The sequence below is a fragment of the Benincasa hispida genome, chromosome 10, assembly GCF_027475165.1.
Source record: "Benincasa hispida cultivar pf3 chromosome 10, pf3_genome.v1.1, whole genome shotgun sequence".
In the NCBI taxonomy this organism is placed as follows: Eukaryota; Viridiplantae; Streptophyta; class Magnoliopsida; order Cucurbitales; family Cucurbitaceae; genus Benincasa; species Benincasa hispida.
This window is the reverse complement of record NC_143487.1, coordinates 28,412,233-28,484,321: the sequence shown is the minus strand read 5'-3', so window position 1 is coordinate 28,484,321 and position 72,089 is coordinate 28,412,233. Positions and strand designations below refer to the sequence as shown.

The window sequence follows — 72,089 nt, the reverse complement described above, 5'->3', positions numbered from 1 at the left end:
TCTCTATAATCTAGCAGCACTTAGCCCCATATCAAGTAGCATATTTTTCTCTGAAATCAATGGGGTATTTATAGGTGAAGATATTTGACTCCGGCCTTGTGGTCCCCACTTGTGGTTATGGTAATTCCGAAGATGGAGGGATATTATTCCTTCTGTTATGCAATCAGACTGTCAATTCTGCACAACCGTTAGTTGTACACGTGTCTCAATCCTCCGCTCTTGTGTTGCTCAGCTGCATCTTTTGATCATAGGTTTGCATGCGGTGTTTGTTTTTATTACCGCATACGGTTGAAACACAGCTCTCGGATTGACTGACGCATTGCGCCGCCATTGTGGTATTCGTCTCTTTATTGTTGATTGACGGGTGCAATGTGACAGAGATGCGTTGATTAGTCTCTCGTGAGTCTTGAGCGCAAGCGGTGACTTGGTCTCCTGCAAAACAGAGTAAAGTTCAGCTTGTCTTCCATCTTTTTGGTGTTAGTGGGTGCAATCGCAAATATTTATAATTATTGCAATACTAGGCTAATTTTCATACAATTGGCGCATAATTACTAACTTTTGGCCGCAATATCTAGATAAGGTGGCATAAATAACTTGTATTTTTACAAGTTATCAACCTCCCTCACATTTGTGGGGTAAGGGAGCTTAGCAATAACATCAATCTTAGCAGGGTCTACCTCTAAGCCATGCTCAGATACTATGTGTCCTAATACAATGCCACACGAGGCCATGATATAACATTTTTCAAAGTTAAGAACCAGGTTAGACTCAATGCATCTTGTTAGCACCCTAGACAAATTAGACAGATAATCAGCAAATGAGTCTCCATAGACAGTAAAGTCATCCATAAAAACCTCAATGCATTTTTCAATAAACTTAGAAAATATGGACATCATACAACCTTGAAAGGTGCCAGAAGCATTACACAGTCCAGATGGCATTTTTCTGAAGGCGAAGGTGCCACAAGGACATGTAAATGTCGTCTTTTGTTGGTCCTCCTAGTTAATTGGGATCTGATAGAAACCCGAAAAACTATCAAGGAAACAGAAGAAGGGCCTTCCAGCTAGCCTTTCAAGCATCTAATCAATAAAGGGGATGAGGAAGTGGTCTTTTCTAGTTATAACATTCAATTTCCTGAAATCTATTCACATCCTCCACCCATTCTGAACCTTAATAAGAATTAAGCTACCCTCATCATTTTTTACCACAGTAATACCCATTTTTTTAGGCACGACATGAATAGGGCTAACCCACTCGCTATCAGGAATAGGATGATAATACCTGCATCCAAGAGTTTGAAGACCTCTTTCATAACTACCTCCTTCAATATAGGATTCAGACGTTGTTAGGGCTGTCAACAAGGTTTAGCTCCATCCTCCAAGGTAATTTTATGCATACACACAGTAGGGCTAATACCTTTTATGTCAGCCAACGTCCGTCCCATGGCCAGCTTGTGCTTCTGCAATACCTCCACCAACTGCTTCTCTTGTTCCTCAATTAGGTCCTTTGAAATTATGATAGGTAAGGTCTCAGCTTCCCTCAGATAGGCATACTTTAGGTGGTCTGGAAGCTCCATCAGCTCCAATTTAAGTGCCTACAAAAAGATGGAAGCACCTTGTCAAAATATTCAAGTGGCATACTTGCAAAAAGATGGCATACCTATCGGCTCTGTCATAGACAAGGTGGCAAGCTTTCCAAGTGGGATCAACTCCCCTGAGTCATCCTCATCGTCGTCATAGACATCCCATATAACCTCCTGCTCAAGAGAGTCAAAATAATCAATCTGGAAGAATGTACTTGCCCTATGGTGGAAGTTTTCATGGCATCGAAAATATTAAATTTAACAAACTCACCATCGAACTCCACAGACAAAGTGCCCTCATCCACATCTATCTTAGTCTTGGCTTTCTTCATAAAAGATCGGCGAAGTAAGATGGATGTAGCTGAGATAGATGTGGGCTCCTCCATTTTAAGAACATAGATATCAATAGGAAAAATTAATTCATTAACCTGAACTAGGACATCCTCTGTGACTCTTAATGGGTGTATAAAAGACCTATCAGCTAATTGAAAGACAACTCCAGTTTCAGTTAGGTCCTTTAATTTTAATTCTTGATAAATTGAATAAGGCATGACATTTATTGATGCACCAAGATCTAACATGGCCCTATCAATTTTCTTAGTGCTATAATGCAAGGGAGAGAAAACATACCTGGATCCTTTTGTTTTTCTGGCAAGTTTTTCTGAAGGATCGCAGACAGATGGACTTACCACCATCATCTCCTTTTCTTTAGCCTGCCTCTTCCTCGTGCAAAGCTTCCTCAGGAATTTGGCATATTTTGGAATTTGCTTGAATATATCGAGAAGAGGAATGTTTATCTCAACCCTTCTAAACATCTCAAAAAGCTCCTTGTATCTACAGCTGATTCCATTGGCCTTGCAAGCCTGGACGGAAAAGGTGCTTTAGGCAAAATGCATCTAAAGGAGGATAAGGGTGAGAAGATACTTCCTGTTTGTTTTGTGGTGGCAAAACGGTTTGATCTGAAGAAGAAATCCCTGGATTCTCCAATTTTGGCTCTTTCACTAACTTAACAGGTGGCTCCAACTCCTTGCTCCTCCTCAATGTGATTGAACTAACATTTTCTCTAAGAATTGACTCAAGCTGGGACAAGAGTTTGCCAGACTTTCTTTCCAATCTGCTCATAGAGGTGGCTAGCTGTGAGACTTGGGTCCTCAAAGCTTCAATGACTTTCTTTGTTTCCTGCTAAAAATTTTGTGTATCCTGTTGAAATTTAAAAGAGTTGAATATTTGCAAATGGCTTTTAACAGTTTGATTCTTAACAGGAGTTGCTATGAGATAGAACAAACATAATTTCTGAAAATGAACATTTCATTTACAACAAAAATATATACATTTTGTTCTTTACAAGATCATAAAAGCAAGTAAGATCAAGCAGTAACACCTCCCGCTGGTCAAGCTGAGCAAGCGGTCCTCAGGAACTAGTTTTCCAGTTTAGCTTTCTTTGCTATTTTCTCGGCAAGGTACTGAGGGCAATTTCTCTTCCAGTGCCCTTCTTCGTTGCAGTGGAAACACTTCCCTTTATCTGCAGCGTTTTTCTTGCCTTTCTTTCCAGCAGGTTTCTTCTTCCCTTTCCCTTTGCCCTTCTTGACAGGAGTACTCTTACTGTATGAAGAGGAAGCAACATCAGGCTTGGAGGACGTTCCTCTCTTTTCAACAATAGTAACGTTTACTTCTGATTCCAGACCTTTAATTCTCAATATAGTCTGGTGAGCCTGTAGCTCATTTAGCAAAGTAGTCAAATTGTATTCAATTTTATTCATCAATGCATTCGTACAAAATTATAGAAAACTCTTCAGAAGAGATTATAGAATAAAACCAAATTGACTTCTCTTGTCAACAACAACGTTGTTTACTTTTGCCATATTAAAGTGGACCATCATGTTCATGAACAGAGGCCCCCTCTTTCATGCCTCAAGGTGAAGGATGATTGTCCAAACATCCCTCGTAGAGATTCCATAATCTCTTTGGTAGTACCTAAATCCTCATGTTTCTTTGCCAAAACATCATATATGCTGGTGAGGATATAAGCACGGGCTTTATCATTTTCCTTGATACATCTATCATAAGCATCTCAAACAGTTCAGTTTGTATTAGAGCTCGGAACGGGAGGATAATCCTCTGTTAAGACAAACCGCAAATCGTCTATCACAAGTATAGTGTTCAAATTTTATTTCCAGGTTACATAATTATCCCCAATCAGTTTATCAGATGCCAACAATTGTATTATTGAAATCGTCATTTTGAAATTATAAACAAATTCTATAAGTGTATTGCTTTTAAATCTAATCAAGTTTTAGCAAATCAATAATAACGTACTTATAACCATTATTTATTTGCAACGATACTACAGCAAGACATTCTTGACTAAATACTATCTTCAGAATAACTCATATTTCAATAGTTATGTAGGTACCGCTTTTGGTTAGAAATTATTAACACTTAATAATTCTGTAAGTGTAACCCTCCGTTTTCAGACGTCAGAGGCCCAACTATGCTACCGAAGTGGAGAGTTAAGGTTGGGAATAGACGTAAGAAATCTTATCCATCTCTAGAGCTTGAGTTGTTTTGAATCCTATGTTATAACACTCTGAGGGTATAGCCGTCGTTAAACGACTAGCAAAGGGCCGCTTAAAGCTAACCAGCAAGCGTAACATAGGAATCTCACGGTCCAAACTAACGAAAGAGACTGCAGGATATGTTGACATATTTCCTTCACCCACGTACTATGAACTACTTCTCTCGTTTACTTTGTTGTTAACTCATACATCAACTTTCCATATGGAGGTCACTCCCAGGGTGACACAAACCATCATATGAATCTCACGGTGTAAACTATGTGGAGACATGGCAGTTGAAATCGTATACTTGATTTCTGTTCGAACAACTTCCTCTTATTCACCAAAATCTAGGTTTAAGCTAAAAAATACATTCGGTATGGAGGTCACTCCCAGGGTGACACGAAGTACCGCTTAAATCTAGACTAGGGACATGAGAGCTAAAATAACGTATCGTATATGTTATTAATCTCCCACTGAAGTTTTTAAATAACTTTATCATATAGAAGTTATTGGACTACCACTAAAGTGTTCTATTAAAAGGGTATATTTATACTTAGGTTCTTTTCTGGCTAATAAAAACAACCCTAAGTCTGAGTGGTTTATCCAAGTATAACACTTATAAATGGATTTAAACCTACGATGTCTAGGTGATAAACCGTATTATTATCTCACACCGCTCACGTATGCTCATAAAACTAGTTACCAACGCTTAATAATTTGGCCATAATCCCTAGGTAGGAGGTGTTTCGTAGACCATCAACTTAAATACCCCCAGCCTTCGACATGATTATATACCGGTTGAGTTTGTAACCCTAGTTTTACAAGTTCTATTTTAACTATTAAAACGAATGGTTAACCTACGTGAACATGCAATTGTTCTTTGTTATGGATTTTAAATGTCTAACCCAATTTTATAACAACTTACAAAAATTTAAACATACTAAACGTCCACAACATATATAAATGCATTCAATATTTAATATAACAATTATATTAAATACAAGAAACCCTAACATGCATACTATATACTATAACATATTATAACATACTTTCAATGCATGTAACATGCTTCCTACGGTGAGATTTTAAATCTACATGGCATACTGTATGCACATACATGAATTATTTAATTATTACATACATCACATGCATAAACAATTAAACACTAATTGATATGGTTTTAGTTTTGGCATAAAAAAGCAAACAAAAGCCTAATTATTACAAAACAACTTCTGAACCGCTTCTGAACCGCCCGAACCTCTCCAAACCGAACCCAATTGCTTGAACCAGACCCAAACCGTCTAAACTAGACCAGAAAAGTCTGAACAGGACAAGCCAAAAACCATTAGGCTGAACCGGACTAGACCTCAAGAGAGTCAGTCGAATCGGCTACTCTCGCTCTATGCTCAAAATCTTGCTAAGGCTCATCATTTAGCATTGACGACGATCGTCTTGCATTTGCCTGATCATGTAGTGCCATCATATAGCGCCTAACCAGCCACACGATCATGTAGTGTTTTCCTTCTATCGCATAGTGCCATCGTCTAGTGTTGAATAATGCTACACGATTGCTTAGTGTCTAACACTATCGTGCAACGCCATCGTCTAGCACGGACAAATACTACAAGATCACTTAGCGTTGCGCCTCTTGTTGATCGTTTAGCACACACACAAAGGTAAACGATCGTGTAGTGCTATCACATAGCATTTCAACGCATCGTTTAGCTTCCCTCAAAAGCTAAACGATTGTGTAGTGCCATCGCATAGAACTTCAACGCTTCATTTAGCTCCCACGCAAAAGTACACGATCGTGTAATCTCATCGCAAAGCACTTCAACGCATCGTTTAGCTCCCGCGGGTACATGATCATCTAGTGCACAACACTTCAACTCCCAGTGCCCATAGCTACACGATCGCCTAGCTTTTCTTCACATCATTTAGTGCCCGAAGCTAAACGATTGTCTAGCACTGAACCTCAACAACGATATGAACAGAGGCTGAAAAACTAGAATCTGCAACACGACCTTCTTCGCTTGTTTCTTCAATTACAACTTAATTTCAACTCTAATGACTCCAAATAAATTATAGACTCTTGAGAACACATATAAACTCATCAAACAAGACCAATTACAAATATAATTGAGAAATCAAAGAGAAATTAAAAGCCAAAACTCAGAAAGCCATATCAGTGCAGCAGTTTCATATAACTCATGAAAAACACCCACCACACCAAAAACAAACCGAATTGAATGCTTATATGATACTCTAATACCAATTGTTGGATTGTATCAGCAAGCAGCGGAAGTTACAAGGATCATTAAGCACTCTAATTCATTAATTTTGGCAGAAACTAAAGCATGCTATTGTAGAAATAAATGGTTTCAAGCCATAGCTTTGTAGAACTCTTGAAATCTCGATTTCCAGCTAAAATCTCTCCAAATCTCATTGTAGACCACCACAAGATCTTTCCCACTATTCTCTTGGTGCTCTAGATTGAGTTGTGGGACTCAAAATTAGCTTAAATTGAGGGAACTTGGAGAAGTACTCATAGCAGCAACCCACTTGAAGAACACCTTCTTCACACGAATTTTTCAACAAAAATTCAACCGATTGCATGCCTTAAATTCACTCCAATCTTCATTGCAAACTATCATGCAATGAAGATACCTGCATGAGATGCAGCTCATGCTTAGAGTAATTGAAGCCTTAAGATGGTGGGTTTAGTGTGAGCAACTTGTAGGTGTAATGTAAATCCAACTTTCCATTTTGTGTATTTTTAAATTTTCAAATTCCAAATTTGATTTTAGAAAAAAAATTTGATTTCAAAAAATAAAAAAATATTAATTTTACAAATTAATTTTTCTAATAAAATTAATAAATAATTATTTAAACAATTTAAATAATTATAATTAATTTAATATCAAATATTAAATTAATTTTACACAAATCCCCTTCATATATTTAAATCATATTTAAATATTAATTCTCCAGTTCCATTTAATTCTTAAAATTAAACGTGTAATTATATCTCATATAATCACTAATTTTTTTAATTCTAATTTGAACGTTTCAAATGAACTTACCACACTACTCTAAAGCTAATCCATTTACGAGCTAGTAGGGAGACCTCGCTGACCTACAGATCATGGGCTCCAATGATCCGAGATTAATTAGATAAACTCATTAGACCGAATTAACCCCCATTCGTTAACTAATGGGTCACTCCACTAAAGCCCATAGTTGAACTCCCCTCGCTGTAGATATATTATGTCCACTCAATATAACCATGATTAGTAAGTTAACCCTTCACAGGTTGTTCGTAATAACGACTGGGTCAAATCTCTATTTTACTCCCGAAATTACCTCTTGTTCCTTAAGTCCCACTGATCCTCTAATGAACGATTGATTTGTGATCCAATCAATAAACTGAGTCCCTCTCAGGCCAATGAGAGGGTGGGGTCACTTGTTCAAGACACAAAATCAGTACTTAAGGGAACAACCTCTCTACTATCCCTAACAGCGGGTAGGAGTGAATTCCGTCTTGCACCCTATGTCCCCGACTATTTATCCAATCTTACCCCTAAAATGAGAGGTTATTGAGCTGGCATTGTTGAGCAAACCCTCACCTATGCAAATCTAAGAATAATCTCGAATAAATAGGAGTTCATAGTTAGCTCAGGATTAATGTCAAGTTACCTAGGTTATCGCTTTGAAATAGTCAGTCTTAAACAGTAAACAACGTTATAAAGTAAGAGTGGTTGATTTCGTGGTCCAATCTTGTACAAACCTTTTGCACATGGACAACCCCTCTCCTTATGTCATAACATGTACGAATTAGGATCACTTCGTTTGTAGCACTTTACAACTCTTTGTAACAACTACAAAGCAGGCCACATCCAATAGTGTTACCAGAATAAGGCACCCAACCTTATTCATATACTATAGATCATTTTGACTGTTTACTCGAACCTGATCCACTTTTATGTCTCCACATAAAGTTCAAGTACTCATATAATAGTCAAGGGACTTTTAGGTTTATTGGATTTCTAATAAGCAAAACATCTATTCAATAACAACTTATTGAATTTTCAGAATTAGTTATATTGTTTACAAACCACGAGTTTTAGGACATAGAACCCAACCGAATTTTCTTGGGAGACATTTAAAGTATGATTTTTGGTCATTCCTTAATTATTTTGGCCTATATAAAGGAGTGGAAGCCTCATTCAATCAACCACCTCCTTTGAAGAAAACTCATGAAATCATTCCTTAATCTCTTCAAGACTAAAAGTTCCTCTGAAGAGATGACTTCTTTAGGTCAACCTACCTTTGAGAACGTGTTGTAGAGTATGATTCACCTTGATTAGTTTGTCAGACATGTGGATATCTTTAGACCTTATGGCTTGACCATATGCTAATTCATCATGTTGCCTTGACCTTTACATTTTCTTTATTGATTTTATTGTTATATTTTTAAGTTGAACAGATTATTTAATTTCACATGCTAGTGGAGTCTTAATGTTGAAGTTGTTTATAAACGGATATAACAAAGAAATATGGGACTAAGAGCCTAGAGATAAGGCTGTCATGTATGCTTAGAGATAAGGTACACCATGAGATATAGAAATTGCATGAAAATGATCTAAGATTTGGCTACCTATAGAGATATATGTGTGGCTACTTAGGCTCTTAAAGAACATGAGAACAAGACCAAATAAGAGAAAATTTCTTTCCATGTTGGGTCTGTTGGGATTATTGCCCTAATTCTCGTGGGTCTCATAGTTTGTAATTTGTAAACACGAATTATTTATTTAATAAAATAAGAAGTATTTTATTTGACATTAAGAACGCATTAACTCAATCCAATAAACTAAGATCCAAGATTACCTTATATAGCTTGAACTATATGTGGGAGACAAACAAGTGGATCATATTTAAATAATAACCTAAAAGGTCTGCAGTATATGGATAAGGTTGGGTGCCTTATCCTGATGAGACTACGAATATGACCCAGTTTGTAAGTGTTACAAGAAATCTAAATATTATAAACACTTTGATCCAAATCGTTCATGTGGAGAAATGTGAGTGAGGGTATCCCGTACAAAAAGTTTGTATAAGACCAAACCACAAAATTTTTTCTCTCTTTATAACACTGTTAATTGAAGAGACTAATATTTCATAGGATGGCTATAGGTAACTCGATCTCAATCCTGAGTAGGAATGGACTCCTATCTATGGAGGAAACCCTTTATTATATGGGTGAGAGTGGTATGTGTCACCGACTCAATAAGCCTACCATTTTGGGAATTTGTCCAAGTAGGGAGCTGGGAACTTCTCCATAAGATGGAATTCACTTCTTCTTGCTTTCAGGTAAAGTAGATTGATTACTCTTCTTACTTTGGGTCTTGAACAAGGGTCTCTCCCTCTCATTGGCACGAGAGGAATTTATTTACGGTAGGACCATAAACAGGTTGTTCATTAGAGGATTAGTGGGACTTAAGGAGAAAGATGTGATTATAGGGTGTTAATTTTGACCTATCTATAATTACAAGCAATTCGTAAAGGATAAACTTATTGATGGTTAGTTATATCCATGGACACATAAGTATATCTATAGTGCCAAGAGTGCAGCTGTGAGTCTTTAGTGGAGTGACCCACAGTTAATTAATGTTAATTAAATTAATTAAGAGTTTAATTAATTTTGATTTGGAATCATTGGAGTTATTAGTCTCTAGGTCCATTAGGTTCCCTTGCTAGCTAGGGGTAAAACAAGGATCAGTTAATTTTGGAATAATTTGAATTGTTTAAATTATTTAAGGGAATTTTATATTAATATAGATTAGTATAAAGTACAATGTATTATGATACATTTTAGTACATAGTTAATTATAAATATGATTTATAATTAAAACTATATAATATGAGAGAATAGTATTTGAATAAGATTCGAATATTAATTTTAGTATGAATTGAATTCATATTAAAACTATATGTCAAGAGAGAGATATGCACTTTATATGATTTAAATGTACAATTAATAAATATGTGATATTTATTAATTTATTAATTGATTGTTAATTAGTTATTACAATTATTTGATTTAGTATATATTTAATTTAAATTAATATTAATGTTAAATAAATAATAAATAGGGAAATAACTCCCCTACAATTACGTAGAGGAGTGGATCGTGGGTGAGGAGATAACTCCTCTCATGTAATGTTGTTCTTAAAAAAAAAAAACGAAAAAAGAGTTTTTTTTAGAACATAGATCACAGAGAAGAAATTTCACTCTACAGAGTTTTTTCCTTACTCTCTTACAATTCTTTATCAATCCCTTCTCACAAGTTCTAATTCCCTTACCAAAAAAGGATCCCACCATCCTTGGTCCTCTCGGAGACATAGTTGAATAGCCTAATGGTGGTGTTCATCAGTTTGAGTTCTTGGAAAATTGTGAAGAGTTTTTTTTCCATTAAAGAATCGGTCTTCAAAGATCGTGTAGAGGATTTTAGTTGAAGATTTTGTCTTCAAATGTATTATTTCCAAATTTCCTGTAACTTAATGCTTAGCATTTTGTTCTGTAAATCAATTTTTAGTTTTTTTCCTTCCTAATTTAAAGACAAAAACGTTTAAACGCTTTCGCATTGCGATTCAATCCCTTCAATGGTATCAGAGCCAATAGAATTTTTGTTGATTTTGGTTTAGGGAAATAAAAAAAAAAATATTTTGGTGGATCAAATTCTGCTTAGTTTCATGTACGAATGCTATAAATTTATTGTGGGTTTTGCAATAGACAATTTTGGTATTTGGCACTTAGATCCGATTTGTTGGATCAAATTCTGCTTAGTTTCATGTACGAATGCTATAAATTTATTGTGGGTTTTGCAATAGACAATTTTGGTATTTGGCACTTAGATCCGATTTGTTATTTGATTTGATCAATTTGTAAGGGCTTGTTTGTTTGGAGCATTTAGTTACTACAATTGATTTGTTACTTATTGTCCAGGTTGTACGTGAAATTTGTTGTGGAGAACACTAGAATACAGAGGAGATCTGCAGAAATCGAACAATTCTGTTCATGGGTTCGAGACGCGAAGCGAGATGGATGGTTTTTTTCGTAGCGCTGTGGCGCTAGGGCAAAGGCGCATGCGACGTGCTGTTCATGTGTTCAAGACCAACAACTATTTTTCTCCTATTTTTTGTAATCTTTTTGGTTTACAATTAAACTAATATAGTTCGCTTCTATTAATTTAACTATTTGTTTAGGGTGTCAAATATCAGTCTATTAATGTTTATAATATAATTTACTATACATTTGATGTATGTTTAAGTTATATTATTTATAAGTTGCATATTGTATGTCATATAAATTTAAATTTCCAGCATAGATTAAGCATAATCCTTAAATACAAATGTTATATTTTAAGTTTAGGTTATTTCTAAAGTATACACATGCATGATGTATATAATATAGTTTGCATGTTTATAATATAAGTGTTATATTATTTTTAATGTATGATTAAAAGCAAGCTTATTATATATAGTTCATCAATAGCTTAATATAATTGTTATGTTATGTTTCTTAATAAAATTGGAAATGCATGCAACATGACATTACTTAGTATAATTGTTATATTCAATTAATATCATTAATATGCATGTTATAGGTTTATTCTTTGTTTTATAAGAATTATATGGTTAATGAATTAGAAATTAAAATCTATAATTTAGAGCTGCATGTAAACACAGTTTCTAATTAATTTAACCAATTTATTTAGACTTATGTTAAAAATATTTCTAATATGATTAGAAATAAGTTAATCTTTTATTTTATTTAATAGGATTGACTTGATCAAATAAAAGATTAATCTATAAAATGTTTGTCTATAAGGGACTTCTGTCTAAGGAAGGTTTTGTTTAGGATTGAGGTATTTAAGTTAATCGTAAGGGAACACCCCTACCTTGAAACTGACCTAGATAACTTAGTCAAACATTTTATATGTGTGCAATAAATGACTAAAATTTATTGTTTAATAATAATAATCATATATTGTTAAAATATTCAATATAAGCATTATATTGAGTAAATTAACAATGACTTAGTTAAATTAATTAGCCGGATCTACCTAAGATAATAAACCCTAGGTTCTAAAACACTTAGTGGGAGAAAAATGATGTATATGATATGTTAAATTTTCATTCATGCTCTCCTTGAAAGTTCACACCGTGAGATCCATGTTCGGCCTCGTGATGCCTTGGGCGCATCTTCACTTAGGAAGGTATTTGTGGGTCAATATCAAGGTGAATGGAGAAAATGTTTATAGTAAGTGGGAGAAGCATGTGTGTCAACATATCCTACGGTCTCCTTCATTAGTTTGTAATGTTTTTCCATAATCGGCCTCATGACGCCCTGGGAGCATCCCCCTTAAAAAGGCATTTGTATGGAAAGGGACAAAGCGAACTCCAGATATGGATAAGATCGCTATACTTAATTGCACCAATATTGTCCTTCCCTGAGGCAGGCTTATTATAGAACTATAGGGTTGAAAATGAAGGGTTATACTTACAAGAAAATATTAAGGAAGTTAATGATTTCTTAACCAAATCAATAGTAACTAAGCATTATAGGAATAAGAGTTATTCTGATGTAATTCTTGGGTGAGATTGTCTTAATTCAGTGAAGGAGTAACTATACACCTTGAAGTGGAATTTATTCTAAATCATTGAAGTATCATTGTAAAATAAAATGACATTAGGGTTCATTATTTTTTGCTAAAACTTGATTGGGTTAAATGAATTATGTGTTGGGGTTGATGCCCTAAAATCTTGTGTCCTGTAGTTTGTAAACAGTTTGTACAAACGCTTGCGTTGTTAATATATGATATTTACTTCACATCTTGTTTTTTTTTTTTTTTTGCTCAGTTGCTTGTTTTATTTGCTTTACCACAAACCAATAAACATAAAATCCCTGGTTATCTGTATGTGACTCAAGCATGTATGTGGTGACATACAAATGGATCATGTCTTGAGTGATAATCAAAATGGTCTGTAGTATATGGATAAAGGAGGGAAACCTTATCCTGGTAATGCTACGGACGTGGCACGCTTTGTAGAATGGTCACAAGTGTTGTGACTTGTCACAGATGGTCAGATCCTGATCATTCGTGTTGGGGACATGCAAGTAGTTTGTATAAGACCTGACCACAAAGTGTTAACGTCTCGTTATATAACACCATTCATGATAGAGACTTCACTTTACTAGGATGACCGTAGGTAACATGACCTCAATCCTGAGTGAGTTCGGAACTCCTGTTATTGAAGGCGATCCTTTGATTTGTATGGGTGAAAGTGGCCAGGTCGTCGATTCAAACCTACCATTTTGGGGATTCGTTTGATTTGGGAGTTGGGAACTGATGCATTATTTTATGTGATGAAATAATGGAATGAAATGCGGTGATGGAAATGCGTTGAGCAATAAGTTTTCTCAGCAGAATCCAAGTGTAAACCCTACTGAGTTTTCTGGCAAGTCCAGGGTCAAACTTAGGGACTAAGGAAAACGGTATGCGATGATAATTTTCAAGAAGACTTTGCGGTAACCAATAAATCAAATAGTTGTTTTGGGTTGTTGTTTTCGGTATAAAATAAATGTATGCGGCGAAGTTATGAAAAGAGTTGATAATACGGAAGATGCGATGAATATGCGGGGAACGGGTTGAGAAGGGGTTCAGTTAACACTTCCTAGGATGCGTTCATATTATGCGATCATGCAACACACATAAAATAGCAAATCACCTCTCAATGCAAATGCTACGGCTTCTAGTACTAGAACGCATGCGATATATGCGATGAGTCTATAAGACCTACACATAAGCCTCTATTCTTATTTACGCAATGACAACATGACACACACACAAATAATGCGACCTTATAATATCATAACCTATCTCTAGGGTGCATGCGATGCATGTTGGCAAACAGAGCTTATCTCTAAGTCCCTATCTCTCGCTTATGCAGATCTAATCTCGCTCTCTCGAGTCTAGATTCTAACCTCGTTCTCTCAAGTCTTAGGTTCTTTCTTTAGACTCTCTCTCGAGTAACTCTAAAGGGATGTTGGGTATAGCATAAAACAAGATAATCGCATGCAATGAAGATCCTAGGTCATGTTAGCTTAGTTCTTCTCAACCCATTCGATAAATTTAGCTACTCATACATGCTTTTAAGAGAGTGAATAGATGTAGATAAGCAAGTTCCATTGTATAGATATAGACTTGAAATACAAAATAATAATGCAAGATGAGAATAAAGAGTCTGGTAGCAATCTCTTGCTTCCCAAGGCTTTTACACTGTCTTTTCTACTCTATTCAAAAGATAGACTCGCTCTCACGAGAGTCGGCCCTTTCTCTGCTTTCCACGCCTCTGGGTTCTCTCTTGAGCTGACCAGAGCAATCTTCCGACGTCTCTTCCCTTCTCTCGCTCCGCCTTCCAAATAAAAAGGAAAACTATGAACAAGGCTATTCTATCGAAGGGAAAATTCTCTAACTATTCGAACTCCTTTACTGAAGGTTACCTTCGGTATTTATAGAGCTTCGGGGTGAAAGGAAGACTCTCTTATGATTGCATTGATGGGATGGCATTAGTTCTCTGTCTGATGCGTCGAATATTTGTCACCGAAAAGTTGAGTATACTTGCTACAATAGTTCATTAGTGGCTTGTAAACTTAATTCGGACTCGACCGTCCTCAACTTTTTGTCCCATCATGATTTATTATGCTTTTCACCCAGATGCGCCCACCAAGTTGCAGCGGATCTATGCGGAAATCTTTCTTGAGCAGATATTTGTGAGCACAAATCACCGCAAAGCCTTGCAGTAACACTACGCTCGACCGTTACTTTCTTGTGATTGCATTTTATGCTTTGTGTCAACGCATATTCTGCACAAAAATACAAAAGTTAACTATTTTTATGCGATGAATGCATGCAACCGCAATGTTATGAACTTAATGCTTTTTTGGACGCAATCTTATATATTTTATCAACGCAAACCTTCATTGTTTAATAACATTGCACTGTAATAACGTGCAATTCTACCCATTATCACACCCCCAAATTTAAACAATGCTTGTCCTCAAGCATAAGCTAAAGATTTCCTTTAGAAAGTCGACCGCAATCTCTTTTCCTAGATTTCTTACGGATACTTCATTCAGATCCTATATACCAAAATTTTCTTAATTCTTATTCAAGTCTCTTCTTAAAATATTTCTAAGACCTAGGGACCACAAGTTTAACCTTCAAAAAGACTTTATTAGATTCCATGACATCGCATGATTTTTTTCAAAAAAAACTTTTTTTACTGGGGTGTTAAGTGATTTGGATCCTTTCATATTTTTGACATTATTATTTTTCTCTGACCTTGCGCTGATCCAAGTGTCTCTCCTTCGAATTAACTTGCCCCTACGTGTGTCATGCGGATATTCAACGATGAACAAGGCACTCTTTCTCAGACTAAGCTCATACCTACTTGGCAGTGGAGTTGCGGTCATTTATTTATGCGTTGATCACTATTTCTACCTTCGTTTTGGCTTGCCCCCATGTGTGTTATGTGGACATCCAACTACGAGTAGGATATGATCGCAACGTTATGATTTTTTTTATATAAAGGTAAAGATAGCAAGGTCAAAAATAAATACCTCACCCTTAGATTTAAAATGTGGCAATGTCCTCATTGCCAAAAGATTGAAAGAAGTCATGCGATGTTCTTAGGAGGTTTGGTAAAGGGACACTTTGAAAGAAAGCTAGCAGACCACTAACTTGTAGAAATATTTCATGAGGTGACTTTTCTAAGATTAAGTTGACTCTAGTGTATACGAAAAAATAGAAGTATGTATTTCATCATTGAAATCATAATTGGCAAAAAGAAATCATGCGGCGATATCAATATTAAATGATTATGGTAACCAAAGAGGATGCGGTGATAAAAGTTTCAAAATGAAAATGCGACACGATAGTGCATAATTTGGAATAAAGTCAAGGAAGAATACAACCCACAAATTTGCGTTGTCGCCCGCATTGTTTGTTGACGCATCCTGCTTTCGGCGATCTACCTCCTTTGGATTGCGGTGACAGAATAAAGTAGTTGCGTCTTTGTGTAGTGCCTTCGCAATCATTCACCTCGATCGTTACAAGAAAAACATTGAGAGGGTCAAATAATATTAAACAAAACAAAATCTTTTACCGCAATCGTTCAGCACGATCGCAATTTTTTTTTAAGCAAAAGGATAATGAAATGAAAATACTAAGGAGTAGAGATAAGTTGAATATTTCAAGATTCCAACAGGTACTTCACAAAACTTGCGTCCCTGATGAATTTAGATCGCCTGATAGCGCAGGGACCACCCACTTCTTTCTCATTCAGAGTTTCTCAGGTCCATGGAGTCGACTTGGTAATGCCAGCCTTCTCCGCGATACACTTTCACTCGTTGCCCGTTAACTTTGAATATGTTGGTTCCGTCATCATTAGATAACTCGACCGCACCATGCGAGAATACCTCTCTTACTATGAATGGTCTAAACCAATGTGACTTTAATTTCCCAGGGAAGAGTCGTAGTCGTGAGTTAAATAGTAAGACTACCCGAATTGGAGGTTCTTATCGCATTTGTGTTTGTCGTGGCAGCGCTTTGCGCGCTCCTTGTAGATCTTTGCATTCTCATATACGTTAATCCTCCATTCCTCTAGCTCGACCAATTGAAGTTTTCTCGCTTCTTCTGCTGTCTTCAAATTAAAGTTTAGCTTCTTCACCGCTCACAGTGTTTTGTGTTCCAGCTCCAGTGGCAAATGACATGCCTTACCAAATACCAACGCATACGGGGACATACCTATGGGTGTCTTATAGGAAGTCTGGTATGCCCACAACGCATCGTCGAGCTTTGTTGGCCAATCCTTTCGCGAAGGCTTTAACACCTTTTTCAGTATCAACTTGATCTCCCGGTTGGACACTTCGGCCTGACCATTCATCTGCGGATATGCGGTGGCCACTTTATGGAGGATATTATATTTGCGCAGTAATTCTTTGATAGTGTGATTGACAAAGTGGGAGCCTTCGTCACTTATTAAAGCACGTGGAGTGCCAAAATGAGTGAAAATATTTTTCTTCAGGAATTTAGAGACTACCACCGCATGCTTGCGACGCATGCTACTGCCTCTACCCACTTGGATACGTAGTCGACAGCTAACAAAATATAATTTTTACCATTTGATGGTGGGAATGGTCCCATGAAATCGATGCCCCAGACGTCGAACAACTCTAGTTCCAAAATGGTGTTCATAGGCATCGCATGTTTCCATGAAATGTTACCTGTGCGTTGGCACCAGTCACACTTCGTCACGTAGTCAATTGCATCCTTAAACAGTCTTGGCCAATAGAATCCACTTTGTAATACTTTAGTTGCGGTGCGCTGTCCTCCAATGTACACACCATATGGTGAATCATGACATTGCGATAATATGCGTTGTTGAGAAGCATTCGGTACACATAATCGCAGAATCTAGTATGCCCCCTTCTTATACAGATTTGGCTCATCCCAAAAATATGATCTGCATTCGTGCTTGAGCCTGCTCTTTTGGTGGTCAGTATAATCTTTGGGAAATTGCTCGCAAACCAGATAATTTACCACATTTGCATACCATGGCAATTCTTCAATATGAAACAGCTGCTCGTTTGGGAACACCGCACTCACCTCTGACTGATTGCAGTCAACATCTGAGTTTCCAAATCTGGATAAGTGATCCACAACTTGGTTTTCCGTCCCCTTGCGATTAATTATTTCTATGTCAAATTCCTGGAAGAGGAGAACCCATCCGATCAATCTCGACTTCGTGTCTTTTTTTGTCATCAAACATTTTATCGCCGAGTGGTCAGTGTGGATGAGTACTTTTTGTTCCCAGCAAATATGCTCTAAATTTCTCCAACGCAAAAATTACCGCAAGTAGCTCTTTTTCTGTGGTGGTGTAGTTAGTCTGAGCAGGATTCAAAGTCTTACTCGCATATGCGATGGGATGTAATATTGTTTTTCTCTTCTGTGCTAGAGCTGCTCCCATCGCATACCCGCTTGCATCACATATTAATTCAAAGGGAAGTGTCCATTCTGGTGCGATCAACACGGGCGTGGTTGTCAATGCATTCTTCAAAATCCTGAATGCATTGAGGTAATTGTCGTCAAAGTCAAATTTTCTGTCAGCCTCCATCAATGCACTCAACGGTCGTGCTATTTTTGAAAAGTCCTTAACAAAACGTCTGTAAAATCCGACATGCCCCAAGAAACTTCTTACAGCCTTTACACTTGTTGGAGGTGGGAGTTTTTCAATTGCTTCAATTTTTGCCTTGTCCACCTTCAACCCGTCCCTGGATACCTTATGCCCCAGCACAATGCCCTCTTTCACCATAAATTGGCATTTTTCCCAGTTAAGTACGAGATTCGTCTCCTCACATCTTTTCAATATCTTCTCTAAGTTGGTAAGACAGACTTCGTTGTATGCCCATATACAGAGAAGTCGTCCATAAATATTTCTATGGAGTCTTCGAGATACTCTGAAAAGATGGCCATCGCTTGGCGCATTGTAGAGGCAGAACGACATGTGGCAAGAAGAAAAAGTTCCATACGAACAGGTGAATATGGTCTTATCCTAATCTTTGGGAGCAATCATAATCTGATTATATCCGACATACCCATCCAAAAAGTAGTAGAAGTCATTTCCAGCTAGACGATCTAGCATTTAGTCAATGAACGGTAAAGGGAAATGATCTTTCTTCGTTGCTGCATTCAGCTTGCGGTAGTCCATGCAAATACGCCATCTGGTGACAGTTCTTTGCGGTATCAGCTCGTTATTTGCATTGGGGACTACCGTCATCCCACCTTTTTTTGGCATGCACTGCACGGGGCTGACCCACGTGCTGTCTGCTATCGGATAAATAATGCCCGCATCTAACCACTTGATTATCTCCTTCTTAACGGTCTCTTTCATCGCAGGGTTGAGTCTGCGCTGATGTTCGATTGATCCCTTGTGGTTTTCTTCGAGACAAATTCGATGCATATAGTATACGGGGCTAATTCCTCGAATGTCTGCGAGTGTCTATCCAATCACTCGCACATATTTTCTTAGAATGCTCAGTAACGCATTCTCCTAGCCTTCATTAAGTTCAGAGGAAATAATTACTGGCAGCTTTTCATTCTGCCCCAAAAATGCATACTTTAGGTGAATAGATAGGGTCTTCAACTCTATTATTGGTGGTTCTTTTAAGAGGTTGTGTTGTTTTTCTTTCTTTATTTACTGTTGGCTCTTTTTCTTGGGTTGCGATCATCTCATCTTTCTTGTTTGTTTTTTCTATGATCGCATTGCATGCACCAATGGATGTAATTTCATCATCATCTTCGTTTTCATCGTCAGGCTTTTCTTCTTCATTCAGATTCTGGTCATCCTCAGATTCATTCAGGTCTTCCTCGTCAGGAAACTTCATGGCACGAATGATGTTGAACTTCGAACTGAATCGAACCGATTTATAAGCAAAACCGAATTTTTTGATTCAATGCGATTCGTTGAGTTGTTGAAATCGAATTTAAACAGTTTGGTTCAGTTCAAAGCTTGAAAATCGATTTCTAAACCGAACCGAACCATTTATATATAAATATATATATAATATTAATATTTATTTATTAATAAATAAATAACCTAATTTAAACTCACTTCACCTTCAGCAATTAGCACTCGAGCGCCACCCTCCAACTTCAGCTATCGATTTCGCATTTCCATTTTGCAAATAGTGTTTCTGCCGCCATTCTTCTTCGTCGACTGTCGGCCGCCATTCTTTTTCATTACCAGATCGTTGCCGTTCGTCTTCATTATACTGTCTGGTTCTTCTTCGTCGATGACTCGACCAAACCGCCTGATTCTTCTTTATCGACCAGCCGTTTGGCGTTCACTTCTTCTTTCGTATAACTAGAGATCAGTTCTTCTTTTTGCCGTCATTCTTCTTCGTCGAACAGAGGTAAATAACTAAAATAAAATTATTGAAATGTAAATGATTTTATTTGTTGAAATTTTGAAATTTTAGGTAACTAAAATAAAATTTTAGATAAATAATTTGTTGTTGTTGTGTTTGAATTTTTAGTTTAAGTAAAATGTAAATGATTTTGTTTGATGGTAATAAGTTCTCTCTATTTTCCCCTTTATAGGTACCATCCGTCTATCATAATGAGCTTGAGCAAGGGCAACGATTCCAATGATGATGTTGTTGTGATGCCATCACTACCACCACCACCACGAAAAAACGAAAGTGATGAGACAGTTTCAAAGCATACAAGTGGACGAAAGAGGAAAAATTCATCTATGGTATGGGATCACTTTCCTAAATGTTCTGAATATAGTGATGATGATCCGCATGCTAAATGTAACTATTGTGGTATGGTGTATGCATGTCATCCTAGAAGGAATGGAAATTCAACTATGATAATGCATATTGAACACTACTGTAAAAAAATCCTTATCAGATTAACAAGTCTAAGTTAGATGTAACACAAACTAAGTTAGTTTTTAAGAACAAGGAGGGATTTGGAGATAATTCACAATCACATTCATCCCTTAGTTACAAGATGTTTACTATTAAGAGTGCTCGTAGACTACTTACTGAGATGATTATTATAGATGAGTTGCCATTTAAATTCGTGGAGAACCAAGGGTTTAAGAGGTTTGTGAATGGGACTTTGACGTTAGTAGAACCTAATTTTGTACTTCCTTCTCGAAAAACAATTGCTAAGGATATTTTGGGAATTTATAATAGCACAAAAGAGATGTTGAAGGGCATTTTTGTGAAAGAAGGATATAGAGTGTCACTCACAACCGATACGTGGTCATCAATCCAAAATATGAACTATTTGGTTTTGACTGCACACTTTATTGATAAAGATTGGAAATTACATAAGAGAATTCTTAATTTCACCCAAATTGAGAATCATAGAGAGGAGACGATAGGAAAAGAGGTTGAGAAATGTCTAAAACAGTGAGGTATTGAAAAGGTTATGACATTGACAGTTGATAATGCTTCGTCAAATGATACTGCCATTGCTTATTTAAAGAAACATTTTAAGCATGGGTTGGTGTTAGATGGTGAGGTCTTGCATGTTAGATGTTGTGCACATATATTGAACTTAATTGTATGCGATGGCCTAAAAGATATTAATGATTCATTGGTTCGAATTCGAGATGCTGTGAGATTTGTTAGATCTTCTCCCACTAGACTTATCACATTTAAGAAATGTATCACAGAGGAGAACATAGATAGTAAAATTATGTTGTGTCTTGATCCAACTAGATGGAATTCTACCTATTTGATGCTTGAGGTCGCCGTAAAATTTGAAAAGGCATTTGAGAGGTTAGAAGACTACGACACAGTCTACATGAATGAGGAGGAAAAACCAACCACCAGGGATTGGGAAATTGCAAGAATATTTACCAAATTCTTGTCAGTGTTCTATGAAGTAACTGTTAGGCTTTCAGGGTCTTTGTATGTTACTTCCAATACAGTCTTCCATGAGATTAGTATTGTTTAGAATTGTATCAGAAAATATTCAAGTGCAACTGGTCCTAATGATGTGCTTTTGCAAGAAATGGCAATGGAAATGAAAGAAAAGTTTGATAAGTATTGGGGAAAAAGAGATAGAACAAATTTATTCTTGTATGTTGCCTTCGTTTTGGACCCTCGTTATAAGATGAATTTTTTTTTTTTGAATTGACCAAATCAATTATTTGATATTGATGTGGCAAAAGCCATAGGAAGTAAGGTAGAGGGTGTTTTGAGAGCATTGTTCAATGAATACAATTTGTCACTATCAGTTGCTAATAAGGGTCAATCTTCATATACCATTAAAAGTTCTCCATTTAGAACTTCAAGTGCAAGTGCTTCAGAGATTTTCCATTTTGATTTATAAGATTTGGATGAAGATGATTCGCAAAGTGTGGATTCAGAAGTTGATATTTACTTATTGGAGCCTCGTGTTAAACGTGAAGATAACTTTGATATCTTAGATTGGTGGAAGGGGAATTCTTCTAGATATAAGATTCTTAGCAAAATTTCACGAGATCTTTTAGCAGTTCCGGTATCCACAGTTGCTTCTGAGTCCGCATTCAGCACTAGTGGGAAAGTAATTGATCCTTTTTGTACCTCATTATCTCCAACCACTGTTGAGGCACTTATATGTGCACAAAATTGGTTACGTTCTGAACAAATTAACACTGGTTTACGACAATACTTGGAGGAAATTGAAGATGAAGAGGAAGGTTCGTATATTCTAAACATATTTATATTTTTTTTTTAACATATTTATTCATATATTTATTATGGTAACTACTAACAAGTTTATGATTTGTTTCTTAGTTTTCATAACAGGATTGAACGAAGCAGCAAAAAACAAGGAGAAGGAGAATCATGATTGACAAGCGAACAAATTTGTTTGTATTGATTGGAATTCAGCACTAGTGTTTTAGCTTGTTATTTGCTTTTATGTGACTTGTGTATTATGTACTTCTACTTTGGAGAACTTTTTAGTTTTTAACTTTTTATTGTAGTCATTTGGATTGAAATGTTTTTATGAGTTATTGTGGATTGATTTGATATATTTTTATGAGTTATTGTGGATTGACATGTTTTTATGAGTTATTATGTATTGATATGTTTTTATGAGTTATTGTGGATTGACATGTTTTTATGAGTTATTGTGGATTGATATGTTTTTATGAGTTATTGTGAATGTGGATTGATATTTAAGAAATTTGTGCTATGTGTACTTTGGAGAACTTTTAGTTTTTAACTTTTTATTGTAGTCATTTGGATTGTGCTAGATATTTGTGCTATGTGACATGTTCTTATTGTGGATTACTAGATTGATATTTAAATTATGTTTAGAGTATTAAAAAAAGAGAGTGGAACTTGGAAGTAAGAAGGAAAAAAAAAAGGAAGAAGGAAAAAAAAGGCAAAAAAAAAAAGCAAAAAAAAAAGGTTTTAAAAAAGGCAAAAAAAAATGCAAAAAAAAGGTTTAAAAAAAAGGAAAAAAAAGGCAAAAAAAAAAAGCTCAAACTGATTCTTGAAACCGAACCGAACCGAATTGAACCGGTTTGGTTCGGTTCGAACCACACAAACAGTGCGGTTCAATTTCATGTATAAACAAATGTGGTTCAGTTCGGTTTGACCATCAAACCGAACCGAACCGAATCGATTCCACCCCTAATTCACACTCAAGGTGATCTCTCCTTTGTGCACATCAATCTGGGCACGACCTGTAGAAAAAAATGGTCGCCCCAGGATGATAGGCACATCTTTGTCGGCTTCATAATTTAAGATGATGAAGTCGGTTGGTAATATAAATTTGTCGATTGTAACCAGCACGTCTTTTACCTTCCCCTCTGGATGCACCAGAGATCTATCTGCTAGTTGGAGAGTCACGGTCATGGGTGCAAATTGCCCCACATTCAGCTGCTTAAAGATTGACACAGGCATCAAGTTGATGCTGGCTCCAAGGTCACACAATGCTTGCCCGATGTACAACCTCCAATGGAGTAAGGTATAGTAAAGCTCCCAGGTCGCATCTTTGGTGGGATTATGGATTTTGAGCTCTGCGTCAAGGCCACCGTGGCAAACTTACTAGCACCTCTCTTCTTAGTCACCATATCCTTAAGAAACTTCGCATATGCAGGCATCTCCTCAATCGCTTCAGTGAATAGAATATTAATATGTGATTGTTTTAACATAGTCATGAAGCGTTGGTACTGTACCTCATCATTTTTCTTCTTTCTGAGGCTCTGCGGTAAAGGTGGCAATTTATTCTCACGGTCCCCTTTTCTTTTGGCTCTGAGGTGGACGCAATTTCTGGCTATATCACTTCTTTTTCTCCTTCTTCTTCTCGAGTCATCACAATATCGGGTTCCAGCGCAATTGGAGCCATCCGGCTAGGCTTCTTCCTCTCCCCCACCACAGTCTTTCCACTTTACAATGTCACGATTTGACATTGCTCTTTACCTATTCCCCCTGGGTTGCGTGGGAGTTTTGTTGAACTCGGCAGGGCCCCTTGCGGTCTGTTCTTGAGTTCGCTCGCAATTTGGCCCATTTGTAATTCCAAGTTGCAGATGGATGTCCCTGGTTTTAAAGCACAGTTTCGTTCTTCTCAATATACTACTTCAACAAAATTTCCAATGAGGAAGATTGCAGTGGTTACGAACTGCTGGCTTGATTACTCATCTGACCGTTGTTTCACGGGAAAAATATGGGTGGCCCTTCTTTTTGCGCCACTGATTGGAAATTTTGTTGCTGATTTTTCCACGCAAAGTTGGGGTGGGAAACCACCCAGGGTTGTAGGTGTTAGAGAATGGATTATTTTTCACAAAATAAATAGACTGTGGATTTTGCGGGCATTCTTCCATTGTGTGTCCTTCATCGCAAGTCGCACACCTTGTGGTAGTCTGATTAATTGCGTTTACTTGCCCACTATGTGGTGTTGGGCTGTTGATTGCGATTCCCTGAATTAGGTTCATCATCGCAGTCATCTAACTCCGAAGTGATGCGATAACACCATTGTTTGCGTCATTATCCTTTATTCTCAGTCTCTGAGCGCTCTCTCTCCAGTCCTCGTGATTTTTAAAGATGCGATCCAGGATGTTCTTAGCCTCATCATACGTTTTGTCTAGCAGACCACCAGCGACTGCCGCATTGGCAGCAGTCTGCGAAGTAGAATTTAATCCGTGATAAAAGATCTCTATTTGCAAGCAGTCTGGTAATCTGTTGTGTGGATAGTCCCTTACCAGTCTTTTAGACCTCGCCCAGGCATCGCTGAGCGATTCGCCTATGTCTTGTTCAAAATTAGTTATTAATTTCCTTCTTCTGGCATTCTCAGTAGGTGGGAAATATTTCTTCATAATCTTCTCTATGACTTATTCCCAGGAAGTGATCTCCCCCGGTTTGAGAGAGTAGGCCCATTTTCGTGCCTGATCACACAAAGAAAATGGGAACAAAGTTAGTTGAACTTCTTTGGTAGAGATATTCGGGAGCAAAAAAGTGTTATAGATTTCTATGAAGCTCCAGAGGTGGGCATGCGGGTCCTCGCCACGCCTTCCTTCGAACTGTCCTACAGTCTGGATCATCTGCAGCATCACCGATTTCATTTCGAATCGGGATCCATCATGAGCAGGCCTTATGATTCCTGGAGAGAAATCGTAGAGGTTTGGCGATGCATAGTCTCGAATGCACCTATTACGATCGTTTGCTAGTAGGATTGGATTCGCCATGACATTGTTTTCGTTTGGTGCTCCATTTCCAGGCTGCTCCGCCATATCGTCTTTATCTAGTTGTTGTTGCTGGCGGCTATCTCTTAATCTTCATCGGGATGTCCTTTCAATCTCTGGGTCATAATTCGCCAGAGATTGAAAGCTGCAAAGAAATAAAAAAAAATTACCGTTAGCACACTGAATTATCGAAGTCCCCGGCAACAGCGCCAAAAACTTGATGCGTTATTTTATGTGATGAAATAATGGAATGAAATGCGGTGATGGAAATGCGTTGAGCAATAAGTTTTCCCAACAGAATCCAAGTGTAAACCCTACTGAGTTTCCTGGCAAGTCTAGGGTCGAACTCATGGACTAAGGAAAACGGTATGCGGTGATAATTTTCAAGAAGACTTTGCAGTAATCAATAAATCAAATAGTTGTTTTAGGTTGTTGTTTCCAGTATAAAATAAATGTATGCGGCGGAGTTACGAAAAGAGTTGATAATACGGAAGATGCGATGAATATGCGAGGAACGGGTTGAGAAGGGGTTCAGCTAACACTTCCTAGGATGCGTTCATATTATGCGATCATGCAACACACATACAATAGCAAATCATCTTTCAATGCAAATGCTACGGCTTCTAGTACTAGAACGCATGCGATATATACAATGAGTCTATAGGACCTATACATAAGCCTCTATTCTTATTTATGCGATGATAACATGACACACACACAAATAAGGTGACCACATAATATCATAACCTATCTCTAGGGTGCATGCGATGCATGTTGGCAAAAAGAGCTTATCTCTAAGTCCCTACCTCTCGCTTATGCAGATCTAATCTCGCTCTCTCGAGTCTAGATTCTAACCTCACTCTCTCAAGTCTTAGGTTCTTTCTTTAGATTCTCTCTCGAGTAACTCTAAAGGGATGTTGGGCATAGCATAAAACAAGATAATCGCATGTAATGAAGATCCTAGGTCATGTTAGCTTAGTTCTTCTCAACCCATTCGATAAATTTAGCTACTCATGCATGCTTTTAAGAGAGTGAACATATGTAGATAAGCAAGTTCCATTGTATAGATATAGACTTGAAATACAAAATAATAATGCAAGATGAGAATAAAGAGTCTGGTAGCAATCTCTTGCTTCCCAAGGCTTTTGCATTGTCTTTTCTACTCTGTTCAAAAGATAGTCTCACTCTCGCGAGAGTCGGCTCTCTCTCTGCTTTCCACGCCTCTAGGTTCTCTCTCGAGCTGATCAAGGCGATCTTCCGACGTCTTTTCCCTTCTCTCGCTCCGCCTTCTAAATAAAAAGGAAAACTATGAACAAGGCTATTCTATCTAAGGGAAAATTCTCTAACTATTCGAACTCCTTTACTGAAGGTTGCCTTCGATATTTATAGAGCTTTGAGGTGAAAGGCGTCTTCTCTCTTATGATTGCACTGATGGGATGGTATTAATTCTCTGTCTGATGCGTTGAATATTTGTCACCGAAAAGTTGAGTGTACTTGCTACAGTAGTTCGTTAGCGGGTTGTCAACTTAATTCAGACTCGATCGTCGTCAGCTTTCTGTCCCATCGTGATTTATTATACTTTTCACCCAGATGTGCCCATCAAGTTGCTGTGGCTCTATGTAGAAATCCTTCTTGAGCAGATATTTGTGAGCACAAATCACCGCAAAGCCTTGCGGTAACGCCGCGCTCGACCGTTGCTTTCTTGTGATTGGATTTTATGCTTTGCGTCAACGCATATTCTGCACAAAAATACAAAAGTTAACTATTTCTATGCGATGAACGCATGCGACTGCAATGTTATGAACTTAATGCTTTTTTGGACGCAATCTTATATATTTTATCAATGCAAACCTTCGATGTTTAATAACTTAACACTGTAATAACGTGCATTTTTGCCCGTTATCAGGAACTCAACTACACAAGATGGAATTCACTCCTTCCTCGAAGCAGGGGTAAGTAGATAGATAGCTCCCTTAAGGGCTGATTCCGGGGCTTAAACGATGTGGCGCCACACACCTTCTCTTGGCCCGAGAAGTGTTCATACATAGTTGGACTATGTTGTATTGTTCATTAGAGGAATCAATGGTACTTAAGGAGTGAGATATAACTACAAGGGCATAATGGTAATTTGGCCCAGCTGTACTTACGAGCATCTGTGAAGGGTCATCGTACTCATGATTGGTTATATCTAATAGAGAAATATATCTGTGGTAAGAAGAGTTCAGCTGTTGGTCTTTAGTGGAATGCCTGACAGTTAACGGATGGTGGATCTCATGGCTAAAGAGTTCAGTCAGTTATTCACGGACCGTTGGAGCTTCGAGCCACAGGTCCATTAGGTCCCCTAGGTAGCTTGGATAAAGTCGAGAACCAGTATTTGGGTTGATTTGAAATGTTCAAATTGACAAGAGGAAGTTGGATTATATATGATTTAAGTGGACTGGTTAATTATATATGATATAATTGGCTAAATGTATGAGATACATTATTTTGGAGGAAATTAGATATAAATATGATTTATATCAAGTAGAGGAGAAAACACTATAGTATATATGTGATATCAAACTATAGGGTAAAACTATAATATGATTATGTTTATTAATTAATTAATTGGTTAATAATATGATAATTAAGCCAATTTTCACGTTTGGGCGTGGGTTAGTGGGAATGAGTCGATTATTGTAACCGATGAAATAAAAATGAAATCTTTTCATTTTTTAAGAAAACGTTCAATCGTCGCCCGTCGTTCATTCGTCCCAAAGAAAAGATAAAGAACGCGCGTTGGTAGAAAGGAAAACGATCGCTTACGTAATTCGAGATCCTATACGATAGCACCCTCCTCCTAAACGATCGTCTACCTCGCGCCTAAACGATCGCATGCTATTTCCTACACGATCGGATAGCTTATTTAAACGATCGTATAGTGTGCCAATTTTACTGAACGATCGTGTGCCTTTTCCTAAACGATCATTCAGTAAATGCTACATGATCGTGTAGCTCCTCCTAAACGATAAGCAGTCTGCTATGCAATAGTGCTTTTTCCCTCCCAATTGCTTATCACCTACACGATTCGTGTTTTCTCCTTTCTCTACCAAATTCACCAAAGACCACCCTTTGGGTTTTCACTCCGAGAATACCCAGGGCTCTTTAGTGGTGGTGTCGTCCCCGCGATGTTCATGTTCATGCGTTGTTCGTGCTGCTATTGTCGACATTGCTGCTGGGCATTGGTAGATTGCGTGGAGGGTTCTGTTGTGTTGGAGTTCCGAAGTATGAAGACTGTCTTCAACTGGTATGGGACTCTCTCCCTTATTATTTATCTTGTTCTTAGCATGCCGATAATTAATATTTGTTTGCATAACTGTATGTATTGAATGTATAATATGTATTTCGTTCACGGTGAGATCAGAGCGATCCGAACGTGCTCATGGAACTCTTAGATATGAGATCCTTCATTATGCACATATTTAATATGAATAATTTGTTTTTGTTTCAGCACACTTAGAAATATGACTAGTGCTATTATCTCATTGCTTGGTCAAAAAACTTATCTATGAAAACTATACAAGGAAACATACGATAAATATTGATTTTGTCTTAGACAATCTTAAATTTGTTCTAACGGAGGAGTGTCCTCTAGCCCCTGGACCAAACTCATCACAAAATGTTCGTGATGTCTATGACAGGTGGATCAAGGCCAATGACAAGGACAAAGTCTACATTTTGGTAGGTTTAACTAAAGTCTTAGCCAAAAAACATAAGACTATGGTCACTACACATGAGATCATGGAGTCATTATATGAGATGTTTGGGCAACCGTCCTCACATATCAAGCATGACACTCTCAAGTTCATCTTCAATACCAGGATGAACGAGGGATCATCTGTTCAGAAGCATGTCCTTAATATGATGAGCCACTTCAATGTGGTATAAATGAATGGGGTTGTCATAGATGAGTCCAGCCAGGTGAGCTTTATTCTGGAAACTCTATTTGAGAGTTTTCTTCAATTTTGTAACAACGTTGTTATGAACAAAATTGATTACAACCTTACCACCCTTTTAAATGAGCTACAGACTACGAATCTTTGATGAAAGTTAAAGGAAAGAAAGGGAAGCAACTGAAACTCTACTTGAGAGTTTTCTTCAATTTCGTAACAATGTTGTTATGAACATAATTGGCTATAACCTTACCACCCTTCTAAATGAGCTACAGACTTACGAATCTTTGATGAAAGTCAAAGGAAAGAAAGAGAAGTGTCCAACAACTAAGTAGGTGTCGTTAGTTCTACCTAACCCGAAACAAACAATATTTATAAAGCTTGAACGACAACCTAACTAACTCGTAGTTAAAGTGGAAGTAAGAGGTCGATCCATAGGGAAATGTTATTTAATGTTTTCTTTAACCAAACTTAACTATGAAAGCTATAAAATGAGGGTTTTTTTATTAAAACAAGAAACATGCTAAAAATAAGAAGATAAAGGATACTTGCAACCAAGTTTAGAATAATCTTGCTTCTAATCCAAGTTAGACGTTCATTGAAATTCTTATTATTGAATTCTACAAATTTAATTCCCAATCGAATTAAGCACGCATCTACTTACTTAATCTAGATTAAACTAGTCTCTACAAAGGCAGACAACTAGCATAACCTAGTCAAGAAAGCGTCTTGATTAATGATCAAGGTAGGATAGCCCTAACCCTAATCTATCTACATGTTTCTACCTCTATTGAGTTCCTTAGCAGTCATATAGAAGAGAAAACATGCACATTAAGTTATAAGATTTAATTGCGTCGATTAATTGTTAAGATAGCTTGCTCAATTAACCAAATTTTCTCCAAATCTTGTAATTAGTGTGTCCTAGGATAGCCATTCAACACATAATTACTGTTGCCTCTTGGAGATCTTGGTTGGACATTCTATTGAACACATTAAAAGCAACATATTCAATCATGAGTGAAAGTGACAAAACTAAGCATCTAGGCTAAACATACTCAAGATAAAGATCATTCAAAATGCTTCAAGAATTAAAATCAGATTCAAGAATGCTCAAATTTAGATTGCTAATGATAAAGAAGGTAGAAAACTCAATAGAAACAAGATTCAAATACTTCATAAATCCATAGACAAATTTATGAAGAATTACAAGTTATTGATTACAAATAAAAAAGAAATCAAAATCTAACTTAAGTAGGAAACAAAATTACCATAGAGACTAATTGAACAGAGAGAAATTCCATCCTCCATCGAAATCGTTCTTCTTCCCCTGCAAAAATGGGGTTTTCCTCCCAAAGTTTCTCTTTAAAGGTGTTCTCTAAAAAATGATATCCTCTTTTTATGAATAATGTTTTGCTAAAGAACTGAACTTATTTATTGTGAAACCCGGATTTCCATTTTCCCTACTTAAACAGGTGGTTAAGGAAATTAACTAAGTGAAAGTTAAATCCTATGTTGAAATGAAGGAAATTTCTAAGTGTTGAATAGATTTTCCTTGAGTAGTTTTGAGTTAAGCTTTAATTGATGATATTTGGCTAAGTGTAAGGTCAAAAGGACCCATGCGATAAGAGTTAGGGGACATTAACGCATAAGTGAAAAGGCAACCATGCATTTGTAAGGTTGGACTCATGATTGGCCGAAGTATTGACAAGAGGCATTGTCAAGAGTAACCATGTGTTGGAAGCCAAGGAGAAAAATGACTAAGTGTTGGACAATGCATTAGTGTGGTGCCATGCATTGGCCATGAAGTATTGAGAGGTTACTTGGGCATGGAGAGAGGCTGAAGTATGGCCAAGGACAACGCATGCGGCAGCCACTATCTTGAGAGGTTAGAACAACGCATGCGATGTGAAGGTTGCGATGGATGTGATGGACACGATGGTATGCGTGTATGCGGCCGAAGGCATACGACCAAAGGAAATGCATTGGTAGCATGCGGCGATGGATGGCATGCGGTCATGGAGTATGCGGCTGATGGTTTGCGGCCAAAGGGATGCATTGGTAACATACGGCGATGGAGGGCATGCGGTGATGGAGTATATGGCCGATAAGGGATGCGCTGGTAGCATGCGGCGATGGGGCTATGCGTTGATGACATGCGGCGGTGCTATGTGTTGATGTCATGCGACAGTGCTATGCATTGGTGGCATGTGGCGGCCTTGCTACACGAGAGTGTGCGGCCGAGGGCATGCGATGATGCGAGGGCATGCGGTTCAAGGGTATGTAGTGATGCAAGGGCATGCGGTGATGTGGCCTATGGTATAAGGCCGATGGTATGCATATATGCGGCCGAAGGAATGCGTTGGTACTTGGCAATGGAGGCATGCAGCCGTAGGAATGCGTTGGTAGTATGTGATGGAGGCATGCGGCCGGAGTAATGAGTTGGTAGTATGCGATGGCATGCGGCGATGGATATGGCAGCCTTACTAAGGTATGAGCTATGCGATGGAACGAGCTAAGGTGGACGCATGGTGATTTATCCTTGCGTTGTTAAGGCTTGCGATAACAAGGTTCATGAGGTTGGTTGCATTGGTCATAAGGGATGCATTAGCAAGAACCTAGGTAATGGTGAGCTATGCCTTGAGGTGTTGAGTTAAAACCAAGTCGACCCAAAGGTTGCTATGCGTTGGTGATGTGCTATGCGTTGGACATCCGAATGCATGTGGGCGTATAGGATAAGGCTAGTAGTATGCGTTGAAAAGGGTGTTGGTCATCATCCTAGTTGAACGCATATGAAGTTGGATGGACGTATATGAAGGATGAACGCATATGAAGGATGGACGCATTCAAGGACGTCATCTGGACATGTGGCTTGTTGGGAAAAAATCTTAAGCCATAAGAAAATGAAGTGGATGCATAAGAAGACATGCAAATTTGAGGGCTATGCGTTGATAAAAGGGGAAGAGGACACCTTGGTTTGCACTGATGCAAGATTGCGGTAATAGTGTAAGGCAGAGACACTTGGACATACGGCCAAGTAGGAGGTGTCGACCTTAGAGTAATCTTGGACGCCTATAAATAGGGCCAAGGACTTCAGATAAGAACTTAAATTCTCTTCAAAGGACATAAAGAAGAGTGTATTGGGAGGAGACTATGCGTTGGTAGCAAGACCATGCGTTGGTCAAGAGGTTCCAAGAGGGGAAGATGTTGTCGGACAGAAAGGACAGGAAGTAGCATCAACTTGGGATGAAGAGTTCTCCCAGAATACTCGTGCGTTTGAAGTAATTCCAAAGCCATCTAAAAGCTACGTGAGTCTAGTTTTCAGGGTAGGGCTGCCAGAGAAGAAGCTCTAAGGAATCGGGTTGGAGAATGAGGATAAGACAGAGGGGTCCAGCTGTCGGGTAAGTTGGGCAAGTCTTGATGTTTTGATGTTTCCGGCCAAACCACGAGAAGTTATGACCAAGATTTTGAGGTAAGCTTCCTGAGACATTTTAAAGCATATTTGTAGAAGGAAGTATCTCGAGATAAAGCCTAGAACTATAAGTAATCTGAGCTTTAAGTTGAATTTGGATCGTAGGGTTCAAAATGGAGCCCGAGGTGACCAAGGAACTTCTAGAGAGGAAAGTTCCTAAACGATCAAGGTGAATGACTAAAATATTTTCAATGTTTTAAGAAACCATGTGCTAAAGAAAGATATTTTAGATAAAAACATGTTTTCTAAGTTTTATTAAAGAAAGTCATTATATGACTAGTTTTACTTGAAACTCGATACCAAAGGACGGTTGAGAATGTATCTGAGCAGCTCGATACTGAAGGACACAGTTTTGAGAAGATATCTGAGCAAAAGTACCCAAGTATGGGGTAGTTCTTTTGATAAGAATCAGTTTTCTGGTCACTCACTAGGCTAGCAAGCTCATCCTGTTTTCAAATATTTTTCTTCCCAGGTAGCGGAAGGTGAGGAGTTCCAGGGTGCTGCTAAGGTCAAGGTCTGCCACATGCCACAGTTACAGTTCTGGAGGGTTTTATAGTTGTTGTTGTGAACTTTGCAGTTAAATCTTGGAGTTGTATAAACATTAATTTGTTGTAATATAAAATGGGCCTACTAATCAGTTGTTGTTATCTTCTTGACTTAATCAGTTGGTTGTTGAATTTGTTCATTGGTATCAGAGTTATTTCCGCAAGAGTTTTTAGGCAGTAAGTATCAACAAAAAGGTTGATAACTGCTGAATCATGTCCTTTCCTAAGCTCAGAGAGTAGTCTAGGACGGAGTGTGACATTTATACTAGCACAAAGCGTCATGAGGCGCGGGGATGAATCACGTTAAAATCTAGAAAAAAGAATTAACGCATCGAGTTTTTGTGCAGTTTAAAAAGCGAGTTTTCTGTTTCATACTCAATACTCGATGCTCGATGCTCAATTACTCAATAGCATTCATTCGATGACCTTTTTAGTAATTATTCGATGACTCGACAACCTTACTCGATGCTTTATGGCCTTAACTCAATGACAATTTACTCGATGGTTGATTATACTCAATGCTTGGTTATTCAACAACCTTACTCGATTTTACTCTATAATATTCTGTTAAATACTCGATGGAATTTGATGGTACTCGATGGAATTTTGGTGTTTACTTTCAATTTGTTGATTTTCCTGGTTATTTTCTATTCTTTTGGCATAATTTTCTCTTAATGACTTCTAAACGCATCAGGGACTGTTTTACCTACAAAATTAGCATTTAAAGAAAATAATCAATACAATTTTAAGGAAATTAACATAGAAAATATATATCATTTAAAAACCTAAAAAAACACCCCTAACTTAACTCTTGGTCGTCCCGAGCAAGTCTAAACTAGAAATATGCATACATTCAAGCAAAAACATGAATATAAAATGTGCATTCATTTAGAGAACTCATTCAAAAGTGTTAATATGTTCATGTGGTTTACTAAAAAAATTGATTCATATTTCTCTTTTCAACAATCAAGCAAACGAATGATACAAATGGGCATTTAAACCTTTAAAACTTTTCTAGCAAAACTGGCTCCAAAATACTTCTGGACCGCTCGAACCGCCCTGAACCGGACTCAAACCTCTCAAACCGGACCTCCAATGCACAAAATTGGGCTGAACCGAGTAAAAAACCATCGAGTACCATCAAACATCGAGTATGCTATTAAGCACGAGCATCAAGTATGCCATTGAGCATCGAGCATCGAGCATCATGTATGCCATCATGCATCAAGTATGCCATCGAGCATGAGCATCAAGTATGCCATTGAGCATTGAGTATGGCATCGTGCATCGAGTATGCCATCGAGTATGAGCATCAAGTATGCCATCGACCATCGAGTATGGCATCATGCATCGAGTATTTACTAAAATGCCATCGAGTACCATCAAGTATGGCATCGTGCGTCGAGTATGCACTAAAATACCATCAAGTAAACGCCATCGAGTACCATCGAGTATGGCATCGTGCATCGAGTATGGCATTAAGTATGGTATCATGCATCGAGTATGCACCAAAATACCATCAAGTAAATGCCATCGAATACAATCGAGTATGGCATCGTTCATCGAGTATTGAGTAGTGGCTGAAAAATCCAGTTTCTGCTGCTCGACCTTCTTCACTTCTTTCTTCAATTTCAACCTAATTGCAATTCTAATGTCTCTAATTGAATTACAGACACTTAATCACACATTAAGGCCCATTAATCAAGAGCCAATTACAAGAATTACAACATAATTGAAGAGAAATCAATGCCAAAACTCAAAATAACCATATCAGTTCTCCATTTTTATACAATTTATGAAAAACACCCATCAAGCCAAAATTAACTCGAATTGAATGCTTAAATGATGCTCTGATACCAATTGTTGGTTTACAGAAACATGCAACGAAAGAAAATAGGATCATTAAGCATTCTAATTTCTTAATTTTGACATCAAAATAAGCATGTTCATATGGTATTAAGAGGGTTTCATTACATACCTTTGAAGATCCTCTTCAAATTCAAAATTCAGCTATAATCTTCTCCAATTCTTGTCGTGGACCACCACTAGAGATTCCCTACTATTCTCTAGGAGCCTTAGATTGGTTGTGGGACTTAAAACAAGTTTGAACTTAGGGAATTGGAGGAGAGGTTTTCTGGTTTTTCAGCTTGTTGAAGAACAACTTCTTCGACCTTCAAAAATTCAGTAATTGCATCAACTTTTTCACTCAATTAATAGTGGTTTTATTACATGACTCTCATGCAAAACTGATCATCTCAAGTGATACCAACTATCCCTTAAATTTGGTGGTGAAATAATGTGTAAGAAGATAACTAACCTTCTTACTTGAAAGTGGGAAAATTCCATATTGGGATTTTTCCCAATTTTCAATTTCACTTTTTGATTTTGAAATTGATTTTCAAAATCAAAATCTTTTCTAATTTTAATTCTTTAATTAAAATTGAAATGTTATTAATTTTACGAAACCTAATTCAGTAATCAATTTTCTAAGAAAATTAATGATTAATGATTAATAAAACAATTTAATTAATTCTATTAAGTTAATATCAAGTATTAAATTAATTTATCACCAATTCCATTACCATGAATCCCTATTCATGAAATTAATGTCTAAATCATATTTAATATTAATCGATTCTCCAATTATGTTTAATTCCAAAATTAAACGTGTAATTACATCACATATAATTACTAATTCCCTTAATTCGAATTTGAAAGTTTCAAATCAATTTATCACGCTATTCTAAGGCTAATCTATTTGTGAGCTAGTAAGGGGACCTAATGGACCTACAGATCATGGGCTCTAATGATCCGAGATTAATTGGCTAAACTCTTTACACCGAATTACCCCCATTCATTAACTACCAGGTCATCCCACTAAAGCCCAGTAGTTGCACTTCCCTCATTGTAGATATATTGTGTTCACTTGATATAACTATAATCAATAAGTTAACTCTTCACAGGTTGTTCATATAACGGCTGGGTCAAAAAGTTGTTTTACCTCCGAGACTATCTCTTATTCCTTAAGTCCCATTGATCCTCTAATGAACAATTGGTTTGTGATACGATCATCAAACCGAGTCTCTCTCGGACCAATGAGAGGGTGGGGCCACTTGTTCAAGACCTGGAATCAGTACTTAAGGGAACAACCACTCTACTGTCCCTGAAAGCGGGTAGGAATGAATTTCGTCTTGCACCCTATGTCTCCAGCTATCTACCCGGTCTTACCCCTGAAATGGGAGGCTTATTAAGCCGGCACTATTGAGCCAACCCTCACCTATGAAAATCTAAGGATAATCTTGAATAAACAGGAGTTCATAATTAACTCAGGATTAAGATTAAGTTACCTAGGTCATCATAGTGAAATAGTCAGTCTTACAGTAAACAATGTTATAAAATAAGAGTGACTTATTTCTTAGTTTGATTTTTTGCAAACTCATTGCACTGGACGCCCCCACTCCTCATGTCACCACATGAATGAATTAGAATAACTTTGTTTGTAGCACTTTATAACTCTTTGTAACAACTACAGAGTGAGTCGTATCTGATAGTATTACCAGAATAAGGCACCGAACCTTATACGTATACTATAGATCATTTTGACTATTTACTCGAACCTGATCCACTTTTAGGTCTCCATATAAAGTTCAAGTACTCATGTAATAGTCATAGATCTTTTAGTTTATTAGATTTATTTCCAAAAAGAAATAAGCAATTCATATATTTAATAACAACATTTTCGATTTACAAAATGAGTTTATTGTTTACAAACCACGAGTTTTAGGACATAAAACCCAAAAAACTCTCACTTGGACTAAAACTCCAGTGGTAACATACATATGAATGTATTGAGTTTTTGAGTTTTACAGATTAATACAATAAACTAGGGCATCACATACCTATGGTTTTCTTTTAGGTATCACATACCCATGGGTTTTCTCCCAGTTGCCCTAAGTTATACAACTTGTAGTCCTAGTCTCACTAGGTGATCCTTAAACACTTCAGCCGAGAGGATCTCTGTAAACGTATCAGTGTACAGTGGACTTCGATTCAAAACAATATAGGGAATGCATCTTATTTCCACAATTTCTTGTTTCTCGATACTGTCACCAAGACCTAATAACTTCAGTTTCCACTAAGCCCAAATTATGGGTAGGCTGTCATACATTCCTCCCACTATATCAAGGTACCCTAAACTCTTTGAGTAAGATGCATCTAACCTGTCCAAACAACTTTTGTTACAGTGACAGCTTTAATAAATAACTCTTATTGATATACACTTTGCTTTTTATGGAAAATATATGGTGATCTCTTATACTTTTCTAGAAAAATTTAGCATTTGTCAACATAAACACTTGATTTTCTCTTACTTGAAAAATATACTACTTTTGGGTTGCTTACAGATAGGCATGCCATCTGAACGATATTCCAATACTTAAGGTTTCGACACTAACATATGTGCCGATCTATTCCAGATTTCTAAACTATGCAAACATCTTTTACATATCATAAACAGATTTTATGAGCTCTCCATGTCTCATATGGAGTTTCAGAAACACCTTCAAATGGAATGACTTTCAAACGATTAAGATAATTAGATGTAGAGAATTGTCACTAGATTTCACGTTCTATCAAAATAGCCCTGAAAATCTCTGAGTTTCTGTACTCTCTACTTCGATCCAATCAAAGTGTTTTGCTTATTTTACCTAACAAGTTTTATACACCTTGAACCTTTCAAGTGTTCTAAACTTACAACTTAGGTAAATACAATTGTACTTTAGAATAACTATTGAAATATCCATACCTTTCCTTATGCTTTAACATTCCCTAGACCATAAAGATCTGTATGTATAAGCTCTTAAGGGTTGAAAAAGATCTGTATGTATAAGCTTTTAAGGGTTGATAAAGATCTGTATGTATAAGCTTTTAAGGGTTCTTTAGTTCTTTTGATCATCTTGTCTTCAAGATAAGACACACATAGAGTTAAAATATTTGTCTTCTAACTTATTTAGATGACCACTTTTAACCTTCTTAATCTCATCAAGACATGATCTGACAATAATCTTAATTACCAAAGATAAGTACCAGAATACATCTTTTACCTTAATATTTTTCAGCCATTTTAAATATCTAAATATTTGAAATGGCCTTAGGAAGTAGTTTACTTGTTTTGCTTTCTTCGCTTTTTTCTCTGCAAGGTATTTTGGGCAGTTTCTCTTCCAGTGCATGTCCTCGCTACAGTAGAAATATTTTCCTTTGTCTACAGCTTTGGCCTTGCATTTGTGGCCAGTAGAAGTTTTTTTCCTCCCCTTTCCCCTTGTTCTTCTTCAAGGGAATACTCTTATTCTCAGAAGAAGAAGCAATATCAGACTTTTTAAAGGACGATCCTCTTTTCTCAATAGTGCAACATTTACCTGCACTACTTGTTCTTTTGTTTTCAAAATGGACTGAAAAGCCTGTAGCTCCTTGAGAAGTGTAGTAAGGTTGTATTCTATCTTGTTCATTAACGCATTGGTGCAAAATTGCAAGAAGATCTTCAGAAGAGACTCTAAAATAAAACCGATTTGACTCCTCTCATCTACAACAGCTCCGTTTACCTTTGCCACACTAAAATGGACCATCATGTCTAGGACATGTTCTCTAACAGAAGAGGCCCTTCTTTCATTCGACAGTTGCAAACATATTTGATAGCATCATGTCTCGGGGAGAAGGACGGTTGTCCAAACATCCCTTGTAGAGATTCCATAATCTCTTTGGCAGTACTCATGCTTTCGTGTTTCTTAGTCAAAACATCAGGTATGTTGGCAAGAATGTAGGCATGGGCTTTTTCATTCGCCTTCGTCCATTTGTCGTATGCATCCCGAACAGTTCAGTTTTCATTTGAGTTAGGGATGGGAGGACATTCTTTGTCGAAGCGAATCTTAAATCGTCTATCACCAGTATTGTATTCAAATTTGATTTCCATGTAGCATAATTGTCCTCAGTTAATTTATCTGAAGCCAACAATTGTATCAAGGAACTAGTCATTTTGGACAATAAACAATTTCTTTATTGGTGAATTGCTTTTAAACCCATCAAGTCTTAACAAAGTAATAATGTATCCAAATTTCATTATTTTTGCGATGATACTATAGTGAGTCAGAATAAGTGCTACCGAGTGGCAGTCAAATACTCCTTCACTAAAGCAAGACATTCTTGACTAAATACTATCTCTAGAATAACTCACATTCCGATAGTCATTTAACTACTGTTATCGGTTAGAACTTACTAACACTTTAGTAATCTTGTAAGTGTAACCCTCCATTTTTCAGACCTTAGAGGTTGGCCCCAACGATGCCACCGAATTAGAAAGTTAAGGTTGGAAAATGACCTAAGAAATCCTATCCATTTCTAGAGTTTGAGTTGTTCTGAATCCCATGTTACAACCCTCCAAGGGGATAGTCGTCGTTAAACAACTAGCAAGGACCGCATAAAGCTAACCAACAAGCGCAACATAGGAATCTCACGGTCCAAACAAACAGAAGAGACCACAGGATGTGGTGACACATATCCTTCACCTACTTACTATGAACTACTTCCCCCATTCACCTTAATCTTGACCCATACAAACACTTTTCGAATGGAGCAATCGAGGTATAATCGACATAAAGCGTTGTATGGACCTCACCGTGTGAACTTTCTAGGGACGTGAGAGTTGAAATCAATATATCATATATTTGATTTTACATTGAACAACTTCCCTTTATTCACCTTGATCTTGATCCAATGCAAACACTTTCCAAATGGAGCAGTCGAGGTATAATCGACACGAAGTGTTGCACGGATCCCACAGTGTGAACATCTTAGGATGTGAGATCATTTTTCATTTTACTGTGAACAACATCCCCTATTCACCATAATCTCGATTTATGTAAACACTTTCTGATGGAGGTCACTCCTAGGGTGACACGAAGCGAAACATGAATGTCGATTGTGAACTCTTAAGGATGCAAGAGCTAAAAACAACATATCGTATATGTTATTAATCTCATATTGAAGCGTTATCAAATTCCCATTGAAGCGTTTTAATAACATATCCTATGTGCTATTAAACTCCCACTAAAGTGTTCTAATATTTTTTTCGGTATATCTTTACTTAGGAATGTTGTGGCTAATTAAACAACCTAAGTCTTGGTGTTTATCCAAGTATAACATTTATATTTGGATTTAACCTACGGTGTCTAGTTGATAAACCAGTTTTAAAACCTCATACCGCTCACATATTGCTCATAAAACTGGTTGATAACGCTCAATTATTCGGCCATTATTCTCATGTAACACCTCGAATTTTAGTTTTTAATGTAATTTCAGTAACTGCTAGTATTAAAGGACATTTTTGGATTTTTGAAAATTTAAGTGTAATTTTGGAAATTTATGTTGTCCAAATTTAATTTGAAATTAATGTCAAGAATTAATTTCTTTTGAAGAGGGTTAGTTAAATTCTTTTTTAATCGGAAATTGTGAGGGAAAAAGAGATTAGAAATTTAAGGAAAAGAATAAAACATGATATAAAATATAATAGAATAAAATAAAGTATTTTATTTTATTTATATTTTATTCTTTTATATATTATTATTTTCTTTTTATTCCCCCCTTTCTCTTTGCCGTTCACGTGCCCTAGCAGCCGCCGCCCTCCCTTCAGCTCGCCGCTTCTAGCCACGAGCGTTTCGCCCGCCGTCAGTCCGAGCCGTCTCCGCCAGCCGTCGAAGACCGTCGGTTCAAGCTGCGTTCACCAGCCGTCGAAGGCCGTAGACCGAACGAGCCATCAAGCCCAGTCGCGCGATCCCTGCATCAACCACACGTCCGCCCACCGTCTCCAGCTGCTCACCGTCGCCGCCGACCCAGCCCACTCCCGCCGCGCCGCTGCAGAAGCTCAGCCCCGTACTCTGGATCCTCGCGTCCGCCGCCCCTCCGCCACTGCAGTCGCGCCACTTCTGCCGTCGCCGCCCCTCGTTCAGTTTGACATTCGGCCACCACTGCTTTGGTCTTCGTCGGAATCTTGGATTAAGGGTAAGTTTAAATTGTTTTTGATTGGGTCTCTTGAGGATTTTGAGTAGTCATTAGAGTTTGGCCTTGATTTGTTGGTACTTGTTGTATTTTGGATGTTAGTGCAAAATTTCAGGTTGTTGAAGTTGTCGTCCAGCCGATTAAAGGTGTAGTCGACGAATTTTGGTGAAGGGTAAGGCTCTAAACTCGTTTGGGTTGTTAAACATGTTGTATGTTTATGAATTACTCGATTTAAGTTTGACTGAACCATAGGCTGTGGCCTAAAATAATTTGCCATGATGTTTGGGTGTTAGGTTTGGATCTTGAGGTGTCCTGGTGTCTTTTTTTTTGGGTGATTTAAGTTAGATCCTTTGGGTTTTCGTAAGTTGTTGAGAGCTTTTGGTTTAGGATTGGTGGTTTTGAAACTATGCTTGGTTTGATTCAAGGTTTTGTTGGGCAAGAAAGAGGTTAAGCTTGTTAGTTTTTAGAGTTTGCAATTATAGGTAAGTAATCTTACTACTAGAACTGCCCACGGGTCAGACATTAGGTGTACGCTAGTAAAATAAGTTAATAGTATGACTGATTAATAGCATGCTTGGTTGATGGTATGATTGATGTACGTCTTCTTTGATATAATGACTCGAGGGATTAAATGCGCATATAGATATTTGATTTCTAGCATGAGATGAGTATGTCTTATTCTATGAGATTATGTTTGAATGCTAGCATGAGATGAGTATGTGTTATTCTATGAGATTATGTTTGAACGCTAGCATGAGATGAGTATGTGTATTCTATGAGATTATGTTTGAATGCTAGCATGAGACGAATATAGGTTATCCTATGAGATTATGTCTGATTTGAGAATCTAAGATGTATGTACATGCATGGTATAGAGCCATTTTATAATGTTTTTTTTAAAAGGAAATGGCCTTTATTAATCATTAAGAGACAGTACAGGAGATGTGTACTTGAAAATAAAGGCGAATACAAATAACCAAAATTGAAACCAAAGGATCAGCAGGCGCACCCGGGCATCTCAACTAGGTTGACACCCCATAGTGCCCTCATCATATCCAACAAAACAGAGGGAACTTTATAAAACTAGCAAACAACAATGAAAAAAGAACAAACAAATGCTTCACAAGCTGAAACTGCATACATCCAAGAATACAACAAAGATAACAATTACAACAAAAGTGACAAAGAAAAAACTAGAGATGCTGCCACATCGAACAACCGAACTAGAAGAGCCGCCAGCTAGGCTTCCATTTGAATGAATGCCTGCCAATTTAAACTTATGTCTTGTAAGGAGTAAGCTTCAAAACATTTAGAGAAGGAGCACCAAAGAGAAGCATTGAGCTTTGCCACCTCAAATCGAGCAAACCCAGGAGTTTCCTTACTGTTGAACACTCTTTGGTTTCTTTCAAATCAAATTTCAGCCAACACTACTTTTGTTCCATTAATCCAAAGTAAATTTGAGTTTTTCTTGAGAGTTGGTCAAGAAAGTAGTTGCTGTACATTGCTTTTGAAGGAGTTGTCGAAGACCCAAGAAGTGGTGAAGCAGTTGAGAAGTGCTCTCCAGCAATTAATGGCGAAAATACAATTGAAGAAGAGGCGTTGAAGATCTTCCTCAGTTGATTTGCATTGGACACAACAATTGGGGGAGATATAAAAAGAAGGCAGCTTCCGTTGCAGCACAGAGGAGCAATTAGGGGCTCCAAAAAGCATTATCCAAATTGTTATATTAACTCGCCTTGGGCTGTTGGACTTCCAAAGACCCTTTTGAAGGCTAGTTGAAAGTGGAGAGGCCAAAGAGAGGTGGTTTACCAGTGATTTAATTGAGAAGGAGCCATTAGTTTCAAGGGACCAAATGCGAGTATCTTGCCTAGTGTTTACTTCTTTCTTGACCACCAAAGCTAATAAGATTTGGAACTCTAGGATCTCTTCTTCCTTTAAGGCTCTTCTGAAGTTGATGGACCATGAAGAAGTATGAGAGTCCCAATAGTTTGAGACTGAACCATTGGGGTTGGTGGTTAAACCAAACAAGGAAGGGAATCTGTCTTTTAAAGTAGAAGAATCCAGCCAAGGGTCTTGCCAAAATACAATTCTGTTTCCATTTCCCAATTTAAAGGCTGCCAAAATCTCAACTTTCATCCATAACCTTGACATACTGATCTGAGGACTGCGGAGACTACAATGAGCCTTGCCGGATGTGTGCCAACCGAAGTGGCTGCTGCCATGGATACTTGTGATGACTTGATTCAACAAGGAGGTTTGTTCTTTCATAAACCGCCAGCCCCATTTGGTTAAAAGGGCCAAGTTAAGCTTTCAGTCCTCCTAGCCCGAGACCCCCATCTTCTTGGTTTTTAGATACTAGCTCCCACTTCGAAAGATGATTTATCTTACCACCTTTGTGGCCTTCCCAAAAGAAATTTCTGATGGCCCTTTCTAAGGCTGATATCACTTTTTCAGGCATCGAGAAAGAGGACATGTAGTAGGTTGGTAGATTGGAAAGGACTGATTTACACAAAGTAGCTCTTCCACCCCTTGATAAATTATATCTTCTCTACTTGTCAAGTTTCTTATGCACTTTATCAATAACCGGCCGCCAAAAATCTACTTTTTTTGGATGCCCCCCAAGGGGAAGGCCCACATATAAGAAGGGAAGGTGTGCTAGTTGACAATTCAGCCTTGAAGCTACTGCCCTCAACTTGAAATCTTCAATATTAATCCCACAAATGACAGATTTTTCCCAATTAACCTTTTGACCGGAACACCACTAAAAAAGTGCAATGCTTTTTCTAAGAGTGTCTAGCATGTCATCATCATACTTACAAAATAGCAAAGTATCATCAGTAAATTGAAGAATGGAAAGCTGTACCTTGTCTTTTCCAACCACAAAGCCTTCGAACAATCCTTTTTCCCGGGTTCTGTCAACCAACACACTTAGCAAATCACTAACCAAAAGGGAAAGAAAGGGAGAGAGGGGGTCCCCTTGTCTAATTCCCCTTGTAGCTTTAATTCTACCTCTTGGTCTTCCATTTAGGAAGATGGAGAACATTGGATTAGAAATACAACCCAAAATCCAAGAAATCCATTTGGAGTGGAAGTTCCTTTCATGAAGGGTTTTTTCAAGAAATTCCCAATCCACTCTGTCAAAAGGTTTTTCAAGATCAAGTTTTAGAATCCAGCCTTTTTTCTTCTTGCTTCTATAGTCTTCTACTACCTCGTTGGCTATTAAAATCGGGTCAAGGATTTGCCTACCTTCAATGAATGCACTTTGAGATATTAGGCTAGGCATTACTTTCTTAAGTCTTTCCGCAAGAACTTTGGCTATAATCTTATAGACTATAGTAGATAAACTGATAGGTCTGAAATCTTTCACTGAGACTGCCTTTGTCTTCTTTTGGATTAGGCAAATGAAGTTTTCTTTGATACATGAATTGAGCTTTCCATTGTGGTAAAACTCATCGAAGATGCCCTTCAGATTGTCTTTTAATAGGTTCCAGAATTTTAGTATAAATTCAATGGTAAAACCATCCGGACCTAGTGCTTTGTTTCTTCCCAACATCTTTATTGCTTCCTTAATTTCTGCTAGGTTAAAACTGGAAATCAGCTGCCTATTCTGATCGGTAGAAACCCTTGGCCAACCCAAATTTTGAGGAAGTGAACGTGAGCCCTGGTTTTTAGAGTAAAGACTGCTATAGAAACCCAATATTAGGGCTTCTACTTCTCTGAAAGACTTTGTTGGTTCTCCTTGATCATTAATCAGTTTGGTAATTAAGCTTTTTCTTTTTTGGCCGCAAGGAAACGATGGAAAAAAGTTGTATTCTCATCCCCCAATTGTAACCAATTCAGCTTACTTTTTTGTATAAGATCTCTTTCCTCCGTTTGATAAAGGGATATTAAGTCTGCTTTTAAGGAAATTCTTAAATCCTCCTCTATTAAGAGCTCTTCTTGACTTTCCACTGTCAAGTCTCTTCTTCTTATCTCTTCCAAAATTGCATCTTCATTAGCTTTCTGTCGTTTTGTTTCTTCCAGTAACCATCTTTTTAGGGCTTGCTTCAATCTTCTTAATCTGGCTGAGAAGACAAAACCAGTCCATCCTTGTTGACTTCCCATACTTAAGGATCTTTCGATTATCCTACAACAATCCTTTGTTTTTTAACCAACTATTACAAAATCTAAATGGAGAAGGTCCCCATTCGAAGCTCCAGCTTCAATAATAGTGGAAAGTGGTCAGAAATTGGTCTAGCTTGTCTTGAAACTCTTGAGTTTTCAAAGAGATCATCCCATTTGTTTGAGATGAAGAATCTGTCAATGAGCGATCTTGAAGTTATTTTACCTTCTTGTGACCAAGTGTATCTTCCATTTGACATTGGAATTTCAAGTAAGTTTGAAATCCTAATGAAATTGTTAAAGTGCCTGATTTCTCTAGTTGCTCTTCCTATTGGAAATCTTTCTTGCCTTCTTCGAATGTAAAGTCCCTACCAAGACACCAAGCATCTTCACAGCTTTCTGCTACGGAAGTTAATTCGGACCACAATCTCTCTCTTTCCCTGTGGTTGTTTGGACCATAAACATTTGTTATCCAACACACTTTCTTACAAATGGTATGGCATTTTATTGTTAATGAGAATTCTGCCTTAACAATCTCAGAGACTGAAATCTTGCTTTCATCCCACAAAGTCAGGATGCCCCCTGATCTGCCTTGCGCTTCCACGAAAGTCCAACATACATCCTTTGAGCTCCATATGCTTTTTATGAATGGAAGGTCGAAGCTATCCTTTTTTGATTCTTGAAGCAAAACAATGTCCGGATTTACTTTTTTCAGAGTCTCTTTATAACCAATCTTTTTGTTTTATCACCAAGGCCCCTAGTATTCCATGACATGATCTTCATTTGGGCCTCTTAAATCAGAAAATTAGTAGAAGTGGCAGAATTCCAGTCCTGATTAAGCCAGGACAATATCACAAATTTCCAAGAAGGAATTGAGCTCATGTGGCATGTCAGAAAAGGTTGGAGGGGTTGGAGTAGGGGCTTTTAGATTCTCTGTCTCCTGAACCTCTTCACTGTGAAAAAGAAGGTTCAAGTTCATATCAGTTTCGGCTTGGTCTTCATTATCCTTGCACAGAAGGGAAAGATGGGTCTAAGTTTTTGACAAAATGAGGAGTACGTGAAGTTATTAGGAGGAGGAATTACTAACCTTTTGGTCTTGGCAATTGGAAGTTGCATCCTGGCGCAACAGTCCTCCAGAAAGTCTGAATTTGCAATTAGGGACCATGATTTAAATGAGGAGCTTCATCTTCTTGCAAAGTGTTTGGGGAATGGTTTGAGGAGGTGCGTGCTCCTCTTGGAGAATGAGGCTGAATCAACTTCCAAATCCTTCAGAGACTTTTGGGTTGTCGGGGAAATTAAATGATCGGCAGATTAAGGCTGAATGCCAAAGGCCTGGCTGTCTATATTCTCAAAATTAACAGCTGCCTCATTAAAGTCATGTGCTGGAGTGCTAATAATTAATTTGGACTTTTTACCACCCAAAGGAGGAGAGAGGGGCCGAGTAGTACATGAATCGTCCGCTTTTTCTTTTTTCTTTAATTCCAGGTGACTCTTCGGCTTCTTCTAAGCAAGGTGTGTCTTCCACATGAGGGTGATGCTTCGTATTCCGCATTTTTTCAAAAGAGGGCCTTTCCACTGCTGAACAGGGAATCATTTCAACACAGGGTGGTTGATCTGGCTTCTGTGTCCTTCTCAGAGAGGACTTTTCATCTTCCTTAGAGACTTGTGTGTCAATTAATGAAGACTCTCTCTTCGTCTTCCTAAGCGGCTGTTGCGGAGCTTTTTCCAGAAAAGCAATGGGATTCCTTAAGAAATTTGGTTTGGACTCTTGGATTCAAGGAATGACCATTCATTTTCCAGCTCATTGACCACGACTCCTTCGTCCTTCATTACTTGATTTAATCGGACTAAATCAATCGGATTTGAAAAATTGGGTACAAATAACTCATCTTTAACTATTGTGGGAGGGTCTAGACATTCTATATCCCCAAAATTCAAGAAGATATTCCCTCTAATTTCATCTTTTATTTCAATCGTTACTGGCATGTAACCACACAAATTTCTAGCAATCTGAATTCTTGCATCAACACAATTGGTAAGGTTGAGAGTGTCTAATGCAATTTTTTTCAAGCCCTCCAAAGTAGGCTCCAATAGCTTCAAAGATGCTTCTGTTCCAAAAATCTAAAGGTAGATTTTTTATTGAGATCCACCCCCCAAAACTTTCCACTTGAGGTCTTCTTTTCCTTTTACCACATCCGCAAAACTTGTTCCTTTTTTGACTTGAGGATTTGGCATTGATGTAGCTTTGTTGGGATACTCTGGGGCTGAATAGTTCTTCTTTGATAGTAGGCATGAATCCTCACTTTTTTTTAAGAAACTTTTGATCATACCAATGAAGGAAAACCAACCTTGATGCTTTGGACTTTCTGGGACATGAATAAAACACGGACCTTCGGTTGAAGGCTACACAACAAACCTCAAAACCCAGCTTGAGCTATCCTTGAACTTGGATAAACTTGTAACTCCATCGCATCCTCTGTCTTTGTTGAGGAAATAATGATTACTCGAGTTTGCTGCTAGCTTAGATGCCTGCTCTACCAGCCATAATAGTTGTGCCCTTGAGAGGGACAACACCCTACAAGCTTCCATGTCCTCAATGTAGTATAGATTCAACTCAGTCTAAATACAGTAGGAGTAGCCATTTATCTTACAATTTTCGATTTCCATTGAGAGTAACTTGAATAGTAAAACTCTAATGGAAGGAATGGTGGTAGGAAGAAGGGAAAGTTGCCGGAGGAATATCGGAAAGGGAAGGAGGAAAGAGAGGAGGGAGGAGAGAGTAGAGAGTAGAGAGAAAACTTACTTTAGTTAAGCCTCGAGCCATGCTATAATGTTGCAGTGGCAGTAGCGTCCTTACTGTTAGTTAGTTACCCACTAGAGATTGTGATTCCTTTGGGAATCACCAGAGGTGGTGTTATCCTTTGAGATTCACCAGAGGTTGTGTTTCCTTCGAGATTCACCAGAGGCGGTGTTATCCTTCGAGATTCACCAGAGGTTGTGTTTCCTTTGGGATTCACCAGAGGTGGTTTTATTCTTCGGGATTCATCAAAGGTTGTGTTTCCTTCGGGATTCACTAGTGGTGGTGTTATCTTTCGAGATTCACTAAAGGTAGTGTTTTCTTCGGGATTCACTAGAGGTGGTGTCTCTTTCGGGATCACCAGAGGTTGTAGGTCCTACGGGACTTACTAGAGGTAGTGGGTACACTTAACTACAGTTGGATGAGAGGTCAGTTTTGCATGTTGATATATGTCCCATGGGGACTAGAGGGGGCATTCATGCCCCACCAGAGGAAGGCATCTAGAGGACATAGATTCCTAGCCTGACCCCGGTAGTGGGGTTACTTACTGAGTATTTTATACTCACTCTTTCTCATGTTTATGTTTCAGGTAAGGGCAAGGACGCACTGGCAAATGACAAGAGGAATCCTTGAACGAGCCACTGGGGACCAGTTTTACGCTTCCGCTCATATTTTAAGATTTCCTTTATGTTTTTATTCACTTTCAGTTTTAGTATTTGGAACTTACTGTTGAGATTTGTTTTCGGACTTATTTATTTCCGTTTATGACTTTTGGGTACCCTATCATCTGAATTTATTATTTGGATTTAATAAAAATATTTTAAGCTACCTTATTTATTTAGCATTTATTTCACTATAAAAAGGATGTCGTTTTAACTTCAATGCATGCATGCGTTTAGTAACGACAACTTGAGTCCTAGGGGGTCGGGTCGTTACTGTTGGTATCGGCGCCCATGTTTTGGGTTCTGAAGACTGACTTACTACGTAAGTAGTCCCTGTGGCCCAGTAATGGATTCCTCGTCATCGCCAGGTATGTCCTACTAATGAATGTTTTCAGTACATACATGAGATTAGTTGATGTAATGTTTTAGTAGCATGTTTTCTTGAGAAAGATGCAGAGAAAGAGAGCTGATTTGTGAGTTCATGACAGGACATGGCACCTAAGCTCAGACCAAGAAAAACAGTTAGAGGGGTTCCGGACCCCCAAATGCAACATCCACAAGTTCAGGATTCTCCCCCTCCCCGTGTAGGAAGAGGGGGTCGATGGTAGCCAGACCGTCTCGACAGCTTCAAATCCCCCTATGACTCAAGTTGACGAAAAGACAATGGAGGCAAAAAATTGGAGAAACCATTGCATCCTCCTTGATGGAAAGACTACAGGAGTTGATCCGTAATACGATGGCAGGACAGACTGGCCAGAACCAGGCTCAGAAGGAGCCAGTACCACTAGTTCAGTTGCAACAGACCCAGTCACCGAGTTGAGGGATTTCAGGAAGTTTGACTCTCGCTCCTTCGATGGATCATTGAGGGATCCCATTAAAGCAGAGATGTGGTTGTCCTCGATTGAGATGACTTTCCGTTTTATGAGGTGCCCGGAAAAGTACAAACTCCAATGTGCAGTTTTTATGCTGACTGGCAACACAGAGATTTGGTGGCGTTTAGTGGAGATATCGCCTAAATGTTTGATTGTTTTACTATGGCCTATCTTTCTTCTAGATGTTGGAATGTCAAAAATCATATAGCAATTAGCAATGGATATCTACTTATGTCAACCCTGAGCAACAGTAGCTATGAACCGAGACAACTATTTTTTTAGTATATGCTCTCAGTGATAGAAATGAAATTTTGTTATTCTGTTTTCTTTCGGAAGTCTAACTTATGATGTGAGCTTTACAATCTTCACCATACTATTGTGATTCATGGTGGCAGGCTGTAGCTTCTTGGTGAGCTTTTAGCAGAGGAAAGGGCTACTACACCAATTTAATATTATACATTTAAACAGATTGTATCTGTGTCAAGGAAGGATTTTGTTGTATCCTCATCTTTTCAGATGGAGGATGCTGCCATAAAAGATGCCATATCTAAGGACCATAGGAGTAAAGATCACACTGAGAGTATGAGAGCAAGGCCTCTGCATTTTGGTGAGCCAATTGCTGCAAGGCTTGGTGTGGATTATCCATTCCCTCCTCATCTTGGGTATGGTGCTCTCTTACTATTATTTAATGTTTTCATCTTACATTATTATTATTTATTTCTAATGTATTACTTTGCATGATAGGTCTACAAATTCTTTAAGGTTCGGAGTTGAAGTTGATGACTCTTTAATATTTTGTTTTATTGAAAATTCAAGATGTTCTTTAAGTACTTGACTGTTGAACTTTTGTTTTAAAGTTTTCAGCACCTACACAATTAGACATTCAATAGTTTAAATGAGCCTCACAAAAGGTACTAAATCAACAGGTGTAGGCTTGAAGCTACTCAAATCAAATATACTTCCCTGTTAATTATCTATCTATCTATCTATCTTATCTATATATATATATTGAAATTAAGGGAAGGAGAAAGAAGACCAGATTTACGTAAAAAACCCTAGGCTAGGGAGAAAAAACCATGATAGAGAGTTTTTATTAGTTTTGTTACACTTTACAAGACCTCCAGACTCGTATATAAATAACCATCAGACAGAAACCCTAATACCGTGGACACCATATGAAAAGACAAAAAAGCCCTTAGGGCTAAAACAACATTTTTCAACACCCCCTCAAGTTGGGGCGTAGATATCAATAAAACCTAACTTGCTAACCCAGGTGTCGAAATTTTGTCTTGGTAGTCCTTTGGTGAGAACATCAACAATCTGTTGACTTGACGTAATATAGGGAATACAGATACTGTCACTGTCCAGCGTCTCTTTGATAAAGTGCTTGTCAATTTCCACATGTTTGGTTCTGTCGTGTTGAACAGGATTGTTAGCGATATTGATAGCAACCTTATTATCACAGTACATTTTCATAGAGTCATGACTTTCCTGGTAAAGACCAGTCAGAACCTTCCTCAACCGATTCACAAATTCCCAGGCTCATAGCTCTGTATTTTGCTTCTTACTTCGTCAGGTAACCAGATTTACCCATACAAAGGTACAGTACCCCGAAGTGGACTTCCTATCTGTAACAGAACCTACCCAATCTGAGTTTGTGTATGCCTCAATACACCTCTTGTCATGCTTTCTGAACACCAATCCTTTTCCAGGAGTAGACTTCAAATATCTCAGAATCCGAGTAACAGCCTCCATGTGTCTCTCATACAGAGCCTGCATAAACTGACTGACCATGTTGATTGCATATGATATATCAGGTCTGGTATGCGAGAGGTAAATCAACTTCCCCACGAGACGTTGATACCTTTCCTTATTAACAGGGACATCTTCAATAGAATCTCCCAACTTGCTATTGACTTCAACCGGCGTATCTGCAGGTTTACACCCAGTTATTCCTGTTTCTTTCAACAAGTCGAGTATATTTCCGTTGAGAAACAGAGATTCCTTCTTTTGATCTTGCTACCTCCATTCCAAGAAAATATCTCGGACTGCCAAGGTCTTTGATTTCAAATTCATCTGCCATCCTCTGTTTTAACCCGACAATCTCAGTTGTATCATCACCGGACAAAATGATGTCATCAACATAGACAATCAAAACAACTACCTTCCCTGATGCCGATCTCTTAGGAAACAGGGTATGATCAGAATACCCTTGAACAAACCCCTGGGATTTAACGAAAGTCGTGAACCTATCGAACCAAGCTCTCGAAGACTGCTTTAAGCCATATAGAGATTTCTTTAGTTTGCAAACTTGATTATCAAACCTTGCTTCAAAATCTAGAGGCGGGCTCATATAGACCTCTTCTTCTAACTCACCATTCAGAAAAACATTCGTTACATCCAGTTGATGTAAAGGCTAGTCTTTGTTTACGGCAACTGAGAGAAGAACTCGAATCGTGTTAAGCTTTGCTACTAGAGAGAAGGTTTCTGAGTAATCTACTCCATATGTCTGGGTAAACCCTTTTGCAACTAGCCTGGTTTTATATCTATCAAGAGTTCCATCGAAGTTGTATTTCACCATGAACACCCACTTGCATCCGACGGTTTTATGGCCTTTAGGGAGCATAACCAGATCCCAAGTTTTATTCGTTTCAAGCGCTCACATTTCTTCCATAATCGCAACTCTCCATTTGGGAACTTCCATGGCCTTATGCACACTGCTTGGTATCATCACAGTATCCAGGTTGGTAGTAAAGACCTTAAATCTTGAAGATAAATTATTGTAGGACAAGAAACTCTGCATAGAGTGTCTGGTACATGATCTAGTTCTTTTTCGTAGAGCAATTGGCAAATCAAGAGTAGCATCATACTCACTAGGTTTGTCTACCTGTTTATCAGTGCACGGTTGAGAGTAAGAATCACACTTATCCTTCTGTTGCAAGCTTTCAGTTTCCTGTGTATCACCTGATAACTCATTACCATCGCCAATCTCGACATTGTTAGAGTTCATCACATTGATTGCATCACCCTCAACCACATCACCCCAAACACACTCAGCTGCACCTTGAGCTGGTTCTGGTTTTGACTCTTGGACAACTTCTGGAGGAGCAACAGGGGGAATTATTTCCTTTCTATGATTTTTCATGTAGTAGGTTATCCAGGGCACCTGTTTCATAGGAAGGACAGGGACATAGGGATAGGCTCAGGAAGAAGGTCTAAAGGAACAAAATAGGTGGTTATGTTAGTCTCTTCATTAGCAGTCTCCCTCTGAAGAGGACTAACGGGAAAAAAAGGGTTTATCCTCGAGAAAAGTGGCATCCATGGTGACAAAGTACTTCTGGGAGGAAGGCTGAAAACACTTGTAGCCTCGTTGGTGAAGTGGATACCCAACAAACACACACTTTTGAGCACGAGGAGTGAACTTACTCTGGTGAGGACCATGATTATGAACAAAGACGGTACATCCAAACACCCTAAGGGGGACATCATGGAAAAGACGAGTGGACGAGAACGACTCTTTAAAATGCTCAAGGGATGTTTGGAATTTAAGCATATAGGAGGGCATTCGATTAATGAGATGAGCTGTAATAAGCACAACATCCCCCCATAGGTATGACGGTAAGGACGTAGGAATCATGAGAGATCGAGCCACCTCAATGAGGTGGCGATTTTTTCGCTCAGGCACCCCATTTTGCTGAGGCGTATAAGCACAGGAATTCTGATGGATGATACCCTTTGAAGTCAAAAACTCGCGAATGGTCTGATTAACAAACTCCCGTCCATTGTCACTTCGAAGAATGACGATTTTAGCATTAAACTGAGTTTCGACAGTGGTATAAAACTGTTGGAACATAGACGTTACTTCAGATTTGTCAGTAAGGAGAAACACCCATGTAAGACGGGTGTGATCGTCAATAAAGGTGACAAATCACCGCTTACCGAATACCGTTGTGACGTTAGATGGACCCCAAAATCACTATGTATTAAATGGAAGGGTTAGGAAGGTTTATAAGGTTGAGAACTAAAAGAGATTCTAGGCTGTTTAGCACGAATACAAACATCACAAGATAAGGAGGAAACACGAAATAAATGGGGAAACAAGTACTTCATACATTGAAAGCTTAGATGTCTAAGACGAAAGTGCCACAACAAATAATCAGTTTCAGAAACAGTAAAAGAAGATAACAAGCTAGTCCTAGTCAAACTCCTAGAGGGAGTATCATCGAAAAGGAAATAGAGCCCCTTGTCATGCCGGACAGTGTCAATCATCGTCTCCGAGTTCAGGTTCTGAAACAAAACATCATCGGGTGAGAAAATGACTCTTCAGTTTAAATCTCTGGTGATTTTACTTATAGACAACAAGTTGTAAGAAATCTTCGGCACACGCAAAACATTTTGTAAAACCAACCCCTGATACAGAGACAAGTGACCTTTCCCGGCAATGGGAGTAAAGGACCCATTTGCAATTTGAATTCTCTCATTTCCAGCAGTTGGATAACAGGGGATGAATTGATAAGATGATCCAGTTAAGTGATCGATCGCTCCTGAGTCAAGTATCTAGGATTCATTTCCCTCAATAAAGAAACTAAAGGACGGAGGAGTACTTGATTGGACAATATTGCTAGTCCAAACAGTACCTGAATCAGCAGAAATTTTTCACCTGAGAGACAGCATCAATAGTCTCACTAACGAGGGCTTGGTTCGACTTAGACTTGTCATTTGGAGGCCGACGTTTGCCATTTGGAGGTCGACCGTGTAATTTCCAGCATTGGTCCTTTGTGTGCCACGGTTTCTTGCAGTGCTCACAAATAGGAGGAGATTTTCCATTTTGCTTGTCACCCTCGGATCTAGAGGACTCGACCCCAAAAGCAACAGAGTCCATAGTAGAAGCAACAGTACCATTCATACCGCTTGTTCTATCCTCCTCTAATCGAACTTCTGAGCACACCTCCATAAGGGACGACATCGGTCTTTGTCCCAGAATTCGACTTTGGACGGTGTTAAATCTCGAGTTTAAGCTAGCCAGGAAATCATAGATATGGTCAACTTCCTCAATCTTCGAATACTGAACTCCGTCAATCGGGCAATTCCAGACAACTTTACGACACAAGTCCATCTCTTGCCATAATAGCGACAGTTTATTGAAGTAGGATGTCACGTCCATGGTCCCTTGCTTGCACTCATGGACTTGTTTCCGCAATGTATACAGCCGTGAAGCATTCTGCTTTTTCGAATATAGTTTCTGGACAGCCTCCCAAATATCCCGAGCAGAAGCTGAATAGAGTAGGGGCTTTCCAATCTGAGGTTCCATGCTGTTTATCAGAATTGAGCGGAGGAGAGAATCCTCCCCCTCCCATATACGCTCCTGAGGTTCCCCAGGGTTCGGTCTCGATGTTTCCCCAGTCAAATACCCGAACTTATATCGCCCCTCGAGGACCATTTTAACAGATTGAGACCAGGAGAAGTAATTCTGGCCATTTAGTTTCTCTCTGATGATTACCCTCGTAGAATTTCGAATAGAACCAGACAAAATATTCGCAGTTGGTAAAGTAGGATAAGTAGCTACTAGGTTTTCCGAATATAACGGGAGACCTGGAGACAAATTGGGATGGGAACTTGTTTGATGATTCATCGTGGTCCCAAAAAAAGCTCTGAGCGTCGAAATCTATTGCTGTAAGCTTGCTAACTGTTGTTGGATCCCAACAGGGCCACCATAACCAACTGACTCATGTTTAGGAGAATTGTAAGGTGCTGGCATGGGATATGTCCGCCCATATGAAGCCGAACCAGAAGCTTCAGCCATGGGAAAGGTAGTCACAGTTGGAGGGTATTGTGGCTGGACGAGGGAGAACGGCTGCTGATGTGCGGCTGGAAATCCACCTGAAGCCGAGGGCACATTGCCCGTGGTTCCACCTAGTGTCGGTGCGGCTGGGATGCGCGAAGACAGGAGGCATTCGCTTGGCTGAGACGGCTGGAGCGGTTGAGCGACACCTAATCTGACCGGCTGGAGCGACCCGATCGCTGGAGCAGTTGGGTCGGCGCGACTGAAGAGCTTCTGGGCTGGGTGGTTGCGTTTGCTACAACCCTAGTTCGTGCGGCGCGGTTTGACCAATTTCGAAGCTGTTGCGTCTGAGTTGGGCTGAGAATAGATTGGAGATAACGATCGACAACGGCTTGATTTGCAACATTAGTTGAATGATCTGTCGGAGTCCTATTATTTGCTAAAGTTGATTATTGAATTTCTTCTATCTCAGCTAGGGTTTCATCACCTTGCTCTGATACCATATTGAAATTAAGGGAAGAAGAAAGAAGACTAGATTTACGTAGAAAACCCTAGACCAGGGAGAAAAAACCACGATAGAGAGTTTTTATTGATTTTGTTATATTTTACAAGACCCCCAGAATCAGATATACCATCAGACAAAAACCCTAATACTTTAGACACCATATGAAAAGACAAAAAAGCCCTTAGGTCTAAAACAACCTTTTTCAACAATATATATATGAGAAAGGACATGCCAATTAGGGACATCAGTGAAAACTGAAAACTTTGACGTAAATGAAGATAAAATCAGGAATTTACAGAGCTGACTTAGAGTTAATGAGAATGTAACATAAATCAGAGTTGGTGTGCCTTTAATGTAAGAAGCCAAATACTAGTGATTTGCTACTAAGGAAAGCCCAAATAGTTTGTTTTTATTGAATTGATGCATTTTAATGCTACTCGACTCCAAAACTAGAAGAGGAAGGAATCACTCGAGACCGTTAGGTGCGAAATCCCATTAGCCAATGAAAAGACTACCTTTCTTGGACTGTGAGCAACGATACAGAGCTATTGTAATAAGACCAAAGAGGATCTTTACCTCCTTTTTTTTAAGATACTTTTACTTGCCTCCATTTGATATAAATTCTTATCATATTTGGTATTAGTTGGTGCTCTCGTAACATTGGTCTATCACATTTATAGCGTTATTATGGAAAATATGGCTTGAGAGGCATCTCTTCAATGAAGGAAATTGGATTCCAATTTCTTAAATCACTGGCCCACCTAGGGTCCTTGGGGATCCATCTACAAAGCCTGTTGCATAGCTGAAAAATGGTACAAATTAAAGTTGGGCAGAGGCGATAGAATCTGTTTTTGGGAGGATTTGTGGATTGAGGATAGGGAGCTCAAGTTTTCTTCCCCAAGAATCTACAATATAACCTCTACAACGAAGCTATTTTTTATTTTATTTCTTAATTTTTATCTTAAAAATAAATAAGTGAATAAGTGCTAGTCTGCTTCTTCAAATGGTTGGGTGGTACCATTAAGAAGGAATTTTAACAGGTGATGAGACCCTTGAATGGATGGCTTTCCACAATGCTGTAGAGACAATTTGAATGTCTAACAGAGAGGATACCAAGTCGTGGATTCTTCAGTGCTGACCTGCTTCCTTAAATGGTTTGGGCAGTGGATGGCTTATCTGTGAAGATGCAGGCAATGCGTTTCAACTTGAGATTCCAATAAAAAACTTGAACATGATTAAGCTAAAGGATCTTTTGGTAGTTTGAAAGGATGCCTAAAAAAAACATATCTTTAAGAGTAAAGATGTTATGGATTTGTTATCTTTACTTGTGGACTACCCCTTTAGGGGGGATATCTGCCTTTGGAGTCCTTGCCCTTCCAAACCTTTTCCTGTTTGCTTCTTTTGTCATTGTTTGGCTGGCACATTTCAGTCAAATGTCTTTATTTTTCCTGTGTGTGGAAGGTAAACATCCAAGAAGGTTGAGTTTTTTTGTGTGGCAGGTTAATTTTTTCCGGATACAATATTGGCTAGGAGGTCCTCCTTGGTTGGGCTCACTTTTTCTCAAAAAATTTTGGTTTATCATTAAAAGAGAAAAAAAATAATCCAAAGAGAAAATACATACAATCCCTAATGGGAAAAGGTATAAATATTATTGGGATACCATTTGTACTGCATCACCTGTTTTTCATGTCTTGATTAGATACGTTTCCTTTAAAATTACTATTTTACTTTAGGGTTTTTCATTATCTAAATTGTTTGTTCTTTACGAAGTTTTTGTGAAGACAATTGTATTTGGTTGTGCATTCAATAAGATTTGGTAAAAACTTTTTTTTAGGTATGCTTATCCTCCTCCAGATGGTAATATCCTGACCAACATTGTTAATGCCCTCATAGCTGTCCCTCGCTTTTATACTCAGGTTACTACAAATGAAATGATAATTTATACGTCTAAATTCTGGAGCATATTTGAAGTAAATTCTTACAACTTAGTTTTTTAATTGTAGGTGCTGCATTTAATGAACAAGATGAACATTCCAGCTCCATTCCGATTGCCTCTACCCACTCCACCTCTCCCACCTTCCATTCCTGCACAACCATCGCTGCCACCTCTTCCTCCTCCTGCCACTCCAAGGCCTCAAGTAACAAATATGTCCAGCGATGAGTCAGAAATGGAGTCCTCAGAAGAGGTAACTTGCCTAGAGCTGGTAAAACTCTCTCACTTTTCTAGCTTGGATGAAATTCTGTTTTCAGTGGGAGCCCAAAAGTCTGCTCTGACTAATACTAAAGGTATATCCAAATAAGAGTATGACCATTTTTTCTTTGGAACATTCCCATATGAATCAGCTGATTAATTTGAGCTATGGTGTGGAGGACAACTCTTTAGTCATTTAGTAGCAACAGTTTTGCAAGTCTTTTAACTAGGACCTTGCATCAATTTTTTGTACAGACTGGAAGTGAGATTATTTGGCCGATAGTCAACACCTTTGAAGATCCTTCTATCCTCCTTTTTTTATTATTTTTTTTGTGTGTGTGTAAATATTCACATCTTTATTTCCTACATTTTCTCTTCACTCTTGTCCAGTTGAAGAGAAGGTTATTGTAACTTATTTGGATTGGACCCTCTCCCATCTTTTATAAATTTCATACATAAGTGAAACTTCTTAAAAAGTATTTTTCATAAATTTCCCCGTATATCCATTGGGCCCCGTGGATCTTGTAATTTTTTTAATTTTTTTTATTGTGGTTCGAAATTATACTGAGAGCATGTCAGCAAAATTATTCATCTTCTTTTATTCCTACGGACGATGATGTCAATTTTTGTTGATGTTGTCATCTACATTTTTTAGGTGCATCCTGTCCTTTATTTTTTCATGTTGATAAATGTTCTTTCCTTTGTTGATAAATGTTGATAAATGTGCATCCTGTCCTTTATTTTTTAGGTGCATCAAGGGATTACGGTTTTATTTTATATTCTATTCGTTTCTTGTTCTAGAATGTTTCTAGCTGAGATGAGATACATAATGTACTCCCATTTTTTTTTTTTTGGAACTTACTGATTAATTGGATTTAAGTTTGCCTCAGGATGTGGATGGAAAATATAATTCAAGTGGAGTTTCAAAAACTGCAAAATCAGGAGACAAGCGTTCTAGATGTGAAACAATTGTAGGCCCTGGGATAGACAAAAATGTGGCTCATGAGGCTGTTGGGGTGAAGCCTTCCACATTGGTTCCAAAAGAGATTCCTATGATCAAAAAGAAAAACCCAGTCATTCAGGTTGCTTTTATCATAAGATGTAACTAATTGGCATATGATCTTATTTATATGATTCCTTCAGATTCCCTTGTTTAATCGTTGCAGATTAGGATTGCCCCTAAAGTGATTCACGATGGAAAAGTTGATAACATTAACAATGATTGTGAAGAGACAGAAAAGGAAGCAAATGATCTAAAGCCCTATGCAACGCTTGAAGATTTAGAGAGAGGCAAATTGCCTCCAGAAGAAATTCTTTCACTTCCAATGTTCAAGGTACTATACTGCTGGGAATAAATTTCACTTCCAATGTTCAAGGTCCAATGTTTAATAAATTTTGCATTGATTTCCCTGGTTTAAGGTCGAACATATAGCTCCCTTTTTTCTCCTAATTTACCTTTGAGTGATGAAAATTTATCTGTGATAAAACTAATGTTGGAAATTTCATGGATATTTCAGAACTATACTGCTGGGAATCCTACTTCGGTGCTGTATATCAAGAACTTAGCCAAAGATGTATTGAATGATGACCTCTACTATATTTTTGGTAAGTTTCTTCGCTCCAGTTCAGCCTTTGTGCATATATGGAAATTAATTTCCCTGTTGATTTTTTGATAAGCATTTTTTTTCTTTTTTCTTTCCTTTTAAAAAAATTATTTGTTGTTATTCTCCTTTTATCCTGTTAGGCTATGCCAAAATTATAGCTATAATACTGAAAGAGGGGAATATTTATACTAGGATACAACCAAAAGAACCATAGTATTAAAAAGATTATGAGAAGAAAAATCTTTTATCTTGAAAGATTCGAACATTCCTTTACTGCCAAACAGTCCGGCTGAAAGCTCTTTTGAAGATATTCCAAAGAATTTCATCCCTTTTAAAAGGGTGCCCCAAGTGCAAGAGATAGATCTCACTGATGCAATTGTTGAAGAGATGAGTTTCTTGGAGTAATCTGTTAGGAACCAAGGTAGTATGGGATGCCTTTGTCTCGCATTGGTTAGAATGGGATGAGCAATGTGGTACTTAAGTGACTTAGCTCTCCCACCCCAATAGCTAGCTTTTGGAGTGTGGTTCTCCAAGGTGCTTAAGTACCTAACAATTATATTAAAGCCAGTTGTCGACGTTCCGGAGTGGAACCAGCGGAGGGTTCTGAACGGGTGTGGCCGAGTGAAGTACCGCCGGAGTAGCTGTCGGGATGTCGACTTTCTGGGGATGGGGTATTGTTAGGAACCAATGTAGTATGGGATGCCTTTGTCCGACATTGGTTAGAATGGGATGACCAATGTGGTACTTAAGTGGCTTGGCTCTCCCACCCCAATAGCTAGCTTTTGGGGTGTGGTTCTCCAAGGTGCTTAAGTACCTAACATAATCTTGGTGAAGGAGTTTTATTGATGTTGAATAATGAATGAAATGTTAGACAATGTTCCCTTTAAATAGATCCAAAGGGAATGGTGGTTTCGCGCCTAACTAGCTAACTAGCTAACTAAACCTTATCTCCTTTAAATAGAACCAAAGGAGAAGAGTTTTGTCACACCTAAACTAAAATATTAAATTGGAAAATGATTAAAAACAAATATTAAAATACAGCCATCTTAGTAATCTTCAAATTCCCAAATTAGCCCTACATCAATCATTTTGAAGAGCAAAGGACCACCCAAACAAAAATATCCCAAAAGAACTAGAAGTAGAAGCCAAAAATAATCTCTCTACGGCTTCTCTCAACCTTGCGTCTCTTCCCCACACTCACCCCCATCGGAGTTCACCATGCCGGATACCCCTAACCCCTTTGATCAACACCCTCATCCATGGCTCCCCCTCCCATCTTCTCCATCAAACAACATCCATAGTCCTCCTCATCAACAACTATCGAGAGATAGAACTTTTCAATTGAAACAGATAACAAATATAGAGTTATCAGATCAGAATCACAAAAATGACACATGATTGAGCATTCTTCATTTCTATTCACTGGTTCTCCTTACAATGGCTTTGTTTTACTTTCTTTGCTATCCTTACTTCCTCCATGAACCAAAAATTCTTTATTTTTTCTTCGTCACCGTATTGGTTTTCTTGTCAAAAGGTTTGGATGAGGCTGGAATGGCCACGATACATTTGTCGTGCCCACTGAGTACAAGGGCTAGGTTTCTTGTTGGTATAGGTTTTTTGAACTGGTAAGCTTTAGAATAGATATGAAAAAATCCTCGGTAGGGGTTCAATTATTAAGGGAAAGCTTGTGAGATGGGTAGAAGTTTGGGATGTACCCGTGTGAATTACTTTTGACATATTTATGGATCCCCTTTGACCTTTTCTTGTGTAGTCCCTTGACACCGACAAATGCCCTCACTAAATGGGTTTGGCTCTTTTCCCAACATCTAAAACATACAACTTCTTGTTATCCAGATCTCCCATTCATCCTGCGAGACCTTTCCTCCTAATTGTGTGTCATGGATTTATGTATTGTTCCCATTCCCATTTAGAGGAAAAGGAGCAGGAATATCAACCAAAAAAAAAAAAAAAAGCCAGAGAGAGAGAGGGGGGGAAAAAAAAAAAGAAAACTAATCTGAGGCATTAGAGAACTGATGAGCTTGAGCCATCAACTATGATATAGCCTTCAGGATAAATTATACTAGATAAATCAACGATGCTTTGGTCAGAGTTATTTTAGTTTATGCTTTATTTTAGATAAAGCAACAATGTTTCTTTTTTCCTATAAAAAAAAAGTTGGGCTTAGTTGAAGTATTTTGTTAAGTTTGATTCTGGGTGTCAGTACTTTGGATGATCTGTTATCTTTATTATCTTGGTTAGAACCAGGTAAATAGTATTAAACAATATCATAAATTCATATGTAGGGTAAAGGAAATACTGAAATACTAAACTACTCTAGTACATTTTATCTCGGGATAAAACAAGGATTTGAGAATCTCTCTCTTCCAAGCTACTATCAGTTGGCTACTTCCACACTATGTTCCTCCCATTTACACGCTCTCTGTGTCTCGACTCACTCACTGGTCAATCGTCCTGCAATACCAAGTCCTTGTGGGAACCATACACCAAAATATAGAACCTGTCCTGGTCTATTGCTAAAATTTTGCATCAGACTTTTTGTTAGATCAATATGTCAAGATGTAAATTTGAAGATTTCCAGAATGTGCAACTAATTATAAGTTGAATGTCACCTCAATGTAACCCTAGGATAGGCCTATATATCTGGTTTTTTGATGCATGGAAGAACATTACTTTCACATTCTTCTAATGCTTTTCTTTGCCAACTTTTAAACTTATAAAATTTTATATGGTGCTTATCTTTTCCAATGAGAGGTTTAGTTTTAACTAGGTGGTTTTTATTTTGTAGGATCATTATTTGAAGGTATTGATGAAGCCAAATCTGCTCTAACTGTGAAGCTAATGCAGGTTAGGTATTATTTGACAATCAGTTTTTGATTAACCGAGAATTATGTAATTTCTTCTCTGATTACTTGAAGAGCATAAAAGAAACATCTTCAAAGTTGCCTCATTGTCTGAATTGGGGGGCTAATAATATACATAATATGCTTTATTATTAGGCATTGGCTTTTACAAAGGGAAGCATAAATAAGGGAAGTCTTACCAAAGCTTAGTCTTGTAGTTGTAAATTATGGAAAGGTGCGGCTGAAGATTGCATAGGTTGATTCTCCACACTCGAGAAATGCTATACATCCTTGATTGAAAAAAAAATTAAAAAAAGATGATGTTTTGGTTAATCTTTGTCAATTCTTCTATACAATTAGATCTCATTTCATCATTATTTTTAAAGGGTGAGATGCACTAACGTACTATAACTTAGCTATTTAAAGTTCACAGTATATAGAAAATACACCATCTTAGATTTTAATACTATAAAGCATGGGACGCTAAAAATACCCCCGAGTATTTGAAGAAGACGAACTTATCAGTCTTGGATTCTTGCTGACCATGCTTGGGACATTTCCCTACAAGTTTGAGGAAGGGAGAAATTGTCCTGTTAGCATGATAGTCTTGCAAAGAATTGGAGTGTAAATGTATGACTTTTTATCAAACGAACAAAACTTGTATTGAAATTTTTTTCCAAAAAGGAAAAAAAGGAAAGAAGAAAAAAAGGGATCTGAATGCTGCAAGTTACAGACCATAGCAGTTAAGGGAAAAAAATCAAATAAAATATGACCTAGGTTATCAATTGTTCAAAAGAATGCGACCTAGTGTAATATGATCTTTTATCAATGTGTGTTAGTTTCTTGAAGAAAGAGCAGAAAATAGGGATAGCTCATCTGATTGTGTATAATCATGACCTGGGGTTCAAAATTTTTCTTATTCTAAATTTCAGGAGGGAAGAATGAGGGGCCAAGCATTTGTAACATTTCCCTCGGTTGAGCTTGCACAACATGCCTTGGTATGTATTTGATTATTTCGATCCATGTTTTTCTTGATCACTATTCACTCGACATATTGATCATGAGTGCTTTTGGTTGTCAAGGATCAACCAGAATTCCACTCCACTTTGTGGAATTATGGAGTAATTGTTCTTCTCTTACATGTTTGAGTTGATTGCAATATAAACAAAAGCTAGAAGAGATTTTTGTTCAACTTAAGTTCTATGCAGCTGGCTCATAATTGGTACAACTATGAAGCACAAATACTTTATTAGGGGTAGTATCAGTGTCAAATATGCATCACACAGATGTTTGGACTCGTCTGGACACTCAGGGGACGTGTCCGAAACACCAATTTGCATGTTTTTTTTTTATAAAAAAAATTCCAATATGTTGAGACACGATAAGGGTAATTCTCAGACATGGCTGTAAAAATATTGAAGAAACAATTCTTTTAAAATAAATATAAGAAAAACCATAGAACCTAAAGAGTAAAAGTTGAATATAACATTAACTTTTCAACTTTCCTCCCACCCTTTCTGTATAATTCTCGGAAACAAACGGGCATAGTAGTTTTCTTAGTTCTCCTTTTCACTAGAGCAGAAGTTGCCGGCGACATGTTCTTCTTCTTCTTCTTCTTTTTTTTTTTTTTTTTTTTTTTTTATAAAAAAAAAATAAAAAAAGAAAAAAGGAAAAAAAAAAAGAAAAGAAAAAGAAACACCCATGTATATTTCAACAAAAAACAAAAGAACAACCTAAGGGCAAGGGGGTTGATATCAACTATTGTGTTCTACCCACGCTATGTTTTATTCACTGCCGATGTGTTCTAGCCTCAATCTTTAATCTCTTTTGATATCAGCTATCAAGTATATCTTTCGTTTCCCCTTTGAGTCTATCATTATCAAGTTACCCATCATTGGTTGCCTATCTTCAAAGTTCAACCTCATATATATATATATATATATATATATATTTTAGCCATTGCCCACGGTCGTATGTTGTTTTCCAATCTTCAAACTATATATCTATATATATTAGTCATTGTTGTTTACCAATTTTTTTTTTCTTTAATCTATCAAGTTAGCTAATGTGGAACTTTAAAGTTGGAATATTTTTTCTTGGAGTGTATCAAGTTGGCCATTGTTGTCTTCAATTTCTTATAATTTATGTATTCTTTTTCTTTGGTAAATGTTAGGATGACATCTACGAACTCTAGCCACTGCCAATCATCAAATAGTTTTATGGAATCTACTTCATTTGAAGATGATTAAAAATCCCTATGACAATATGTGATGAAAGAATCAAAAATTGAGTGATGGGGATGGAAATTCTTCGTGGCAATGTAACTTAAAGAAAGTTCATATACAATAGTTAGAGCTTACTTGTTGAAGATAAATGGTCGAGGAGTTGGGCCGTGTCTAAAAGTCACTTTGAAAGATATAGTTGATATGCAAAAATTAGATGTGACAACATTCAAATAGAAAAAGAAAGCTCATAAAAATGTTTTTTGTCACCTAAATCACTCTCAGTCATATCAATTGGTAGAGTTGATGTGAATAATTCTCCCAATAAGTAGCTTTGACTTAGAGAACAAGAGAAAATTCTTTACAAGTGCAATTGGAAAATCATCCAACAAGATATCACGAGAACAATTGGATGCGCTTATTGCTTGAATGTTTTATTTTGCGGGCTTGTTGTTTCATTTAGTGAGGGATCCATGTTTTCTAGGTGTCTTTACTTACATTGCAAATAATTTGTTGTCAGTATATGTGCCTCTTGGATATAATATGTCGAGGAAAAGTATTCTCTTAATATTGAGAGATTATTGGCACCTACTAAAAGTGAATGACATAATAAGGGAGTGAGTATTATGAGCAATGGATAAAGTGACTCACAAAGAAGCTTGTTGATTAACTTCATGACCATTTCTGGTGCCAAACCAATGTTCCTAAAGTTTATGGATTGCTTTAGTGAGATCACAGATAAGGACTTCATTACAAATTTGATGAAGAAAGTGATTAATGAAGTTGGTCATGAGAACACTATTCAAGTGATAACATATAATGCTCATAATTGTGAAGGTGCAATAAAGTGCCCAAGCACAATTTTTGTCGACTATAATAATTATAAATAGATAAAAAATTGCAAGTTAGCAGTCACTTTTGGTTCTTGAACTTTCATGGGGTGACAATTTAGTCCTTGATTTGTAATGATTTAGCTCATATACTTTTAAATTTGTAACTAGTTCATGCACTTTTAAATGTATAACAATTTAGTTCATGCACTTTTAAATGTGTAACCGTTTTGATTATTGCCTTGAAATTTCTTCAAAACTAAATGTCTATTTGTATATATTTTTTTAAAACAATTTTGACTTTGTACATAAACATATTATGTCCAAGGTTTAAAATATCGATGTCGATGAAAATTTCAATGTCCCAATTTTATGAAAATGTTGAAAATTTGATAATTGTGTATAGTGTCCATACAATCTTTAGAAATTGTGCTTCGATAATTTGTCCGACACCTTTTCAATTGGAAGCATTCTCTATGATCACTTGAACAACATTCTCATGCCCGACTTCATTAATCACTTTCTTCATCAAATTTGCAATAAATTACTGATCTCACGGGAGCAATCCATTGACTTTTAAACATTGGTTTGTCATTAGAAATGACCATGAAGTTAATCAACAATCTTTATGAGTCACTACATCCATCAGTCACAATACTCACTCCCTTTTTATGTCGTTCACCTTTAATAGGTATCAATAATCTTTCAATATTTGCCTTTTCTCTTTTGAGAAGACCTGTTCTCAAGCTATTATATTCAGGAGGCACATATCCTGACAGCAAATTGCGATATAGTAAAGACACCTATAAAATGTAGATTCCTTGCTAAATGAAAACAACAAGCCCACAAAATAAAAGCAATAAGCACATCTAGTTGGTCCCGTGATGTATTGTTGAATGACTTTTCAAGTGCACTTGTACTGCCTTTTCTTTTCTTGTTCTCTAAGTCGAAGTTACTTGTGAGAGAATTACTTACATCAACTCCCTCAATTGATATTATTGAGGGTGATTTAGGTGGCAAAAGAACATTTTTAGGAACTTTTATTTCTATTCAAATGTATTTTTTGCATATCAGCTATATCTATAGGAGTGACTTTTAAACATGACCCAACTCCTTTACTATTTTTCTTCAACAAGTGAGCTCTAACTTTGTATATGAGTTCATCTTTATGTCATGACAAAAGTTGCATTGCCATGAAAAATTTCGACCCCCATTACTTATCTTTTGAATCTTAAGTCATATATTGCCATAGGAGTTTTGAATCATCTTCAAAGGTGGTAGATTCCATGGAACTATTTGATGATTGATATTGGCTAGAGTTTGTAGATGTCATCCTAACATTTAACAAAAAAAAAAATATATAAAAATTATAAGGGATTGAAGATGGCAGTGGCCAACTTAATACACTTGAAGAAAAAAAATATAAGAATTTCAACTTTAAAGTTCGGCAATGGCTAACTTATAGGTTTAAAGAAGAAAAAAATATTAAAAAAGTTCGAACTTTGAGGATTGGTAAATGACAGTGGCTAATATATATGTGTATATATATGTATATGTATGTTTGTATATATATATGTATATGTATGTGTGTATATGTATGTATGTATGTATATATATATATATGTATATGTAACATGTAAGAGTTTGAAAATTAGAAAACGACATTCAACCGTGGGCAATGGTTAAAAAAATATATAAAATATATAAAAGAAGTTTTACTTTGAAGATAGGCAGCCAACCGTGGGTAACTTGATAATGATATACTTAAAAAGAAAAAAAAACATACTTGATAGTTGATATAAAAGAGGTTGAACTTTGACGATAGGCAGCCGGCGGCAAGTAACTTTATAATGATAGACTCAAAGGGGAAAAAAACTTGATAGTTGATATGAAAGAGGAGGCTAGAACACATTGATAGCAAACAGAAAGCAATGGTAGTGGCGAGCAAAAGACGTTGACAACAACTTCTCCTTCGGTGAGAAGGAGAACAGGGAAGACTATTGTGCTCGTTAGTTTCCCTAAATTGCACGACATTGTTGGAGGGGAGTTGAATGTTATATTATATTCCGTTTTTACTTTTTAGGGTTTTTTTGTTATATTATAGTTTACTTTTTAGGTTTTTTTTTTTTTTTTTTTTTTTTTTTTATTTATTCTTTTGATTTTTTTAGTTTAATCTATGTTTGAAAAGAAAGTAATTGGACTTTAAATTTGGGCCTAGACTTCGGACAATAGTTCCTAGAATTCTTTTTCAGCCGTAGCCGAAACTAAAAAAATTAGGACATGCAGATTGGCGTGTTTCGGACACAGGTCCTCTGTGTATCTGAAGGAATGTGTCCGACACCGATACCACCCCTAGAATGAAGTGTTGTGCTTCATAGCATGAGGGCCGGTATATGGTCTCTCTCCTATATTTTAGAACCTCAGAGAAATGCTAACTTCCCTATTCCCCTGCTCTATTCCAAATACTTGAAGGTTGTGGTATTATTTGTGTTTGGTTTGTTATATTCTTCCGGTTGGAGTAAAATGGGCTAAATATCTAATATGCCAAATTCATTGTGTTGACAGAATTTAGTAAATGGCTATGTGTTCAAAGGCAAGCCAATGATTATCCAGTTTGGGCGCAATCCAGGAGCTGCCAAGGGGAATTAAACGTTGGCTACTAGTACACTATTGGACCCCCAAAAGATAAGCTTATGCGAGCCCTCGGGAAAAATTTATAGTACTAGAGTAGTACTTACCCTTTCCTTTCAGAATTTAACACATCATAAAATATGGCAAGCAATGAAAGGAAAGAGTATAGAAAAAGTTTCAGACCAGCTACAGTACTAGGAAAATTTTTCGTCCTCAACTGACATGAACCAACGACTATTGTGTTATTGAATATCAGAAATATGACAGACAAGGAAGGAGTACGAGGAAATTTTTCGCCCTTGACCAACATTGTTGTATCAATGATGTGAGCCAAGTTGGTGTTTAATGTTATAAATGCACGTACATTATCTTGTAGGTCAATTATTGAAGCATGTTCGGAAGGTCATTTCAATGAAATGAGGCTGTATCATTTGGCTTTCAAAAATGGTGGTGGTTGTACAAATTTTCTTAGGACTTGAGTCAAGGATTTAGGTTGTATATATTTGTCCAGCTTAATGGATGTTAGCTGGGTGATTGTACTAAACTGTTTTGGGTCGAGTTATATTTGTTTACATAATTTATTTTAGGAGTTATTTAAAGTGTAGTATTACTTCTACGTAGGGGTCTTTAAAAAATCCGATGACCCGAAAAAATCGATCAACGAGTTTGGATTGGGTTGGGTTATCAACTCATTTGGATTGGATTGTGTTCAAATAAATAAATTTTTTTGGGTTGGATTGGTTCAAAGGTCACCTAAAGTAATTCAAATCAACTCGAACCAACCTGAACTTATTATTTACTTTAAAATGTATATATATATATATATTACTCATTTTCAATTATATGCACAAATTTATTTTTGTTTCATTTAGTTTCATTATTTTTAGATAATTTATTCTCTAACCACTCATAAAAAAAAGTTTTTTTAGCATTTTGAAAAGAAAATATGCATTATATAAATTTAAATTGAGTTGTTAATCTCAATTCAATATATAAAAATAATTAAATCAAATATCTACGTACTAACATATTACTAATTTTTAGAACAAAAATGTAAATAAATGACTTGAGTAATTCAAACCAATCCAACCTAAATATTTTATGGTTGTGTTGGGTTCATTTTTTAATAAGGATTATTTGGATTGAAGAAATTTACAACTTGAACAATTGAGTTGAGTCTAAAAAGGATTTCAATCCAATTCAACCTAATCCATGTATACCCCTACTTTTACTGTTGATTAAATGTAGTTAGTTTCTATCATTTTAAAATGAAATATTTCCAAGGCTCAAATAAATTGTAGGTTAAAAATCATTTTTGGTTCCTCAACTTTCATAGAGCTAATAATTTAGTCTTTAAAATTTGATTTACAATGATTTAGCTCATGTACTTTACAAAATGTATAATTGTTTAATTGTCGCCTTGAAAAATTTCTTCAAGATTAAATGTCAATTTTTATATTCCTCAATAGTTTTGACTTGTAGTTTATAAACATATCGAGTGTAAGGTTTAAAATATTGATATCGATGAAAACATCAATGTTCCAATTTTGCAAAAATGTCAATGCAAATTCAATAAAATGTTGATGTTGGTAGATAACTTGAAAAAAATTATGAAAATAAAATGTTAAAAATTTATTAAAATTTATAAATACATATTTTACGTCTTTCCAAACAAGTTAACATTGTTTATTATTTAGTACTATTTTTAGGGTTTTCTACACGTAACCTAAAAAAAAATCAAAGGAAAATTATTTCAAATGATAAAACTGTTGAAAATATTTACAAAATATAACAAAACTTTAAAATCTATCAATAATAGATACTGACTATCAGTGTCTATCAATGTCGCTTCTATCGTTGATAGATTTTGAAATTTTGTTGTATGTGTAAATATTTTGATTCATTTTTCTATATTTGAAAACAATCCTAAATCTAATTATACAATTGACTGAACTTTTCTATTTTTTTTTACTTTAATAGCCTAAAATATAATAGACTATTATTTTACACAAAAGTCCGGCTCAATTTATCTTTTCATCATTCCTTACCATTAAGTTTGTTTATTTGTTTGTTTTTTTTAAAAAAATTATAATATTAATATAAAATAAGTATGTATGTGAACTTTCTTATGGTTATAAACTCAAAATGGGTTTTTTTTTTTCAAAACTTATACAAGTAAAGCAAGGTTTTTAAAAAACTTCAAAAGTTGTCGCTCTTATAAATGAAAGTAAGAATTGACAAGAAGTTCGAAGAAAAAAACACAAGGTATATTTGATATATAACATTATGATATTTGATTTTTTTTAGAAATAAACCAGAGTATATTTGATAAGTCCATGAACAAGATAATTTGTACAATATCGTCTTATATACCAAACAATACATATGATGTATATTTACATGTTACAGTTTATTTGTAAACACACCAAAAAATAAACCATAGTGTATGTGATGTATATTTATATCTTTTAGTATATTACCAGTATATTAGACATATACTTGAGATCTTAATAGAGAGATCACTCAATTTTCAACTAGGAATATGAAAGAAAATAAACGAATAAGTGAAATCTCCTAAAATGATGGAGACATTAATTTGAAATATCTTGTATTAAATAAATATCGATCAAAATTTAATAAATAACAGAAATAAAATTAAAATTCGAAAATAATATTAATAAGGAAAGAATAAAATATTTCAATAATTTGCTGATGAGAGATAATGTAACTAATGATATTTCAAAAAATTAAAATCCTTATATAATTAATATTAAATCCGAAAATGATATATATATAATTATTTTAGGCTATTACAAAATCAAAAGATGAGAGATAATCTATCAAAAGGTTAAAAATGTCCTAAAATTTTTGATTAAATTTAGTTATGAAATATTACTAAATTTTAGGATATTTATGAAATATTAATAATGTAATAGGCTAATTTTCTAAATCATTTTTATACTTACGAGACTTTATTACATTTTTGTTAGGTCTCGTTTGTTAACCATTTGGTTTTTGAAAAATGAGTTTTTTTTTTTCTATTTTGTTTTTTGTCAATTTCTTACAATGGTTTGCATCAATCTTAAGTAAAAGCATTAAGTTCTTAGGAAAATTTTCAAAACAAAAACAAGTTTTTAAAAATTATTTTTTTTTAGATTTCAAAACTTGGCTTGGTTTTGGTAATCATTGGTAAAAAGTATATGACAAATCAAGAAATTTAGAAGTGAGGGTGTTTATATGCTAAATTTTCAAAAACTAAGAATAAAAAACCAAATGGTTACCAAATAGGGTCTCACAAGGCTGGCATTGAAATATAGTTTTTTGCCTTCTTCGTGCAATATCAAGGGGTTCTCTCTAGACGCCTCGCCTATGTTCATGGGTTGCAAGTCTAGTTTGTCAGACATCCCTTAGCCAGCCTTCTTCTCCTTAGCGTGGTTCACTCTTATGGTTAATGCGGAAACAATCATTCTCCTCAACTCTCCCAAACCTCTCGTTGAATGTAATTCCTAACAGCATCTCACAAGGCCCACACGAATTTCGTTGGTTAAGCAAGCACACACACATACACACAAGCCACAC

The 72,089-nt window shown here is 37.1% G+C and overlaps 3 protein-coding genes across 5 annotated transcripts in view; 1 reads left to right on the top strand and 2 right to left on the bottom strand.

Moving 5' to 3' along the window:
* Positions 1 to 3,342, bottom strand: part of LOC150033245 (uncharacterized) — a 5,116-nt gene extending 1,774 nt beyond the window's left edge. The window contains exons 1-6 of the mRNA XM_090306337.1: positions 3,095 to 3,342; positions 2,507 to 2,645; positions 1,798 to 2,445; positions 1,660 to 1,756; positions 1,417 to 1,563; positions 1,190 to 1,321 (exon numbers count right to left, since the gene is read on the bottom strand). Of these exons, the coding sequence (XP_090162463.1) occupies positions 1,190 to 1,321; positions 1,417 to 1,563; positions 1,660 to 1,756; positions 1,798 to 2,445; positions 2,507 to 2,645; positions 3,095 to 3,342 (1,411 nt within the window). The remainder of the gene's footprint in view (positions 1 to 1,189; positions 1,322 to 1,416; positions 1,564 to 1,659; positions 1,757 to 1,797; positions 2,446 to 2,506; positions 2,646 to 3,094) is intronic.
* Positions 3,343 to 40,925: 37,583 nt separating this feature from the next.
* On the top strand, positions 40,926 to 69,109 carry LOC120090367 (RNA-binding (RRM/RBD/RNP motifs) family protein). Of its 3 annotated transcripts, none has more exons than XM_090305958.1 (11): positions 40,926 to 41,455; positions 41,568 to 41,624; positions 50,280 to 50,546; positions 58,006 to 58,087; positions 58,175 to 58,357; positions 59,253 to 59,444; positions 59,529 to 59,696; positions 59,880 to 59,967; positions 62,773 to 62,831; positions 63,760 to 63,825; positions 68,445 to 69,109. In XM_090305958.1, exons 3-11 carry the CDS (start codon positions 50,401 to 50,403, stop codon positions 68,526 to 68,528), a joined length of 1,068 nt encoding a protein of 355 aa, XP_090162084.1. In that variant the 5' UTR covers positions 40,926 to 41,455; positions 41,568 to 41,624; positions 50,280 to 50,400; the 3' UTR covers positions 68,529 to 69,109. The 3 variants fall into 3 exon arrangements, with proteins under 3 accessions (XP_090162084.1, XP_038903908.1, XP_090162083.1); XM_039047980.2 differs by having other exon boundaries at positions 41,002 to 41,455; positions 41,555 to 41,624; XM_090305957.1 differs by having other exon boundaries at positions 41,002 to 41,455; positions 41,555 to 41,624; positions 49,501 to 50,546.
* Positions 42,932 to 43,720, bottom strand: LOC150033244 (uncharacterized). Its single transcript, XM_090306336.1, has one exon. The coding sequence runs from the start codon at positions 43,718 to 43,720 to the stop codon at positions 42,932 to 42,934; it is 789 nt and encodes a 262-aa protein (XP_090162462.1).
* Positions 69,110 to 72,089: the final 2,980 nt, after the last annotated feature.

Coding starts and splice junctions, on each gene's coding strand:
- LOC150033244 (XM_090306336.1), bottom strand. CDS start 43,720: ATGAAAGAACAAACCTCCTTGTTGAATCAAGTCATCACAAGTATCCAT.
- LOC120090367 (XM_090305958.1), top strand. CDS start 50,401: ATGGAGGATGCTGCCATAAAAGATGCCATATCTAAGGACCATAGGAGT. Junction 59,445..59,528: donor AGAAAAACCCAGTCATTCAG/GTTGCTTTTATC, acceptor TAATCGTTGCAG/ATTAGGATTGCCCCTAAAGT. Junction 63,826..68,444: donor AGCTTGCACAACATGCCTTG/GTATGTATTTGA, acceptor TTGTGTTGACAG/AATTTAGTAAATGGCTATGT.